General features: G+C 37.6%; 1 protein-coding gene across 2 annotated transcripts; it reads right to left on the reverse strand.

The window, feature by feature from the left end:
* Positions 1 to 11,546: 11,546 nt before the first annotated feature.
* On the reverse strand, positions 11,547 to 58,427 carry LOC149661406 (neural cell adhesion molecule 1-like). 2 transcript variants are annotated; one of them, XM_089842917.1, is made up of 16 exons: positions 57,816 to 58,427; positions 41,261 to 41,434; positions 31,187 to 31,237; positions 29,881 to 30,231; positions 27,053 to 27,163; positions 26,473 to 26,673; positions 23,823 to 24,122; positions 22,538 to 22,828; positions 22,144 to 22,431; positions 21,340 to 21,639; positions 19,319 to 19,444; positions 19,205 to 19,232; positions 18,924 to 19,018; positions 17,910 to 18,058; positions 13,721 to 13,873; positions 11,547 to 13,487 (listed from the first exon to the last, which is right to left on the reverse strand). In XM_089842917.1, the coding sequence occupies exons 2-16, from the start codon at positions 41,355 to 41,357 to the stop codon at positions 13,434 to 13,436; spliced, it is 2,595 nt and encodes an 864-aa protein (XP_089699043.1). In that variant the 5' UTR covers positions 41,358 to 41,434; positions 57,816 to 58,427; the 3' UTR covers positions 11,547 to 13,433. The 2 variants fall into 2 exon arrangements, with proteins under 2 accessions (XP_089699043.1, XP_089699042.1); XM_089842916.1 differs by having other exon boundaries at positions 11,547 to 13,873.
* Positions 58,428 to 72,089: the final 13,662 nt, after the last annotated feature.

Below are 72,089 nucleotides of genomic sequence, written 5' to 3' on the forward strand. Positions count from 1 at the left end.
GCTCCTTTAGTGAAGCGTTTATTTTCGCAGAACGGGAACGTAATCCTTAAGTGACTGGAGTGGGTGTCGTTGGACAGAGGACATCAGGTGAAGTCGCGTTCCTTGGCTTGTGTATAGTTTCTTGGCGCCAAAGATACGATGGATTCTATATATATATATATATATATAAATTGCGATGGGAAAAAAAGGGACGAAAATTTTTGAAGGGGCATTTGTAACTCGACTGTATGTGTAGGAACGTTCCACGAAAATGTAAAGGGACGCCCAGTAAGTTGAGGAAACTCTCTCTCTCTCTTTCCTTCGTCTCTTCAATTTTCAGGGTATAGGCCAAGTTATAAGTAATATGATTCTCCACTAAGTCTGTCTTCTCATGTTAGCAAATACTATCGTTCAAGTACTTGTCTTTATTCCTACCAGTCAAGCTCGATTGCAACCATTTCCTAGTAACTTACGACGAATGTTATAAACATATGGCCATGTGATAGTAGGACGCTGTCGTAGCCGTCCGAGCGACTAAGTGCCGAAGTTAAAAAGAGGGTAAACGGAAAAAAATACTTGAGAGATGGGTGGGTGGAATGTACCCTTTCCATTCTCTCTAAGAGATGAGATGGAGAATTTCTTATTTTTCTCGAATTCCAAACCGTAAAATATAAGTATTATTTTTAGTCTCAACCACCTGATTTACTATTCGGTGACACTACAACTGTCAGGAGAAAAAAGAAACTGCGAGGAAATATTAGAAATGGGTGACTGTATGCATGGATGAAAGAAAACGCGAATGGTTGACGCTTTTAACACTCTTTCTGGGAGTCATATTTATGCGAGAAAATATAGGCGATGATTGATTTTGGAAGAAGAAATCTTCCTTCTCTAGCTCTTCTGCCTTCATTCCATTGCTTTTAGGCTAAAAAGAAATAATAAAAATATAACCAGTGAATCGAACGTAGACCCGGAAATGAATGTTAAGAGGCATTCAGCTACTATTCTGGCATAGGAGAAACCAAAAAGCGACCTTTCAAATATTGGCAAATTTTCTTATTTCCACTTTAAATCAAACAAAGGCTCAAGAGATTACAGAAATACAGGGTTTTACGTTTACCCGTCCGTAAAACCTATAGACGAACTGCTTTTGGGATTTTTTAGACTTCAATTAGACCAAAGCTTACGATGTATGCAGACATTCTTGGATTTTTTCAACCTCAGTGCACTCTTTTCGGTCGTCAAGTTACAAAAACACTCTTTTAGAGAATAGGTCGAAAGATTTCCAGACAATTTTGATTAAACCTCGGTCTAAAATTCTCGTATCTTTACCCCCGTTCCTATTTTTCGCCTAGGAAATCCCTCAGAACAAAAAGACGACCGGAGCTCTTTCGTTTTATTTCTCTTTGAGTTTTCTTTTCTTCAACTTTAATAGACAAAGCTATTATTTCATATGAAATGCTCTTTTCTTCCGTATAGCTCTCGCGTTTCTCCAAACCCTAATGATAAGGTTTTTATTCAAGAAAGAGAGAATTTTATTTCTTAGTCTCATTCTCCCCTCGAGAGTGCTTGCTAGAAATGTAAATAACTATAAAAGAGGTAAGGATAGAATTTTCGAGATAGTTTTTTTAAAGTTAAGGGGCCAATACGAGATTAGAATATAGCCCCTTTTTATTCTTTTTCTTAACCCCTGAGAGTATACTTCATCCCCGTACATCGAAGAGAAGCGGATGGAACGCTTCTACAGACTCAAATTGGGGCAGTTGTTAGTTATTATTATTGCCTACAAATATCATACGTGTTGGCTGTATAGTTTTTAACTTATGTATTATACATTCGTTGCATTTTTTTCTTATTTAAAATTCAAAAGTATATTAATTCAAAAGTTATCATTTCTTTCGTAACGCTGGCAATAGGAAAAATTAATATTTTTGTGGGAATGAGATCTTCGGGTTAATTCGATACTGGATGGAACTTTTCTTAAAACCTACATTCCTTTTGTTTAAAAGAGAAGAAAGAATTCGCAAAGTTTTATTATCGTCTAGATGAACATACTAAGAACAAAGAAAATTAATCGGAATGCAAAAAATAGGCTATTAACATTTTGGGCCAACGTAATTTCTAATAAATGTAGCGTATGAAGAGTTGCTATATTAAGAGGGCCGGGGCTAGCTCGAACAAACGCTTATCTAAATCGGAACAAATCGCGTTAGAGAGAAACCTGGGAGAGATGTTGGTAGAAAGCGAAAAAAAAATTTATATGTATGTATAAATGTATGTGTGTACAAGGAAAGGGGGTAAACCCCCACCCACGCTCTCTCCATCTGGCACGAACTGATACCGAGCTAAATAGGTTTGCGAGCTCATGAAACTTTAATCTTTTGATAGCGCGTTCGCTAGCCCTGCAACAACCACACGCGTGGAACCCTGAGGGAGGGGTACAAGTTACGTACGTGCAGCGCCCCCGAAGACGCCCAGGAAATTGGGTTTCCTCTCCCAGGGAATGCGCCCAACGCGCTCCTTCGTTTTAGCTACGGAATTAATATTCTGGAAGCACTTTTAGGAACATATTTCGTTCGACTTATCTTCAGCTCAAATATGGATAGACCAGCTCTCTCTCTCTCTCTCTCTCTCTCTCTCGCAATGGATGCTCCCGCGCTTCTTTCTCTCTCATCCTTTCGTGAGGCGAGCTAGAGAGAGAAGAATATCCCGTTCTCCATCTTTCTTTAAGATTCTCAAAGAAGCGAGAACTTTCTCAGCGCAGGTTCTGAGAAATTTGTGTGTGGTAATACTGGAAATCGCGTATTATTAGCCATGACGTTGCACTCGGAATTCTCAGGACTTTACTATAAAGAAGAGAAAAAAATAAAAAAAAGATAAAGGAAGGATCATAAGCAAAACCATTTCTAGAGAGACTGGAATGTAAAAGAATGAATCTCTTTCGTTTATTTTTTGGTATTTCTATCAATATATTACTCGCACGACGTTTCAGAATTAGGTACTCCGAAGAAAAAAATGACGAATTTCGACTTAAGACTTGGTAGAGGGGGTTTTAGACATCGTGCATGGATTAATAATTGTGAAGTGAGAATAAAATAAGAATAAATGAATATTCATTTTTATAGCTTTAGCTTTCATAGGTAATTAATTTGGTGGGTGTGTTCATTATGTGGTTTTCCATGATCAGAATTAGTTAAGACTTCCGGTTTTTTTTTAGTTGTCTAGGATCTTTGATAATATAATTCCTATAGAAAGAAAGATTTGAAATGAGAGTTTATTGGCTTTCAAGGTGCTCATAGACTATAGTGTATGTACTTTGGCTCTCTTCTTAAATTGGGATTGTTTTACTTTCAACGATAGATCTTTGTTACGCCCTTCTTCCTAATCGACAAGACTTTCGAAAAATTTAACAGGAAAAAAGAAAGGGGGGGGTGTAAAAGTATTTTTGTCAATTTCGGTAGGAAAGAACTAAAAGTATATTAGGCCTAACTTCGCTTAATTAAACATTTTAATGGAAATTTTTAAAAGCTCCCCTTTTTGAAAATCTTTTCATAATAATAACCCTCTCGTACCCCATCCTCATCTTGCTCTCGCGATAGGATATAAGCTCTTTGTTTTGTCGAGCGAAAAACGAATAAAAAGATGAAAAAGATGTCTTTAGTCTGGCCCCAATTTCCGGAGCACACACCACTCCTTGTATCTGGAACGACGTATCAATTTGGGTTAGAAAGAGAAGGGTCCATACTCTTGTCGAGTACCAGTGTACACTCCCTTTCTCTTAGACGGCCGCGCCAAGAGGATATTGGCGAAGAAGAAGGAGAAGAAATTATAGGCTGAGATGACGAGGAGCTTCACTGATATAAATATAACCATAAGTTAAAAATATCGCCCGATAAGTTACCAACTAATAATTTATTTTTGTCGCCATCAGAAATTGATAGTTAAACGCCCAAGTTTTAGTCTAGTTTCTTACTCGGAATTACCTTACTTCAACGCGTTTTATGGCAACTTAGTATTTACTTATGGTAAGGCTTCCTCAACCCTTACATAAGAGAGTGGAGCGCGAATACCATGCTAAGAGGCTCGTTGCAAATGGCTCGGAAATCGCCAGCGCTCTATCATACGATAGAGGGGAGGATTATAAGTGGGTGAGGGACATCTCTCTCGCGCCTCTTTCTTCGATGTCATCCTAAATTGAGAGACTAGGACCGTAGCATTTCTTATGGACGATGCTTTTAGTAGGTAGGCGGAAACCGTCGCGACCCTTCTTAGATTAGTCTTCAGAAAGATAGAGAGCTTCTAAACACTCCCACACGTTCACCCCGCGGATCTTTGGAGTTACCAGTCTCTTTCTACTCCCCGTCCCGAATGGACTAATTAGTTAATTCCTAGTTTCAGCTTGCCTCAGCGTAGTCTTAGTTTACAACGAGGAGGGGGATTTCTTCCGAAGATGGTACAACCACCTTTCAAGGACGAGTTTCAACCATTCTTCTTGAAAACTTATCAGAAATTAGAAGTAATTAGATTTTTGAGAGGATCACAGCCTTGGCTAAATATAATCCAATGGAAGAACCCATCACGTCCTTTTATAACAAAAATTTAATTATAATTAAATACTTATTTTCCTTTCTCTACTTTGACAAAGAAAGGTGGTCCGGGTATAGACGCGTTAATTGCGGTATTGGGTTCAGCGAGATAGCACACTAATGAAGTCTACACTTGTTCTTCAAATTATCCAGAGAGTGAATTCTGTAGAGCTTGGGTTTCAAGCATAACGAAAGGAGAAGGGGTTAAGACTCCTCTTTGTTAGGCGCGGAAGTAATTGGAAAACCCAGGAAGCGATCCTCTCCTATTGATTCCAGGAAAACGGAAGGGATCATCCTTAGACTTATAGAAAAAATTCCTCGTCCTTACGGTTTTCCCCCCAAAATTATTTTTAAGGCATTTAAGGAAGATGAAAGAAGCCGCCAACATTTTGATCTTCAAGGCAAAAAACTCCTTTATTCTAGGATATTTTTAGCTCATAGAAATTGTTATAAAAATCATTAAAGAAAAATTTACCACTACACTAGTTTCGGGAAATTCGTCGATCCGCGAAGGTTTTTTGAAGTTTTCTTGCCGTTCAAGTGTACACTTACCCGCATTCCTTTATAGAGTATTGACATTCCATATTATTTGACCTTTAACAGTAATACGGTGAAAGGCCAAGAGTGCCATCGCATCCCAATGTAAGATTTCTTTCGCATTACGAGACAGTTCATCTGGGCTTGTATAATCTTCAAATTATTGATTGCGTGTTATAGTATTCTTGGATACTAAATATTTTTGCAATTTGGTCAAGTTTGATTTATGTTTCCATTCGTTTCAATGTTCATTACTTTTCCCTAGATTTTTTTCAAAGTTTTCTCAACACCTTGATATACTCTACTTTATTTCATATGAGATTTTACGTTAAGTACTCATTCGCCTCAGCTTTCCCTTTAGTGCATTCTCGCAAAACTTCAGATGACGGCAACTCGAATCGGAAATACGATTGGAATTTATGGTTCTAAAACAGTTTTGACAACTATTGGAGTGTTACTCATGTACAGGATGGTTTAGATCAAAACAACTCAATAGATACGCAGCATGGTTTATTTGAAATATAGTGCGTATACGAAAGGCAATGTTTTTATATTTTTTATTCATCTGAACCACCCTGTAAATAAACTCAATAAAAACTCGATTCGGAAACCCCTTCACAGTTCCTACTACTGTAAAAAGTTAATTCGGTTCAGTTTTCGAGCCGTTTCACTCGAAAGATGAGGATGGAAAGATCCATGGTGTTTTTTCTTTACCAATCTCCCATCGTCATCTCTCTGACCCTTTCGAGGCTAGCTTTATTCCGAGGATATTTCCTCCCTGATGGCGTATTTTTCACGTCTCTCTCTTTCTCTCACTCCGGAAGAATTTTGTCCCAGCGTTTTCTGCCCGTTGGTACACACACAGAGTTGAACAGATCAAGAACTCAATGGGAGAAATGTATTTGATTTTCTCCATATAAATTCCCGCGAATATTACTAACCACAAGTCTATACTCTTCGTAGAACCTAATGAGATTTTTGATCTAAGCCACTTTTTATACGAAATACTTCCGCCGTTGGTCTCACAGTAAATGATATAGCGTAGGAAGGAAAAATCGATTTCACCCTTGGAAATTATTTTTCATGTCTTTTGTAAAGGGCTTCTTTACATCTCCCTCTACACTTTATTAAATTAATACAAGTATGAGTAAGGGAGAAAGGATGAATTGTAACGGAACGTCCATTTTTTTCGTTCTATTTTTCCCAAAAAGAGGATGGAGAGAAAAAACGAGATTAGGATAGGAATGATGCGAAATAATTGTGTTTAGCTAGACGCTACTTTTCAAAGAGAAAAGCGAAAAGGGAAAAATTAATTACGTTAAGTTAAATTTTGTTGCTCGATTTTGATACGGAAATATACCCTCCAGTTTGGTTTTTTAATTCTGCGTTGTTTTTTTCTCGTTATCTTTGTGTAATTAACGAGCTTAGTGTTAATGATAATCCGCAGGGAAGTGCACGACGTGTTTCTGAAAATTTTAACAAGTATATATTGTTTTTTATTTGCAGAAATCTTCATCTGGACTTGAAAGTGGAAATACGTTAACTTTGGAACGTTAGAAGATGTATTTTAATTCAGAGATCGACAAAAAACTGGAATTAGGTAATTGTATTTAGTTAATTATCTCTTATGAAATTGTGTGATGAATTCGCGAATGGAAAAGAGCTTATGCTCGAGTGGGTAATTGTAAACGTACGTAACATACCACTATCTAAACCAAACTGACTGTTCTCGAGAGAAAAGTGAAATGCTTTCTTGCGAACCGCGTAGTCCAAGGTTTCTCCGTAGGTTTATTGGGCGACGAGAATCGAATTGCATCTTGTAGGTTGTTGGTTCCTCCTATAGGGTCGCTTAATCCAGCGATGGGGATGATAGGGAGTGAGAAAATATAGGATTTGGCGGGCGTCGAGTGCATCAGACGCGCCAGTTCTCACGGCCGACTCTTGACTTCATTCGGGTCCCGGCACGGTTGAGGTCTCCTGGTCAGGAAACTCCCATTTCCTAAGGCAATCCTAACTTCGATCAATCTTTTTGAGAGCATCAATAAGGAAAGATAAGTTTTCGATGCGCTCCTCGACCAGGAAACGATCGCGATTTTGGAAAGCTCCGTGCTTTTTTATTTATCATTCCTTCAAAAAACTCGCCGCTTTCTTCCCTTCCTCCATCAGATCACGCTTTACACACGGACAGTGATTTCTCTTATTTTCATGGGTATGGAGACTGTACATACAGGGTGTTACAGACATTTACATTCATAAATTCGGGAGTATAGGCAGAGATTTTAGAAAACCCCTGTATATTTTGTTACCTAAGTATTTTTCGGAAGTTTTCCCTTCATTCTATTGTAGCGCAGATTATAAAAGGGTAAAAAGTGAGCTTTTTTTCATCTCAATTCCTCAATCGGCTTACAAACTCTAACCGCCTTTTTATTCCTCGGTGAATTCTTGTAAGAGAATTCTTATAGATTATCAAAAGATTCTATCAAAGAAAGTGGAAAATTGAAAGAGTCAAACGCGCGCGTGTAGGTGTCTATAAACGTGACCCTTAATATGTTTCCACTGCGAAGGGATTTATCTCCAATAAAATTTTGTGAATTGCTTTCCCGCCTAAAAGTGTTATGTCAATACCTATTTTCATTTGAAGAGAATTGAATTAGTGCAGGAATTCTTTTTGTTTGAAATTGAAGAAAATCTTTGATCGAAGATGGTTAAAAATATATAAGATACTGGTTGTTGTCTCGCTTATTCGGATATAAAGCATTTCTGACGATATTTTAAACACCAATTTTTCGATTCACGGACTCTGATCTCTTTTTAATTCACAAACAAGTGATTACAAGAAAAAAGTCTTTGTTTACATCAACTTCAATTTATAACTTAATCCAGCCATTTAAAATAGGGTTGGGGCTTGCGCCTCGTACCCCATGCTGTCGTTTAAACCGAACGTTACGCCCGAAGAATTTTACCGGTAATCGATATAGTTGACCTATGTTGCCCCTACACACCAACAAAGGGCACACCATACAGAAGCTTTTAGTAATAGTTTGACCCGGAACCTTTTCTTATCCTGTCGTCCGGGCTAAGGCATAAGGCTTCGAGGCTTTTTTTCTTAACCTTCTTGGGATGGAGGGCCAAAAAGACGCGTGATCAAAAAGCACGTATCCAGTTACTCTCTAATTCATTTTGGGTCTGAGCCCATTAATCGAAACCTAATAAGCTTAACGTTTGCAGCCTTAACGCGTCCTTCCTTTTAAAAGGATAGGTCCTAAGGAATAAGGAAGATGTTTGAAAGGTGATTAAACCGAAGCGATAAAGTTCTTCCTTAAAGTATAATACAACTATAAAATTCGACTTTGGAATGAAGTTTACGTTTCATTTCTACCTCATATTACCAGAGATATGATAATTTAGGTTTAATTTACTTCCGCACATTGATAGTAGAAATGGAGGCGGAACGGAAGTGCTAGCGACTATAAGGGGTTGAACCCCGGGACAGCCATTCTAATCTTAATCTAATAAAGCCACCGAAGAGTAAAAGAAATCTTGAATACCAGCCTCTGTACGTTGAAGGGAAGTTTGCCGCGAGGCACTATTGGCGCTTCCGAGACGCTTCTAGGTTTTTCTTCTATCTTGGGTATCTTTGCTTTTCCGATACGTAACGTCGTAGTTCAGAGGGACCAACTGAATATCTAAGACTTTTATTCCACATCTGCTTACTTCCTTTCGCTTCTGTGTGTGTGTCGAGAATTTGCCTCGTTTTTTGTCATTCGGACCAAAAGAAGAGATCGTGCGAGGGATCAGGTATTATCCTTTGGTTTTATGATTTCCAAGTTGGCCCCGTACTTATTCTTAAATTATCTTTAAAGAAGACCATGTGACTTGCTGTTAATCTACCGTCAACCCTTCCAATATTGATTGAATAAAACTTCTTATTCCTCTTAGTTGATTATCTAGTAAAGGATTAACATTTCAAGTCAAAGTGTCCATCTCCTCGTAAGACACACAAGTCGAGAGAGAGAGAGTGCATACCAGGATTGAAGGCAGCAGGCTCTAATTCGTGTCGTGATAAAGGATAGATAGTATAGGAGGCTGATAACATCCTTAGTGCTAAGGATGTAGAGAGAGAGCAAGGTTGGGGCGTTTCTCTCTTTCTCCTCTGGAAAAGAGTGCTCCGAAGAAAGAGACTGTAAAGAGAAATGGTTGGTGCTCTTTCGAGAAGAAAAACGTTAAAAGCGAACTCTTTCCTTCAACCGAAACCTCGTCTTTCTATTCTCCGTTCCTCCAACAGTCTTAAGGGAGACAGGATGAGGATGGAGATTGGGGAAAATCTCGATCGGTAGAGTTCATGACCGATTGCGCCAGAGATTCGAATAGACTCGGTGCGCGTCCTCTCCTCTCTCTCTCTCTCTCTCTCTCTCTCTCTACTCGGTTGGTACAAGATGGAAATGAAGGATTTAGGTCCAGCCAAAAATAGATTAAGATAACGTTTTGGACACTATAGACTGACTCTTTCGGACCCTTCTCTATCATTCTCAAATTGGGGGAAAGAGATATAACTGAGGTTCGGAGTAAATAATAAAAGGGGTAGGGGATTATTCACTAAAGGAAACGATTACGTAGCTTAATTGACGAATCCCCAAAGGCACTCTGGGCAAAAGATTCACGAGGACCTTGGAACGTCTTTCGTTATCTTAGAAAAACACTTTGCACCTTAATTTTAACTTGGTCCTAGCAAAACTAATAGAGTTTTTAATTAGACTGCAAACAAATATCCAATAACATTTTTTTAAATTGGTCCTTACTTGCAAATTGAAATTATTTAACTGTGACCAATTAAAATGGAAATTATTCATGCATTACTTGGGATTATTTTGGGAGGTGAGGATTTTTTTTACTTTTATGTAAAGAGAAAGACTCGAGCAAGTACTTATGATGATTCTGGAGTTAGGATTGTAGTAAGAGGTGTGTCTGTTGATGCAACGGTGTGTTAACTCGTTATCTGATTGCTTATAGGGCCCTCTCATCTTAGTCTATAGCTCTTTTCCCATCTCGATCGGAGTAGAGAAGCTCTCGTTAAACCCCGTGGAATAACGTAGCGTGGCTTAGATCAAGAAAGAAAAACTCAATAGGTCATATGGGAATATTCACGTATCGCTGACGCCCAAGCTATATTTTGGAGATGGAGACTCGCACCTGCCACGTTCGTTTCTCGATCTGAGCAACGCTGGAAATGTTAGGAAAAAGGCTTGGGCGTCTCACGTCAGCCGTTAAGCGATGTTGGCAGGGAAGCGTACGTCGGTACTTAGTCGCTTAATGCCGGTATTTGGCGTATTTTCTACGTCTATTCAAGCGGTTTTATCACATTATTGCTGAGAAGATAACTTTCTAGGTCTCAGGGCGCTCGAGAACTTTGGTCTTGAGGGAAAAAGAGTTTACGTGTATGGCGGAAGAAGGAAATAGCCCCTAGTCGTAAAAGAACGGAGATGGGTTTACGCCTTTTAGGTTTATGGTCGCGTCCACAATAGATCAGCTCAATAGCGGCGGGCTCGTTTCTCTTTCTTTAACAAGAATAGCCAAACCACCGTCTACGCTCCAAGCTTGTCCACCATCGTTTTTTTTTTTAAGAAATGTAACATTCTTTTCCGGGAAGGGACTTTATCGGGATTTTAGCTCCCAAGTTAAGTCATAAAGGCGTGGTTCCGTTTATATTTCTGTGAAAAACCCGTTTCGAAAACCCTTTTTTCTCACTCTAAAGCAAACCCCTTTCAGACGACCCAACGTTTTGCGACATCCGCTTCATTTCAACTGAGTTTACGAGTTTGTTTGTCGTTCAATCAACTCGCCGAAGTTGGAAAAATTTATCCGTGATCCATTTTGTTTACAATGAACTTCTGCCGATTCGAAATAATCGGAGCAATTCGAGCTGTAACATCAACTCGTATTTGGTTCGTCTGAAAGGGGCTTCACTTTCTCTTTCTCGCACTTTACTTTCTTTTCAAGATTTGGAATTCCGCAAACAGAGAAACCGTTTTATTCTTTTCTTATTCTTCCTTCTATCTATATATAAACGACAGAAAGTAAATTAATCCGATGTTATAAAGATATGAGTTTCTAAAGTTGGTTAGGAATATGGTGTATCGTTCTTCCTTGGATTATTTTCGGTTCATGTATTTTTGTATGATCTCGCGACTTTGGTAAACCTTTCCAGCATAGGGATACATTAACCGTTCACCTTCAAAGGACCATTACTTTGTTACTTCGTAAGGTTTACCTCACCTCTTTCCCGGTCAATATATATGGTTCCTGAGACCTACCATTTACACAACGATGTCCCCCAAGGAACGCATCCATTTTATATTTTGGAAAGGTTATATTTAATACTTCTGTTTTAACTTATTGTGGTTAATTATTCACTTGTGAAATTAACAGACAAACTCCATTTAAAGTTTTCATATTATATTTTATTCATTGTTTACCCTTTTTCAATATTATGTTTCATATTTACTATCGTAAGGTATAAAGGAAACAGCGCATCCTTACAAAGCAGTGGTTGGGCTATGTATAGGGCGTAAAAGATCAACATCACCTAAAATATATCGTACAAAGAAATTACTTTGGCAACAGTAATCTCTTACGCGCTGTACATATTTAATTTCAGTTTCATTTTGTTTAGTTTTTTTTCATATGGGGTGTTACTTTAATTTTATTGATAATTTTTTATCATATTTCATCGCAGTTTAATTATTTTTTTTTTTAATTTACAAGTTGGGAAAATGAAAATTTGTGTAGAAATAGGTCCCGAACATTTAATTTTAATTGTAATTAATTCCTCAGTCGTTTTAAATATTAATCCTTATCACCATTGAGTTTCTAAATGTTTTTATTTTCCAACGCGGCCATTTTTATTTTTTATTTTATAATTTTCGTATTATTATTATTAACATTCTATTTTTTCATCTTTTAAAGGCACATTTTTTAGTTTCCTATTTATTCAACTCCACTCGTTTCGCATCTCTGTCGTTTAAAAGGAGCAGTATAATGAAAACCTCTCTAGTTTTATTTAATTTTTCTAGTAGGGTTGATAAAAAAAACGCGAGAAAACTAGAAAGGATTATACGTAAGCAGAGAACTGCTCCTGAATGACGTAGCTATCGTTCAACCAATTTATAGAACACGCCTCTTTTACCCCCACACTTGGCGATATTACGTAATATTCCTTTCTAGTAATTCTTTCAAAATAAAATCTGGAATATCGGAAATACAGCTACGTCATCGACTAGGGGAAAAATCAATGCATTTTCTTTGTAACTGACGTCACTCTATTTCTTCCGAGATAGCTCTTATAACGTCAATCCCATAGGAAAACCATTCTAAATGTAGTTTTAAAAATTCTTGTTTTAGAGCCCATTTAATAATACTGTCCCTTTGTTTGGCTACCTGCATGGGCGCCGTTCAATACCGTTCTTTTCTGTCCAAACACTTTATCTCAATAAAAACTTGGCGACCTAGAACGTAATATATAAACAACTCACCGGGAATGTATGTTTTTTTTTCTTGTTTGGGAGGAAAGAAATATCGAAGCTTCTCCGATCACTGGTACCGGAAACACGTTACTTTACGTGGCTTGTTGTTGTATTTTCTTTTCACATGGCACCCAATCCGACACACACACAAAACGTGTCCCGCCTTTTTTTTTCGTTAAGTTATCATACACGTTGAAAGTTTGGGAATTTTCTTTTATTATTCGTAAACATTATATATATATATATATATTTCTAGAGGTGGAATTCTTGAGCAAACACGGTTTTACGGCGTGGCAGGAATTTGTAAGAAGTATTTGTCTTTTTTTTACACTGTTATTTACTCTCAGACGTTCGCGTAGACGTTCCATATAGAAATGGGGGGTTGTTTAAAGGGGTTTACTGCGCACGCCTAGAAGTTTAGAACCACACCAAAAATATAATAAGAACTCACTGGGAGTTGGAAGTTTTTTATTCTCAAAGGTTCAAAACGGATTTTTTTCAACCACAGTAGAGTTAGTGGTGAACGTAGCTGTACAATTTAATTATTATTATTTTGATACGATCTTCTCTTATTTCCTTCAACTTCCGTTAAAAGAACTGGGTATAAGATCAAATTCTTGAATTCTCGTATTGGAATATTTTGTTTTGTTTTGCCATCCGAGTTTCTTGTTACCATAAAGGCGGGTTGACATCATTTCTTCCGAATTTTAAGAGGCGAAAGAAACGAGGCTTGCGGCAAAGACGTACGCGCGATCGGGGAGAATTTAACCGCAATTTTTTTCTTTTTTTATTTACATCTTCACTTTTTACTTCAAACCGGAGTTGAAGTCATTTCTGACTGTTTTTTTAGATCCGTTTGAAATCGCTAGAAGAAATAAGATTTTGGTTAGAGTAAAAACCAAATAGAATCCCTTAATAATATGGAGATGCGAGATTGAATAGAATTGGGGTGGAGAAAATCAATTGGCATTTCTCGTGTTAAGGATTTTGATCCGAGCCACGCTGTCTTATTTCGCAAGGAGATGGCTCTGGGGGGATGGAGGGTTGGAATTCCTGGGCGTTGTATAAGGGAGGGTCAAGAAATTGAGTATGACATACCGGTGGCATTGTTTCCCCGGAATGAAAGATTACTCTCCTGTAGTCCGCCGGAGCCAAATCTTCCGGAGTCAGGGAATTCACGTGCAATATTTCCGCGTCTCTCGGATGATGATGCTCTTGATGGGATGACCGCAGCGTCGACGAATTATAACCCTGAGATAAATGAATGGGAATGACCAGACTACAATCAGTCTCGTACATACCAAATAATTACGCGCGCGGTTTCCATTTCCGGGGTTTGCCCCACTCACAAAACAATAGAGAGTAAATAACGTTCGTTATTCGCTATAATTCCCTTGGAAATTAGATTTCTAATAACGCTGGTATATAAAAATACTTATTAGAGCATTTTAGTATACTTTTAGCTGCCCCAAATACGTCGTATATTTTTTCTCGTGAAACTACACCTTTGGCGTTCCATTTCATAAAGTTATATCGTAGGTGGTTATTTTTGGAAATCTAAAAAACCTGAAATTTCCTCTTTTGCTTAAAATGACTTTCCGGGCGAAATTTTAGGAAAAAATCTAACGATACGATACGGTTCGTATAACCGACCATATACGGATATACATGTCTAAAAGAAATGAACTTTTTTAAGCCTTGGTAACTCTCTTCTCTATAAAGGTATATTAGCTTTTCTTGGACTTGGATGAAGAAAAAAAGAAAGAACTTTCTCTCTAAGTTACTTTGAATTTTTTAGAGAGTAAAGTAAAACACTTAGATAGGAGTTTTGGATTTTTCCTCGGTGTGTAAGGTTCCTTTTACTCGAAATCTGGTATATGAAGCAATATAGCGTGTGTACTCAAGCCTAGAAAACCAACCGAATAGGAATGTAGCTTATTCTCTTCCTACCAGCTTCCTCTCTCTCTTCTTGACGGGATTACTTTTTGCACGTGGGGTTTTTTTTATCCAGACATTTCTCAATATACATCGCGTTGGTTTCCTATGCCTAAGAAAGTTTTTTATATCAGAAGTCTGTAACTTTAAAGGTATAGTACAGATATACTTTTGATAAGTCTTTCAAACACCGGGTTAAGAAAAGTTATAACAATGTATCTTTGTTTAGGGATATAAAAATGCGATAGATTTCGTAGCAATCCGCATTCCCAGAGGCTTTCTTCATTGATACCTGAGTTATGCTTCTAACTGATGATAATGGGCACGGAAACGTGTTAACGTTTCTAACTCGTTTGGCAGACGAATAGTAATTATTTTGTGGCACCTATAAGCGCAACGTGAAATCTCTGTCAATTTTAGTTTCTAAGACTAAGTGGCGTCTCTAGAGACGATAAACTCTATGACGAAATAAGTATATATTAGCTTTTCAGGAAATTATTGATGATAAGCTGAGAATTTTCCGCGATGATCCAATATATTCGACTTTCATCCCGTGGACTGCCTCCAGAGAAGGACCAAACACGTTTTGGTTATTGCCTTGAGGGGGCTAAAATTGTATTATTTTAAGTTATGGGCTTTGTGTACAGATAGGAGAACTAGATGTTCTCGGAGTAGGGCTCAGGGTAATCCCTACATACCCTTGGTATTAAGCTAGGAAGGAGAAGCCGGGGCACAGTGCCAAATAACTTACTTTAGCCCCTTTCCCTTTGGTGTCGGTTTTGTTTTGATCTTTTCACCAACACCATCCGTGCTCGGTCTTACACCAACAGCGTTTCTTCGCGGATGTGCGGAGGATCGAGTTAATATTTCCGAATACGTTACGCCCTCGCGCCCTAACTCTAACCCTTGCCCTTAAACTCGGTTTTCTGTTTGCGCTGAAGGTATGTTTCCTAAGTATGTCACTTTCAGGGCTGGGACTGATCTGGAAAATGAATGATATAGCTGAGAAATTGATATTAATACTAAACAGTTTCTTAGCCTATGGGTGCAGGCACGACGACCAAGGGTATGACTTTTTCCATCTAAGTAGTGTCAGACTTATGGAAAGGGACTGGACTTCTGGTTTTATGTTTCATTTCTTATCCGAATCCCATTCAAACGCTACCTAGGCTAATATTTACAGAAAAAAATTCAACTTTCAGTCAAGAAGTTTAATATTAAACTCGAGAATGGCTTTTTCTTTCCATAAGCGGTTTTCCTAGCTGCGCGGATGGAGTTATACCATAACCCCGTATTTCTGTATATCCAAGCTTATTTTTTTCCTCTCGTAAGAAAGAAATGGGGTCAGTTTTATAAGAAATCTTTGATTTTTTTAATATATATAAATAAAAAAATCTCGCTTTAGAATACCGGAGAATCCAAAATTTACATTATAGACATGTATATCGTAACCATAATCATAATGGCTGAAAAGGAAAAAGTTTGAGATCTTTAGCTGGCTGAGTTCCTTCGGCCTTTTAGCCTGGAATTATTGATCCAGACCTTTTAAGACGAAACCCCTTCTGCTACGGCTTTACCATCCTTAGGAATCTTAGAATATACCGTCGTATAGTTTCATCACGCCAGCGACTGTTTCGCTAATACGACGCGTCTTAAGTTAGGCCTTTTCCAGCCTAAAGACATTTTATGGCGCATTTCAGACTCAACTATAGGACCTCGAGGCTTCGCGAAAGAGAAGGGTTAAATGGGTTGAAGTCTTACTAAATGGCGAACTAAGGAAAGAGATTCCAAATTCTAGAAAAACGAAGAAAATCGTTTGATCAAGAGAGAAACCGACCGGCTTTTAATTCTACGAGTGCACGCAAAGAAAAGGATGAATTAATATACTGAGCCTTGAAAGGCTTCTATACTTTGATGGTGGAAAATTAATAGAGAAAGGCAATCATTAAATTTATCGCCAAGCACTTTAATCTCTAAAGATTCTGATTCGATGGTTTCCTTCCATACTATAGTCAGAGATGCAATGAATCACAGGGACTCTACATCTGTAGCGGGAGTGGAATTTTCACAGACCAAAATTCTCAATAAGTTCTACGAGAAAAAATTAACACGCAAAATTGTCGTTGATTCTCCTCATCTTTAATCGCCCATCTGCAATATTGGAATAGTTGTCGTGCCATTTTAAATTTTTCCCCGTATCTCCATAGAACATACTAAGTAATAAGCCCCCTAAAGCCGAAGATGAGCCTAGATCTGATGCTGAACTTCATTTCGTGTCGATAGTTTGCTTAGAAATGCCTTTAGCTATATTCCAGTCTCTTTGGGATTGATGGAGAGGCCTTGATTCGTGGGAAGGATAATTTGGATCGCGAGTTCTATCCCAAAATGAGGCATTACATATATAGGGATGAGAACACGTGTTAATTTATTCGCTAAGAGTAAAGCTAAACGGGGAAAACCGGAGTGAGGCGAAGAGGCTATCGCGTAAAACAAAACTCAAACGAAGCGTAGCGTATCTTAGAAGAGCAACCCAACGCCATCGCCTAATTATTAGAGCGGGAAACAATGGTCGGCCGCGATTGTCGCTTCGAATAAATTCTAGTCGTCGGTTCGATGATGCCCGGAAGGTCAGCTATAGCTTCGAACTCTCCTATCAAATGGCTCCATCCCGGAATATGGTGGGATCTCTCGCATTTGGTCGCCCCTACTGGTTTCCCGGGGGCGGTATTTAGTAGGAAGGGTATACGTCTAGTTGACGCTTTGATTACGCTAATTAAGCAGAAACGAGCTTTCCCGATTAGCCCTCGCCGAGGAAGGCTTCAAAGATCCCGATCTTAATTAACATTAAAGATTCACGATAATATTGTCCGGGTTATTATTAATATTTAAACGAAGCCGCTTTAATCTAATCTAGACTCATAACCCTTTAATGCCCCAGGATCAAAATTCGAACGAATTGGCCAAATCAAGGTTTTCCGTTAGAGATGAACGAACGGATCTCTTAAGGTACTTTAAATTCCCCTTCTAACCTTCTTCGAGAGGTTCGACGTTCTGAAGCCAGTGAGACTAGAAGAGTTGTTCATATCACAGCTATGATTCTAGAGAATTATTCCGATCTTATTGAAAATACCGCGACCTAAGATACTTCAGAGTACCTCATGGACTTCTGTTAAATACTTAGAAGGAAGTGTGATTTCGAGCTAGTCAAATACGGGATTACGGCACTCGGATTCAGGGTTAGAAAACTGACGAATACTTCCTCTCCCTTCGTGATCAAAAATTTAGCGATCACGGAGCGAGCGCGTACCTCTAGGGATTGGTAAGTTAGTTAAGCTTGTAATGGCTTACTTACTCTCCCTTTAGAGTTCCTCGGGTAGTCCAACGTGGCGCAGTCGGCCGTGTAAACGTCGTTCCCTCGATCGTAACCGCTGCACGTGAATATACTGTCCCGCGGGGTGTTGATCTCCAGCGTCGGCCAGTTGTCTTGCAGAGCGCAAAAATCTTAAATGAGAAACCAGAAACTGAATTTTAAGAAGGAATTTTAACGAGTCTATTTAAACTTCTCCCTATTAACTGAGGAAATTGTTGTTGCAAGTTCAAAATCATAAGAAAATATCAGCCCCCAATAAGTAAGACTAGCTAAAGCAGCAACTTCAAAACAAAAAAGAGGAAAAAAATTGTTAAACCCTGTTTAATGAATGTACTAGAATCAGAAGTAGGATGAATGTTATTGTTTTAAACCACGACGTTTTATTTATCATTATGACGCCACAAAAATGGCCAAAGCAGGAACCCCTTCGTTTTGAATGAAACTATAGGCGCTAGTTAAAGTAGATTTTATCTTATTGTTTGACTTATGCCAAAAAGAAAGAAACCAATCTTTAGCATAGACCGCATTTCGTACGAGCAAGCGGGCCTACGAGGCACGTTCGTTAAAATCGCGTGACTAACGAAGAATAATTTAATTCCTTCCTCCGTCCGTCTTTGAATGGAATTTGCATATTTTGAGACAGAGTTTAAAAGAGGAGTCTGAATAGAACTAGTGAATAATATTAGAATAGTTAGGAAAGGCGTTGGTGGAAATTTTTAAGCTAGAACTACCTTCAGACTCCTATCATCACAACAGTATAAACTTTAAAATTAGAAAATTATTCCGAGTAAACGTGTATATTTTTTGTCTATTTGCCTCGTCCCCGGAAATGAAAATGGAAGTTGTAACACCGTATTTTGTTTTCTTCCGGCCTAAGTTTAGAATCGATTTTCCGCATAGCCTTTTTTACGCTATGTCCGGCCTTTATTTTCGGTCTATATATTTCGCGAGATCGATTTAAAGAAAGAATTGGCGGCGTGCTTTGACCTTACTTACCGGTAGCTTCCGTTTTGGAAGGTATAACGTCTGGATCTTTGAATTCGGATGTGGAAGATGAAAAATGCGTCTCCTTGGTTAGTAACGGCTGTGATCTTCCCAGAAAAACGTATTCCGAAACAAACAAAAAAGAACACAGGAAAAAATCGTAAAAAAATCAGTACGATTTTCTTCCATATTTCAAAACCCTCTTATCATTGTTAAGATCAATTTATTCAATTCCCCCGTGAATAATGGTTCTCTGTTCACAAATGAATAAATTTAGATGGAAAAATACTCACTTTTCCGCTCCATGCTCCTCTTCTGGTCCTGTCAAAGAGAAGTCAATATCTTTCAACCACTTTAAGAAAATAAATTTCCGCATGCAGTTTCGCTTTCAAAGTATAATTACGAACCTTTTTCTTGCACCTTGAATCGAATTTTGATGATGACCACAATAATTATGGCTAGTAAAACCAAAGACACTACGACCCCCAACAAAATGACCAATAGAGGGTTGAGACCAGAGGCTGATGATTTATCTGTAATAAAGAAAGAAAACCAGTCTACGTGTTAACTTCCCCAAAATACAATCTGCATCTTCCCTAAAGGAAAATAAACGCTGGAAAAGTTTAACAAAACCCAATAAAGTACTTCAAAGCAATCTTTTGAAGCTTTTACCGCCTGAAAGTTATTTTTTCTTCTTTGTTTTTGGTCCTTGTTTGGGAAAGCTAAAAAGCATCTATAGAAATTTTTAATAGGTTGTGCTTGAAGAATCAAAAATCAAAACTGGCGCTGGATTGTTTGAGGGGATCGCGTCGCGTCGTGTGGCAAAGAAGGGAAGAGAAAGATCACATTTTCATTCGGTTTTTAATTCCCTCGGCGGTCCTCGCCCGTTACTGGCTGTCATTTTGCTTCTCGGCAGCTGCGAAAGACGGATGAAGCGCTCACTCTCTCTCGATTCCCTACCAGATTTTCTTAGTAATTAAAGCTTTACGCCCGCTGCAAATGGCACTTCATGTATGCATAGCGACATCCAACTTTTCTAACCTATTCTCTCCCTCTCTTCTTTTTACTCCTCATCTTCCTCCAAACTACGATCCGCTCTTAAATTGTAATAAAATGAGAAGCGGTCGTGACGGCAGTCAAGAATACTTCTGCTCCCGCCTTAAAATTATTTGCCTTTTTTTCCGCCCCTGGAAGAATCGGATTAACTCTGAAGTTGTAAAAAAATGAATACTCCTTTAAGTTATTTACTTTCCCTTAATCAGAAACAAATCATATATTACTTCAGTTTAATCCGCGTTCGTTTTTCCGAAAATGAAATATATATGTATACATCCCGGGAGAAAGAGCTCGCGGCACCGCTCCTCCTATCCCCTATCCTCTCACCAATTAGCGAAGTACCCTAATTATAGTTGCAAAATGATAATCTCGAAACCATCGAGTATACGTGCCCCTTCGTTCTTTTCCCAGAGACTAATAAGACTAGTTAGCTAGCTACCCTAGCCTCTAGCTGTGACCCGAGTTAATTAAAGAGTAAGTCTATGAAGTGCCTTTTTAATTTATTTTCCTTTTTATGGTATTTATTACAAAATTATAAATCTAGGAGGAAAAATAAACTTCGTTATCCAAAATATGAAAGAGTAAACTTTGAAAATATTGGAAAAGTTATATTTTTGCTTATCGAAGTTCAGTTTCCGAGACTTTAAATCCCTTACCACCAATAAATTTTCTTCCTATATGAAATTGTAACATCTTTAACAAACTATGAACTTGTCTAAATTTTATTTTTAGCAGATTTTTTTTTGTCAAAAAAGGTATGATAACGTGCCTTTTACTCCTGGGCTAAAATATTGCTTCTCTTGTCTTAAACAGGCTCTTTTCGACATAAGAGAACTTTCAGTACATTCTGTTTTATAACAGTATATCTTTTCTCTACGTAGCCCCTTCAGCCTTTTGCTACTGAGCACTCGAAGTCCTGGATAAGGTTTTATTTTTTCTCTCGCTCTTGAAACTAGCTAGGAATCGAGGCGACGTTCCCAATTATCTTGAAGCTGCCATTCTTTTTCTCTTACCTTTTGTTTTACGGCTAAAACCTAAACCTAAAAAGAGGCATAGGATATTGACTTTTTCCCTTTCCCAACTTTACTTTTTTAGTTCGTATAAGTTTCATGATTGTCAAATTTGTCTCAAATTATCGTCTATGGGTGATGTATATCACAAAAACGAGTTTAGTTTAATGTAGATGCTGGGAAGGTTTACTAATAACGCGAGGAATGGTCGAGTACCACGCTAGATGAAAATAATCAATGCACATCCATTTTTCCATATAACCTATTTGTGTTTCTCAAAGCGACGAATGTCTTCGCCTTCTCATTAAATATTCACAGCGCCGCGAATAATTAATGCAATAGATGAAGCTCATCAGACTTACCAATTTGTTTGAGATGCGTCGGTTTCGTGGAAGCTTTTAAACCCACCGAGTTGCTGCGTCCTTTCTTATTGGCCGAGTAGATGGTCAGGACGAAGGTAGTGGAGGGAGGCAAATCACCCACGTGGAAACCGGGAGATTCGATCCTCGTTAGGTTCTTTTCGATCTTGTTGCGGTCCGAATTAAAGACCTCCAAGTAAAACTGTTGAGGAAGGCCCCCGTCGTGACCAGCCAAGCATTCCACCCACAAACCGTTCGAAGACGAATTCGTCACCGTGCAATTGGTCAGCTTATCCGGAGGTCCTAATTATTTGTTCGGTGGACAAGACCAGACATGGGATTTAAAGAATATAAAGAAGAAATGGAAGAAACAAATTCAAGGGAAAAAACCTGCATTTAAGTTTCAATTGAAAATTCGCCCGACCATCCGTCACGAAATCCGAATTTGCTTTAAATGGGTTCGAATCTATTGATCGTGTCACTATACTTCGGTAATCGGATTAAATCCGTGTATACACTAGTATATTTTAATCGAAAAAGGGGAAATATAGTTTTAATCTCTTTGGATTTACTGGTTTTGCGGTTTGAAACCGCTCTACGCGACCCCGACTCATTTTGGAAAGTTTTTTTGAAGGTTTTAATTTTTTTTTTCTCTGAATGCATCTTTGAAATTGGCAAGAAGATGTATAGGTACTTCTTAAAATTGGAGGTTTTTATTGAAAAGAATATTGGAAGACCGTATGTACGTGAAAAGGATTATTTAGTTCCCCGGATTAGATGCAAAGAAATTTGAAAGGGTTTTCTTACCCGCTGGCGTTATGGAGTATTTGCAAGGTTCTTTTTGGACTCCAACACTGTTCCTTGCCCAACAATACACCGCTCCGTAGTCGCTCTGACTCTTAGGGACGAAAGTGGCAACGCTGTGAGTCCCGTCAGTCGAGAAGGTGGTGATTTTTCTACCGTTGCTCGTACTGTGTAATGACCAGAAGAATGTGACGTCATCAGGGTCGGCGTCAACATAGCAACTTAACCTGACTGATTCGTATAAAGTCACGCCTTTATTTGTCCGTCTTTTGTCTCTACAGATGGGTGCGTCTGAAAGAAAGTGTAACGATGAACAAGTACTTAAATATAATCTTTGAGAAAGAAAATGAACAATGATCAGTCAACTAATCAATAGGAATGATGTCCAAGTACTTACAACTGATATTGAGTTCGAAGTCATCGCTTTCTCCTTGTCCCTCGATGTTGGTGGCAGAGCACCGATATTTGCCGCGTTGTTGACGTTTCACCTCCCTTAGAATCAATGACTGATTATTGATGCTGACACCCGAAGATTGGTCCTGGGTCAAGGGATTTTCCTGGAACTTCCAACTGACGTCGAAGGCGGATGGGTTCGCTTGGATATTACACGTCAGTTCGGCGTCGGTGCCTTCCACGATGTAATGACTCCCCGGTGATACGGGTAATGTCAACGTGACCCGAGGAATATCTAACATCGACCGGAGAGATGAAAGAAAAATTTTTTAAAAAAGAGACTTGAATTGAAGCTGACAATGAGAACTAAGAAACGGTCTTTGAATAAGAAAAAGTGACTCCGGGAAATCCTAGAGCTTTTTTTCCTTCCCCAAGGTTGATTTTGACGGAAGACGAAATTTTGGCAAATATTGAACGACCGTTTCTATTCTCGGAAAGGAAACTTCAAAATCAATCGAATCCACATTCCCTCGACGGTTGAAAACCGACTCCGAAGGGAATATCGGTCACTTCCATTCCACGATAAATTAAATTAATTATTTTACCAAAATTTTCACCCTTCTTAATTACGGTTCACCGAAAGAATGGTTTTATGATTTTCTCCGACCACCGAAACCGCGGAACCAGCGATTAATAAGTTTGATTTATTAATTCTTTAAATGTCGATCCATTGTTTCTTTTCCGGATTAGAAATTAACCACTGCATAATTAATTATTTTAACTTCCCTCTATTGGTGGACTAGTGATTTAATCATATATTCGCTTCAATAATCTGTCGTTTCTCATTTTTGATCGTGGCTATCGAATTAAAAACTTTCTTTTCCATGAAGTTATATAAATATCCAATGAATACTTAGTGCTTTTATCAATTGAAAAGTGGAACATCCTTAACCCATTTTTGAAGAAAAATTGCATGCAAACTATTTTGCAATTATTCCTGTGTTCATCGGAGAATTAAATCAATTCGTGGTACACCGTTACTAGAAGCTCGAAGCATAAAAAGTGACTCGGAAGCCTGGAGTAATTTTCCCTTTAATGAGTAAACATTTACCTAATATTAACGCGCCCGTTTAATTTCTTAATAGCTAAATGTACCGAGAGGATGTTAGGAAAAAACGCGGGAGAGCAGATTCACCGATATTGATTCCCTGAGCCTGGTCTTAATTAAGCCATGAAGGGAAGATTGTTTTTAGCCTCTTCCCAGCGTAATAGTCGTAGGTGACACTTACAGTATACTGTGAGCTTTTTTTCGCTGATTAAGGCACTGTCTGGAACGTTCATGTTCTCGGCGCGGCACGTTAGTTTCTTCTCGTTATCCTCCGCGGAAGGCACGAAGGTTAGTTCGCTGATGGTGGTAAAGTTTCCAATGGGCACGGGTTTATCCATCGCGGTATCTAATCGCTTGTTGTCGACGCTCCAAGTGATCTTCGCTTGGGGTCGTGATCCGGTTGATTTACATTGTATTTTGACCTCTTTCCCAGCTGACAGAGTTCTGGGTGTGGATGCTATTTGGGCTTCGACTGGTTTAACTAAAAGAAAGAAATTGAAAACAGACTTTTGTTCACATTCATTTTGATAAAATGGTGTATTTACAAACTTAGGATATCATTAGTATACTTGTGTGCGTTTTCGCAAATACGCTGCATCGTATAGCATGTTTTTTCTAAGGCTATTTATAAGATCACAAAAGACTGACGCGTTTCTTAGTTTATCCAGAATTAGCATTCTTCAAAATCCGTTCCTTTTATATTCAAACGACATTGTACTTAAACAACTAACAATATTTCACTTGAGGCGAAAGAAATGATAAGAAAGAAGTCTTTACTCAGTTAGGAGAGAGAGAAACATCTTTCGGGATAGGGCAAAAATACATACATAATAGAGTTTCAGGAATGGCAGCCTGGCAACTGTTATAGTGACAGCACGCAATGAAAGGGGGACATTGTTAATATATAAGGAATTGTTGCCAAAAAAAACTCAGCTGACCTCCCGAGGGAAAACTTGTCGAAAAGAAAACTTGGGAAGCCCAAGATGAGAATGGTGTACAAAAACGTAACATCTTTCCCTGATCTTGTTATTAAAGACCGTGTCTCTTCTTTTTCTAAGAAGTCATCTTCCTCCTAGGGAAGCTAACACTTTTAACCCTAACGTGACACATGGTGTCCATGACAAAGGATACCAGCCGCTATGCCAATCTAAAAACCCATTATAATAGTTATTAAATTTTCTTGGATAGTATGACTCCTTGCCGAAATAGCAGCAATAGATTTCTTATGTTTTGAATATATTTTATAGTGAATTAGTTATTTGCACCTGCATGGGTCAACTCAATTTCCTGCTTGAATCAGTAGAAATTTGTTATATGGAATGACAAGTAAAATCGCGAGGAAAAGTTTTAGTAACGATTTCTTTACATGTTTCTTGGCAAAATTTCTTCTCCTTTCCGAGTTAAAGTAGTCGCAGAAACGTTCGCAGATGAATACACCCGCCGGCGGCAAAATTTCTTTTATTGAAGAATATTCTGTTCACAAGAAAAGAATGTAAAAAAAGAGACGAGGGTGCGCCCATTTCTCGCATGTTTACATCGTAAGTGCATTTGCGTAACTAGAAGTGTGTCTTTCTCAATCCTCTCTATGTCATTTCTGAGCCAGTGAATGCTTTAAGTTATTTACTTCTAAGAATCTGCTTTATCCTTGGAATATTTGAAGGAGGTTATGTTTGATCAGCTCTTTACCTCAACCATTTTTAAAAGCGATCTCTCGATGAAAACAAGGCCAAGTATAGAATGGAGAGAAAGGAACGATGGCTGAAGGGCGTATTCCTTGCCATTACATACCAGAATAAAAAGACGCTCTTTTAATGGACCAATGGATAACTCCGCGATACTTGTATGAGGAACATTAAGGAAAATTTCGATTTCGTTCCTGACTGGTTTACATTTACTTTTTCCTTTTGGCCCGCAACTGAACCGACCGTGGTTGCCCTGGGAGTTTAAAATGACTTTAGAAAATGGAACGGTTTCGTATTTTTATTCAGAGTTCTTTCATCATATCAAAGACTATATTTAAGTAACTTAAAGAGTGAAGGCGAGTCCCAAAAATTTGAATTTAAAAGTAGGATGCGAATTTTAAGTCGACGACTAATCGGACGCTGATAATTTAATCAACAAACCGCTCTTGATCTCTGTCGAATTTGCTTAGGGGAACATTGTCACTTGTCTCATTTAAAGTCTAGGCTACACGTTCGTTAAATTTTCACAGCTCCGAGTGAAATTCTTTGGCTAAAATATTAAAACTAAACAAATGCTAAAAATGTTTTCTTTTCTTTCGTATCTTTGGGGCTTTTGGCGGCGCCAGAAAGAGTTACTCCTTCTAAGCCTAATTTAAATTAGCAGTAAATGGAGCGCTGACGTCATTTTAGTCGACGAGAATAAACGAAACATTTACTCGCTGAAGCATTTTATATATTTTACCACGGGCGTAAAAGACGACGCTTAAACGAAAGGGACATTTTCTTCTTGCTTTTGCGCGTGTAAGCTTAAAGGATGCTCTATTTGCTTTTACGGCCCTGTTTGGCCTGGCCCGAAAGGCCGAAATTAATTAAAGAAAGCCCAAAGAGCATCCCCATCCTCGAGCGACCCTCTTTTTTTCTTCTTCCTCCCTCTTCCTTCCGCTCGGCGAATAATATAAAAGGTAATGGACCAAGGTTCTAATATCTCGAAAACGCAATTATTTCGCGCAAATAAAACGCCTAAATTAGAGCCAAACTTTTACCAGTATCAGTATAAAAGTAGTATGACCTCTTGTAATGGAACGGGGGTCAAATTAAGGTCAAACGTCCGAATTATTATAAATCGATTAAATGGTGGAATTAACTTACGGTTCATATCGATCGTAACGAAAGTTTCCAAAGGTCTTGTTAAATTGTTGTTCTCGGCTGAGCACGTGAAAACAGCCATTAGGTCAGTTCTTTTGAGCTCAAACACTTCCAGCGCGTTGCGAGCTCGTTTCTCCGTCGCGTTGTAACTGTTGTCTATTATTGCTGAGTGTCTACGCCACGTTACTCTTGGTGGTGGTTGACCTAAGTGCGCGTAAAGTTTCACAAATTCAGTAATGAAAAGTTTATATATAAAAATTACCTCGCGCTTGACCTATTCTTAACTAATTTCTAAAATTTAAATTTTTTCTGTTGCAACCTTTAAAAAATAACATATATCCTCATTATCTCCTTTATTTCTATGGAAACGACGTCCATTATAGGACAGAAAATTTGTATATATTATGATATATGAAGAAAGGAAAACCTCCTTTTACTTAAAAGACCACTTTCTCAATACATCATTAATTTCGAAACCATTTTCTTTTTTATAAAAAAAATATGGATTTTTGAAGTTTCTTAAAATTTTGGGGCCATATTTAGTCAAATTTTGGGTACGGGAATAAAAGAGATATTTTCTTACCGCCATCGGCTTGACAGACTAGATTTAAAGAGGAGCCCTCGTTATACGGTCCGATAACTCCTTGAACGTGATTTCCTTTTTCGTCTAAAATGGCCACGTCGTTTGGTGGAACTTTTTCAAAGAGAGGGAGAGAAGAAAGAAATTTTTAATGGAGTTAGCTTGCGCCGTCCTTATCATATTTTGAAACCAACCCAGACTTTGAAGTCTTTTTTTTTCATTTCATTTAAAAATATTTGAGCAATTAGGCCTAGCTAGGCTTAAAGGAATTTTTTAACCAACTTTGGAGGGTGATAACTTTATCTTTACGGAGAGGGAAATCCCTCTGGGATAGGCTAACTCGTCCTGTAGACGTAGTGATGGTACTTAATACTCCAGACTACATCAATTATAAGTCTAGTACATCAGAGCAATTAACGCTTAAAAATGGTCTAAATGTTTTAATAATAGTTTTTTTTTACATCCCAGGAAAGCCCTCATTCAGGATGAATCTTCCCAATGTATTTTCTACGTAACCCCTGTAGAAATGTTTCACCCGCCTCACTCCGTTGTTGAGGGAGAAGTAAATGTACTTTTAGCGAAGCTACGGAAAAGAAAAATTACTGGAAAGCATCGTATCTTTTAAACTTTTTAGTAAGCAGAATGATGTTAGGGTAGAATTTGTTGGTTTCGCCTGTGTTTTCCCTGGGGTTCTCCGAATTCATCCTAGAATATATTTTACTAAAGCTATCTTGGTCAAGTAAAAAAAATATACTGCAGCCATCGCATTTTAGCCCATATATCATTGACACTGGAGCTATTCTCGAAAAATAACGGCTTCAATCCGTCAATTTTTTATGACTATCCCATCCAGGTTTTTTCTCTCGGTGTGTTTTCCGGTCGATATTGAGTTGCCAAATATGTATAAGCTTTATGGGTTATCCACTTTTTTTTCTCCCCTTTCTCTCTGGCTTTCTTTCCGTCGACTTCAACAGCCTATATTCCGTCCCAAAAATAGATTTAACCGAAGTTATTTAGTTACTAAAGGGATACGGAAGTTTTTATTAGCTTCATTACGCTAGGTCGTAACATTAAACTTCATAAAAATTCATTAGGGTTTTCTTTAAAATTTTGCTTTTTTTAAATATTTTGTTTTTATCTCGGGATTTTTGGAACAAACTTTGTGTTTAAAAATAGTAGTGATAGTATCATTTAATGGGGGATCTAGTCTGTTGTATGCAAAGACCTCACGGATTAGCTAACCATAACTTTGATTATCCATTAATCAGACATAAAATATGAATATAATTCAAATATCGTGCAATATTTGGAGGAGACGGGAGTTTTAATAATGACAATATATGCTCATGCCAGAGTATTTCAAACCTTGCTACAAATCATAGAGAAGCGCGAACTTCAGAAACACAAATTTTTACATTGAAATTATTTTGTCTGAGAATTTAACATCCTCGATTTTATATATTTCTAAACATAGATTTGGTATTTTTATCAAGCCGCGAAAAAGAAATATTCGAAGTTGGCTCCTTCCTATATTATTCTCTCGGCCATTACCTTATAAAATATACACCGGAGCTCTTTCAGGCCTTATTTTTCCCAATTTTTTTTAAGAGAGCGAGATACGCCAAATTTAAATATATCTATACGTAAATGCCCCGTTTCGAATGAAAAATGTTTTTATGTTTTCCCATTCCTCCCATGAAGTAATACCAATATGTTTACGTTAACGGTGGTCTAGTTGGCCGGAAAGAAAGAGAGAGGGGTCTAGCCCATTTTATACCGTCTTATCTTTCCAAAGGTTTCGTTCGAACTCGTGTAGGCCTTATTTTCAAACAAATCCATATTCTCTTTAACGTTATAAAATCGTTTATCGAAACGAGCTAATTATACGATCAAATTTTAAATTTGTTTTTGTTGCGCTATTTTGAAATTAGTGTCGTAATTATTTAGGTCGCGTAAAATATTCAGTTTTCCCAAGCATCCCTTAGAAACTAATAGATTTGCCGTTAAAGGTTAGTAAATTTTAAATGTTTTAAAGTAAACTTGTGAATTATTAAAGGCGTACGCGAAATTAATTCGCCTTGGCTGTTATTAGAAATAGCGGGTAGTTTAATCAGACGTCCCTTTTGTGTGTACAGAGAGTATAGGATTAATGCTATAAATTGGATCGGAATTCTGGGTCGAGACTTCCTCCAATTCATTTCCCCTTAAATCCCTAAGTTCTCTCTTCCAATTTTACTAAAACATGTTTATGTTATTTCGAGGAGGAAACGTAACGAACGCCCCGACCCGGCCTGGTAGCCGAAATTAATTATAGCGGAGTTGTTCTAATACTTCCGTCCCTATAAATATCGCCTTTTGCATCTTTCGGGACATTCCGACCAAGGCGACGCTCTCCGGATTCGAACTCCACGAAATAGAACGGAAAAGTAATTCGGAAACACTATGCTAGAGGAGGAATGGTGAATATCGGAGAACCGGTTTAATACGCCCGTGTGTTTCGATCGCCCACTCCTTTTAGCTATAAGAGAATTTTGTCTTATTGAAGTAATCTGATTCTGAACTCATCCGGAATATAATGGAAATTATTACGTAGGTTCCAATAATATAAAAATATATATTTTATCGGATCCTTACAAAATACAAGGATAATAATTAGCGTAATTCTTTAGGGGGAATGGTTTTCTCCTTTTATATAGTTAATACTAATTCAATACGAGGCCTAATTAGCTCTAGTAAAGTCTCTGGGTTTTACAGCTTAATTTCCATAATCCATCAAGCGCTTGTCCTCGGTTTTTATGGAATTATTTTATTGCGTGGTAAATTGAGCATACCTATGACATTCAGAATAGAGGCTGTGGTATGGGTTCTTGCCCAACGATGATCGACTCTACATCGATATTCGCCACCGTCCCCGGCTTGAACGGGATCTATCCTCAAGACTGCCGGTCGACTAGTCACGTTGAAAAAGCCTCTTTCTCCCAATATCTCGGTGGGGAAATGCGGGAAGCAATTGGGATTGGAGCCTTCTTTTTCGTAAGGGCGGCAGTCGACGCTGTAAATCGGCGCTCCTCCGTCCCCGCGGTACCATAAGATCAGGGACGTTGAATCGTGTTCGAGCGGCGACGTGAGGTTGCACGGTAGATCCACTTTTTGACCGACCACCGCGTCGTATCTAGGGAACTCTAGAAAAAGAGAGGAGAAATGCGTCGAGAAGGGCTAAAGTAAGATCCATATTAGATTCCCCTTTGACTTGGACTAAAACCTCAAGGAGATATACCATGTTTCTTAGTCAACTTTTACAATTGTACCTTTTTGCACAAAAAAACCATTAGCTGTACCATATTAATGAAATTTCACACATATTGGAGTCGTTTCGCGGTTAGGTATAAAGATCCAGACTGTTAAAATTCCGCGATTTGTTAACCCGAAGAGCTTCCACACTTCTCCTATCTCCTTAGAGTTAACTGCTCCAATCTGCAAGGTATATACATCCACCTCGGTAAAGAGGTAGGTGGTCGTTGATCGGGAGGGAAGGTTTCATAGCTTATCGTTATAGGGCGCGTTATTTTCCTAGCTGTTACGATGAGAGAATTGAAATGAGCTTCTTTACAAGGACCTTGGGTGATGAGAGAAAAGTGCAAAACGTATAGGAAAGTCGAACCACGCGAACGGAATAGAGTTGGAAAAGTGGTAAGGAATTTCTCGGATCTAGCGTCCAATTCCTAATGAGCTGCTAGGGACTTAAGGAAAAAAGAAGATAGTGCTACGAAAGAGAATCCCGGGGCGGATTTTTTTGTAAACTAATCCGACTTTATGGGATACGGAAGGATTTTTAAAATTAGATTTTTCCTCTCCCCGCAGCTAATTGGTTTTCGTTTCCACTCGTTTTAAAAGGTGTTTTTCTTTCCATCACTTTCTCTCGTTCAACTTCCTCTGCTCAGTTTTTTCTCTCTCTCTTTCCTCTACCCTTGAGCTACTTCTTCCTTTTTCTCGAAGACGCTAATGAGATTTCAGATCCGCGAAAATCAGTACCGGTATTATTTTATACAAGGAATATTTTTAATTTCGCGATGGCAATTATCGTGTCTCCTTAAGAATATTTAAGCAATTAATATGATTTTTAATTGATGTACTTACCGGTCGTTTCGTCGTGGTATCCTCCCGTTTTTAATTTGACACTCGTAACACCTGGAATTTGATAATATTTTACAATTAGTACCTAGTTTCTGTAATTAACAAATCCAATTAAAACAGATGCTATGTAGCGATCATTAAATGATTGCTCACTTCCTAGTACGCATATAACCATCCATTTCGAGAGGGAAAACTAAAATTGGTCTAGTCTAGTCGAAAACTTTGATATCATCAGACTGTTTTTTCACAAGGTGACCCTACCCATGGATTTAAACTGATCTAGAAATTTCTATGAATTTTTTTCGACTTGAAATTCGATAAAATGTCATGATCCATACGTTACAGAGAAGATTTCTCATCGGATATATCTCTCCTTAGTTCCGAGTAAAAAAAAATATGGTGGGATGAAGGAATACGCGTTTCCATCATCCAAAATCTAGCCCCGTCGAGACCACAATCGCGGTATAACAAGGTTGAATCTTCCCGCGCAATATTTTCCCGTCAACTCGCCGTAAAATTTCCTTACGATCAAGCTTACGAGGTATGCATTAATGTATTCAATCATGCGAAAAATTTGCAGTCAGAGGCGCTCAGGGTGGGACAGGGAGGATCCGTGACATCTGCACCGGACTTTTCCCCCCTATATTCTACCAAAGCAATTCTTCGTTTTGCATTTTAAATTATTTCTGAACTTGGTCGTATAGGGAAGACCTTTTTTTATACCGCGTCTATCTCATCCATATACAGCGTGGCTCGGATTAAGAAACTCAATAGTTTCTATAGAGAAAGAGATAGAGAAATATTGCACGTGTGATAAAACGAACGACAATTTTGCTTAGACCTTCGTATGTTTTGATCTTTGCCACGCTGTAGGTACCAAAATCCATCCCGAAACGCACTACATGTTGTCCTGTTTCCTTTCTACCGCTGCTTTTTTCGTGTTATTCCTAGATTTTTCTCCGACATTTTTTTTTTGTAAGAAGAGAAAAAAATTGGAGAAATGAGGGGGTGTGGGAAAAATAGAAAATAAAAGAAAAAGATGCGAAGAAGAAGACTGTTGGAAAAATAAAAATAGACTCGGGACATTCTTGTCACGTAGAGAACGCTGAAACACACACACAACACTACACACAAACACAAACTACACAAACGAGAAAAGTATACGAAGAACCATAAAATATCGAAAGCATAATAGTTTCGTGTTTCGTCATTGTCTTCCTGAGAAGGAGATTTTTTCAAGGTATTTTATAGCTTTGAGTTAATAAACTTCTTATACCGAAAACGCACGACTGCCTTTAGTTTCCCGGCCGCGAATCATGGAAGATACTACAGTAGAATGCAGCCTTTAAAGGAGTTGAATTTAAAGCCGGTTATCTACGGGAAATTCAACCCTTTTAGGGATGCATTTCACTATAGAGATGAAAAAATAATAGAGCACCATCCATACTTCCAAATGTTTTTTGAATCGTTTCTATTTTTTTTTCATACTCGTGTCGGATCTTATGTACTGTTTTTTTATCTGGGAGCTCTTTTTTCTTTTTAATGAAGCTAAAGTTTGGTTCTTTTGGCGTTCCAAACACGCTTTTTTTATTTTCGTTAACTCTATATCCACGCTTAGCTATTTTCATTTCGACTTCTTTGAATTGTTGCTGAAGTATTTCTCTATAAAGTACTTTCGGATTGAGCGTTGACTCCGCCCACTTTTTTTTTCTTCTAGTTCCTTAGAACTTTTACTGTAAGAAGTATCTCGATTTTCCTAGGAATGGAATTTCTTCAACGTATATAACACAAATTCCTCAACGTACAACTACTAACGTTTTCGCATTATCTTTTTTTTTAAAGTATACACGCTCATTTTTGAGAACGAATCCGTGAATATTCTATACGATATTACGGTCTGTGGGAAGTTAGTTTGAATTGAACGCGTTATACAATGATCTAATAGATTAATTCTCCTGAATTCTCACTCGAGATAACCCATAAAATAAAAGCTTCACATCCCATTCTACGAAATACTACATACTCCTTGTTGAAACTATGAATTTAAGAAATATATTCAGATAAATATTACTTTGGGAAATGAATTTATTACTTTGGCTATATACGCCATATACGAGTAATAACGTAATTTCAAATGCTTTCGTATTACGTATTCTTCTCATGAGTTTTCGTCTTTTAAAAACAAAATATATATTTTAAAGGAAAATCTATTTGTTACATATATACTCTTTAAAAAAAGTGTTATCTTACAAAGAAAAAGAATTAAGACGCAGTAAAGTTTTATTATAAGGATGTATGTATAGTGTACAATAATATGGCGCAAGGAGACTAACGTATCTTTCTTATTCATCCATAAATATGAAGCGCTAGACCTTCCCTGACTGAAAAAAATTCCAATTGAGAAAAGAAAAATTCATTTCGAGGAAGATAATGTTTTGAACATTTCTTCCATCTTTTTTTTTACATGGAGGATGAAGAGGAAAATATCTTTTGTTCAAAGTCTATCCATTTTTATATTATTTTTAGTATAGTTTTTCTTTTAGGAGGGCGGGATAGGGTCATAATAGGGAGGGGAGTAACGAAAATATTCCGTGTTTTCTTTCATCTTATCGTATAAATTCGTCGCCCGGGAATATTGGTTACTTCGCGTAATAAGTTTCACGAAGATCAACTTTTCCATCCCCCCTTTATCCATCCCCATCTTCATCTTATATATTTTGTTAGTTTTTTTTTCTTCTTTTCCGGAGGATGCCGAGAGTTTTTCATCTCTACAATGTAATTTTCTTTTATTCTCCTAGCGGGCTTTATAGCTTCTAACATAAGACTATTAGGCTATGTGGCGAGAAGTGCGAAACTACCAACAACACTCGAGGAGCGTGTCTATGAATTCCTTAGTCTCAAGAGCAAACCGTCGAGTGCAATTGAGCGATGTTTACTATTTGGTGTATAAGTCAAAATTTCCTTGCCAAAGCTACTAATTTCCCTGGAAAATTAAGAGGAAGTCAATTGTTTTCATTTCTGTTGCTCACGAGAAAAGGTATATATGTTTTGCTAGGTTTTGAATCCCGGATACAAGGGCTTTAATGATTACCGAATGTAACTTAGACAATGGACTTATGTCTCTACAAGTATTGGCGCGTCGGTATCGCTATATCGTATTTCTGTCTCGTCATCCTTTGCTCGATTCGCTTGATTCTCCATACCCTATTACCCGTTGAGAGAGCAGAGAGAAGAGACGCTCGTACATTTACCAAAGTGGCTCTGCTCTCTCTCCTACTATCCTATATGTCGATAGTCGCCAGAAAGCTCTAGCTCCTGGATCCGGATAGTTTCCCAAAATCCATCTTTGGCTTCTCTCCTCTCCATACTCTCCGCGCGTACCATCTTCCTAACTTTTAGTTCCAGTCGACCACTATTGAAGATCACTGGCTCGAAGATAGCTTTCTCTCTTTCGCTCACTCAATTTTTCCCTCCGTGGACGATGAACTTCTTAAAATCTCTCTGGAATATTTTGCAATTGACCGAGGAGTTCTGGCCTTCTTAGCAATTTTTTTGTTGTTGCATCTTTTGTTAATACTAGTCAACAACAACTCCCTAAAATTTTCATATACTGAAAGTTGAACGGTCATTGCATGCAATCGTTTCATAATGTGATCGTGCAAAGTGTTTCACATTATTGCGTGTATTTATCAAGTTCATGGTTGGGTCTTCACGCACTCCATACATTCTTTATCGTCCCCTCTTTCGGCTTTAGCGATTGGTCTTTTGTTTTTAGCCATACGCATTAGCCGACAAACATGCTTTAGTTGGATATACTTCTACTTCTTTGTCGCATTGGCTTTATTGTATTATTGGAAATGCCATTGATGAATAGGCCTTGCTTTTCGACAAGAAAGATTTGTGTGCGGAACGTGTACTCAAGTAGGCCTAACTATGATAGTTTACACTCTTCTTAAGTGCACGGAATTAATTGTGATACAAATTCCGTAAAAAGTTAAAAACATGGAAAAAGTAACAAAAACAAATTATAGATTACAAGAAAACAGGTATTTTAATATCATTCTCCACGTATCCCAATTACTTGCAAGTCCACCAGTTATGCCAAGTGAAAGAGCTAATTTAATAAGTCTGTTGTTGACCTCATAACCCGAAAGAAATTTTGATGCTTTCAATATGGCTATTTATACAGAAAGTTTGGTTTAGCGAAGGTTCAATTCCCTTGGCGGATGCTTTAGTTTGAACGAAAACTTTCTTAATATATTTTAATATAATATATCATTCCTTCATAGGGCTCGGACTCCGTTATACATTATCTGAAATTATAGATATTGAGATGTATATATTATTTATAAATATAGTGGAACGAATAATGCTGATTAATACGTTATTTAAAAACAATGACATATGTATATAGAAGACCTTAGTGGATATTCAATTGACATTGTTAGTATACAACATTAGCGCTAGTTATTTCTATTCGCGTATAATATTGGCAAATGATAAAGATAACATATTTGTTCATATTGGCTTTTTCCATAAACATTCATACAAGCTTTTTTTCTGAAAGTAGTCTCTCACAGACAATGTATAGCAACGTTACCGTTACTAACGCATATCTATGAGAGGTTTAAATTTAATTACGTGCCTATATAGGATCTGGCTTTGTTTAATATATAAAAATATGCTTCAAGATGATATCAGTCGTTACATCTGTTAGCGACGAAACTCGTGTTTCACTACGAAAGGGTAGTCATTTTACGGCTTTCATTACTCTGGATTCCCTGGTGTTTTAATGATAAATTAAACAAAGACGTTAATGAAATAACTTGTGTGTTTGGTATCAAAAATGATTTGAACGAGATATTCTCTCAATAACATTTTAAAATTTCAGTCTTAGAACTTGATTAGCACAAGAGAGCCAAAGAGTGTCAACGAATGTGTATGCGTAGGACGAACGTTACAAACGCGGTGGGTAAATCTACTTTCAGAAACTGACAAAAATTTGAACACACTTAGGTTTACTTGTAAATATCGGTGCCACAACAATAATAATAAATCTTTAGTTACGTGGATATTCTTACATAAGAGTCCTTTAAGTAAAATTCACTAGCGTTAAGTAATTCCCTGGTCAATTCGGTTAAAATTGTGTAGCATCATGCAGGACGCAATGTACAAGTCAGCTGAGTTTTGTTATTAAAATTTATTCAACTTTTGTTAATATGTTTATAAATAATTTGAAATGTTTTAAATGAGGTTTGACTTATTTATAATCGATCTAGTGAATTCCATAAGCCTACACTAAGTCCTCAGCAATCACCTCAGAAACCTCGTCCTAACGCGGGACAAAAATCCACAACCGCGGCTTTTCAAATAGTTAAGCCGTAATAAAGTAATGATGAGTGAACAATATATCGCGTATGTGATTAGGTTTAGTAACCTTGCTCCAAATATTCTGATGTTGAGAGAGAATCATGTTACCATTATGTACATCTGTTACAATACATGAAGGACCAACCGCAATTTCATTAACGAGGTATTTATTTTCCGGTACAGAACTAAGTATTGACTGAAAACCCGAATAAAAACCTACCTTAAGGTCATTCAAGTTTGGTGCGAGAAAAATGACGCGTGCTTTTCCATTTTCATTTCAAAATTGCTAGTTCAAGTTCTTTGGAACTGTAAACTTATCGAAACTAAAGTGCGAAAACGTTTCCGGGTGCTAAACTAAACGGAGTACATTTGTATCTGACTGTATTCTGAAAAACATGAAACACTTCTCAGTCAAAGCCTCTAAACGAAGTATAGTTTGACAAAGACCCCTACTCACGCTTATATTTGGCTGTATTTTCAACCTAGAAAACATTTCAACCCAAGAAACTAGAGAGCTGCATGGAAACGGTAAATTTCCATTTATCGCGGTAACCATTGAAAACCGTGGGAATGGATGGTTTTTCGGATCGGGAAAGGACGGGAAAAAAAATATGGAATGAATGTGGGTAAATTGATACACATTTTAGTTGGAAATGGTTAATAAATGGATAGAATCTATTTTCTATGGAAGATCCTAAAATTCTAAAATAAATAAAAACGGTTTTGCCACTGAGTAAGGGCAGATATCGGCCTTTGACAGTATTAGACGATATAAGGCAATATAACATAGATGCCACTACTACTCATCTCACTTAGTTTCTTGTAGGCTAATTACTAGCTAGCTAAGCTCACAGTACCGTCTTCTGGCTCATCCTATTACTTTATTACACGAGATTCACTGCTATTATAGCTGCCAATCAGTCCATTGTAAGTTTTCGCGCCAAATTCTCGGAATAGATATTTTGGGAAGTGACTCATGCTACTTGGCGACTGGCGAGAAAGAGTCCCTCAGTCAAGTCAAATTTTTCTACAGTTTTTCAGCCTCCTTATTTTTACTAAAATTCCCGACGAAGAACCCATATTGCGTGGTAATTTTGGGCCAAACCAAGACGCTCAAGGGTTATATTCATTCTAACACTATGCTAGGGAAATGGTTTTCTGCTATTGTTCATTTCGGTAATGGTTAGAACTGTAATAACGTTTCTTAATTGGGAATGGGAATGGTAGGTATTTGGAAACCACGGATGGGGAGGTGGATGAAAAATATGGGTGGAATTGGTAAACAAAATTATGAACAAAATTGGTATGGGAATGGTAACGTTTGATACTGAAATGCAGCTCTCTACAAAAAAACTAAACAAGTAGGCCCGGGCATAGATATCTATTCACACTTGTATTTGATTGAATTCCGGGAAACTTTGAAGCATTTCGACCAAAGCCACTAAACTGAGTACGCTTGGACAGGGACACCTAATCCCACTTGTATTTAATTCAAGTCTATAGCTGTCTCACTTAGTGTAAATGGAATTTGGCCGAGGGGTTGCCCAAGAGACTGAAAAAGAACTAAAAAGTCAATTTTATTACTTTGAATAAAATTAAAGGTTTGGTCGAACTTACGTCGATCAGAAGTAATTCGGTGGAATAATGAAGTGATTTTAACAAACTTAATACTTTAAACCATAAGCGTGACTCAAGGGAAAGTGAAAAGGGGACTATGGGCAAGAGAAACCCAAAAACACTATTGATAAAACTTTTTATTTGAAGGGTTAGTGAGTTATTTTAAAAGGATTAGTATTTCAATATGAAACAAAACATTTCTAATTAACTTTTTGTACAGAGTTATGACACACATTTATAGTTCACAAAACAAAATAGGGTTAATAATCAAAATCAGTTTAGTTATTTAGTAATTTCTTTAGTTAACGTCAAGGTCAACAAAAATCACAAACACTTACTACTCGGAAACTTACTTCGTACAATATTTGCATTTCGCGACACGTTTCATTTTATTACCGACTGTTTCACATAATATATCAAAGTGATGCCAAACATTGATGCGGGTACGAGAAAGCCACGATGCGTTAACCTATACCGGAATCTTCGACATGATGGCAATGGAAAATGAAACGAAAATGGATCGCCACTAAGTTATGAAACCATAAACGAGTAGCCAAAATGTTGGATATAAAAACATGAAGATTTTAAACTGTCAATGAGGTCTGTAGATATTACTTCAGAATATAACGTTTTGTTGATATATAATTTCTGTTATAAGTCTGTCAAACGAAAGAAGAGCCCTGAGAAATTTGTCCAAATTGGTGTCGCCACCATCGACCCCATAGTACTTTATCAACTTGTTTTGTTTTGTCAATAGTCGTCTGTAATATAGTCTGCTATATACAGATACTTTAACTTATGTCATTAAAATATATTGCAATGCTAGTTCAACAAAGATAAAACTGGTGTCTTGTCGCTAATTTTGTTTTATATTCTTTAATACTCGATGATCGTAAAAAACCATGAAACATAAACGTATTAAACATATATTGCAAAATGTATTGGTTCTATTGCGATTAAGCCTATCTGTATATAGCAGACTATATTACAGACGACTATTGACAAAACAAAACAAGTTGATAAAGTACTATGGGGTCAATGGTGGCGACACCAATTTGGACAAATTTCTCATGGCTCTTCTTTCGTTTGACAGACTATAGTTGAAAAAATTCTTATGAGTATTAAAAAGGTGCGTAATAGGTTGCAATGATTTTTATGGATAATAAAGTATATGACGAAATTATTTTCTTTTATCTTTAAAAAACGCTATATACGAATGAACGCTGACATTATTAATTGATACGCCATGTTAATATTTTGTTGGTTGTTATCAAGTCTAAAGTTGCGATAATTAAACTGATAACGTATTTCGATTATCACTGTTTATAACAGTAAATCGAATAAATATATACTTCTTTTTGATGTTTATAGATATTTGTATATAAACAACTTAATCGTCTATTTCAGTTACAATCCATTTATGCATATCGTATTATATATAATGACATGATAGTCATCATTATTCAAATGGCTTATATTATAGAAACTCCGAGCCCTATTCCTTCACCGCAAAGTTTAAATTGACATTATCCGCATAACAAATTCTATTTCATGTATTTTTTAGATACGCTCCGAATTCAGAATTAAAGTGTGGTTAATATTGCTCAGCATAATTCATTATTCAGGTAAGACATCTATTTACTTTATAATATTAATCCGTGGTTATTAATAACCAGGCGAATCGTGTACAATTCGCATTGTTGAGACGTAAATTAATTTAACTTAGATAAGTACTAAGTTACGATTGAAAAAAATCATATATTGCTTTCCATTGAGGACCAAGCCCCTTTGACAATTATAAGGACGTAAACTACTCACGGTCATCGCTTTCTCTATCTGTTGTAAGAGGTCACCGATGCGCGTAAAACTAATGTTTTCGATATGTAACGCTTAAGTGCTCGACAACGTATCAAGGCCTTTAACGATCTCACAATGTTCGCCACTAATTTAATCGCGAATGCGCTGAACTATCGAGGCGAAAACGGGAACATTTTGGATTATCAAATGGAATACAGTCGCGAACAACGTACTCTAAGTCGAAGTAATAACTGAATAATTATAAACATCTTTATTTTTTAATTTTCGAAGATAATAATTAAGGGTAGAATTTAATTAAGATTTAGACATGGTAAGTCCTCGGCATTCCATTGACAAATATGTCAACTAATTGTATTATCTTAAACAAAAATTCAAGAGCGCTGCAATAATCGCTTTAAATACGATTATATATCAATTACCATATCATCTACTCCACTTTTACCTTCCATCGCAAAGCTCCATATAATAGGAAAGGTGTAGAGATTCCATTCCGTCTCGAGGTTCGAGAGTAATTGGTGCGGTGGAAAGAATGAGATTTCTCCCCCCCCCCCGGTAAAGGTCAAAAGTTTGACATTTGTCATTGATACGCTTTGACGGGGCTTTTTCTATACTGCTATTTCCGGGTAAGGTTGAAAAACCAGGAATTCGTCATTGTCGACCTAACTCTTTCATTCGAGAGATCGGAAAGAGTCCACGAACCCTCTAGAATAGAAAACCGCCATCCTATCCTATCATGGAATCCCAAATTCGTGTTCGGGGTTGGGGTTCCTGTATAAATTATTCAAAGAGAATGGCGAGCGGTGTCCCTCAGCAATTCTCTCGCTTTGCTCGAAGGGTCATTTTCTCTTTTCCGACTCTTTGTTCTCGTTGAATTAAGGGCGTAGGGTGGGAGATAGTTTGTGTCGAAGTTAATCTATGGAACACGAAACGTCCGATCTTGTTGAGATTCACGCGAGGGTTTATTGAATTGCGAATCCCCGGTGTAACTCTTTTTAACTTCAATTAACTATAAAACAATCGGGTGATTCTCCGGGGCACTAAGTGTCGGATTTAATTTTCCTCGCAGCTACCATTGTTTACGAAATTAATGAAGTGAAAGTTTCTGTATAACCCTATTAACTTAATCATTACATTATGAGATATTTTAAGCAATGACGTAGTAAACACGTCATGGGGCTATTTACTCGTTTCCCTGAATCGGTTCGGTATACCCCAAGAGGGAAACGGAAAATTTAACACCTCAATCTCTCGGGTGAATAAACGGTTGCTTACCGGCAGTCTGCACCAGTCCGTACTGCGCTAGCGAGGTCAAGAGGCCTAAGACGGTAGCCACCACCGCGTTCGATCTCCCTTTTTTCTTGGGCTTCATCTTGACATCTTGCTGGACCGAGTTGCTCCGCGACGATGTCTCGAGATTCGGATCAATTCCAACTCTCGCGTCTTTGCCTAAAATGAAAATATATACATACATTGAAAAGAGTTAGCTGCAATGTTAAATAAATATTGCCTTGCCAATTTACAAGATATTTAAACTTTTATGGCACCCTGTAGAATAGCTCAAACCCTTTTCCTTGGGGCTGAAATAAAATAACGGTATACATATAAAAATATCATATTTATTCAAAGGCTTTCGCGATAGATCGGACCCCAAAGAGACTCTTCTCTCTCGACCATTTCCGTTTATTTTATTGCCGGGTTATGATAATTTTTCGGTTTTACGTTGGCTCTTTCCAGCCAGGAACGATGGGTTGGTTATTTTTTTTCTCTTTCAACATCTCCAAGCCTTTTTCCTTTCTCTTACCGTAAAATTAAATCCTGAATAATGCAAGAATCTGGATGACGTAAAACGTAAACCGCTTCGTATAAATATTAACCCTTGAGAGTAAATGACTTCATTTTTAATGAGTACTTTTAAAACAGGACTTCTTTCGACTGACTTCCGCCCTACGAAACTACTTGTATAAAATCCCCCGAAGTTATTAAAAAATGTGACTGAAAAAATCGTCACTTTAATACCTTCATTATATTTTTTTTTTAAAGGAATGGTTCACCCATAAACTTTTTTTGCTGTAATCCCTTTAATTACACCCAAAACCAAGATTTCGAGAGCTGAAAAAATTTTACATTAAGTATATTTTAAATTAAATCAGAAAAACTAATTGCATTGAGGATCCTATAGCGCCTGTATGGTGCTTTTCCGCAAAGCCAGAGAGAGTACGATACGTCACTCTCATATATTAATTCAGTCCTTCATCTTATAGAGTAATATTTGCTGAGGGGGGTGAGACGTCATTGGTTTTTCAGCCAATGAAATTAACAAATCAACAGATGGCGTCACCTTCTGGTGGCTATAGAGCTCATGTTAAATTCTGCCGCCAAAATGGCGAATGGGCGGAGTTTAATGTCACCCTCCCCGTAACCGATATTACTCTATTGGCCGAGGTATCTATAGGACAAGCTTCTACTAAAAAGTAAACTCGACTATTACGCGGTTGAGCGCTAGACCGGCGACAAGGTACGTTGGCAGCGCCCGTAGAGAGAGCCGTAGTCAAGCCCGTAGCAAAGGCCTAGCTAGTACACTAGGGAATCTGGCATATCGTAACCATTTTAATGCACTATAAGGGTACTTACAGTGATCGGGAACAGTATAAAAACTAACCGCACACCTAGAGTTAACACTGACAGTCTTTTATAATACAACTTGGCATTTTGGCAATTAATTTTGATTCAAATTGATCAACGAAACGACTAACGACGAGAGCTAAACATACTTGAAGACGAAATTGTCAGAGTCAGACTCAAAAAAAACCCGACCTAAATTCTTCTGCTTAGAGTGCTAAAATCTCATTGGCTAAACGCTATTTAAACCAGCCAGTCATCTGGCAGGTCTGGAAAAGCACGACAGTGAAGTTTATAGATAGGGGTTAAGGGTTTTGTCCATATAAAATTTTATTTTAATTATAAAATGAAAACTATCGCTAATAATTTAATTTCAGTAGTACCACTATCTTTATAAAAGTACTATTGACGCTAAGAGACAAAAAAGGTTTATGGGTGAACCATTCCTTTAAAAAATACCACGATCCCTAAAATTATTTCGCATGTCGGAGAGCTTCGAGTTAAAATATTTCTAGTGCGTTTATAAACAGCTTCCAGAATATAGAGATCTTCCATTATTGAGTTTCCCTTCTCACCCAAGCGCGCACGACAAAATATGGAAAGTTAAGGCGGATTCATACACAATATTAAACCACGTACGAAATAAAGTAGTGCGTTTGAACAGTTGTTTGTATACAGTCCAAGAGAACGCCGCCTAGCCCACCCTAACTAGTATTATGTTTGCCAAAAAGTCTTTGAGATTTAACAAAGCTATAAATTTTAGAGCGTTTTCTCGCGCTCGGTAAGTTTCTCCACCGTTCTAGAGTGGGATAGGTTCATTCGACTCCGTAGATTACTGGCATAATCTCCGCATCACCGGTCCTGGTGATTAGCGTAAGATGGGAGAGTCCTGGAGAAATGGAGAAGAGAAAGAGAGAGGAAGCGCGTAGACGGTGATTTACAATGATGAATGGTAAAGATGAAATTGCGTTACGTACAGTGCGCTTTCTCAGACACTGCACGCTTGAGACAACTACACCATACCATCCATAGGTGAAAACGTTTTCAATAAGTTTATAAGACATTGTCTCAGCTGCGTCATGCTCGTTAGGTAAAAGATGTATACAATTCTTAGCGCCAAAGCTAACATCCGCCCTACAGAAAAGCGCCCGAAAAAATGATCAGCGTTTGTTTACTGATGCAACTAAAACACCCGCCTTTTTTGAACGGAAGCGTTCCAATTTTGATTTACTCTGAAGAATTAAGTCTAAGCACGAATATCGCCCACAATAACACCCTAAAGTTAAATGAGAATTAATTTACTTATGATAGAATCGTCGACTCCATCTTTCCTCTCAGGAACACAGCGGGTTCCATTTCCTCCGCGTTGCTCTCCATCCTCTCACTGTCTTCCATCCATTCCTCTTGCTCTAGAACGGAAGATGGAGAGGAGGAGTGGAGAACGTAAAGAGGATCCAGGAGAAACTCGGAAACATCCCGCTCGTGGAGCTCGTAGGAAAAGGTATCTATTCCGAAACAACACCCAAGCATGCATTGTTACTAGCATCCTATCTTCCTCCTCTCAGCCACGCACGCTATCCAACTAGTTTCCATTAAATATTTAGGGTTTATCCAGACCCAAATGTACTGTACTAACACGGTTGCAATTCACTAGTAAAAGAGAAAGAGATGGTACGCGAAAAAAATATATACAATGTCTCACTGATGCCGTGAAGGAATTTCTTTCTTTTAATTCGGCTTGACCAAAATTCATAAACTGATGAAAAACATTCTCTTGGATGATATTTCTCTAACAAGGTGACATTCGGATCAATTTTAAAGTATCTCTTCTTATTGAATTCGACAACGTTAGCGGAATGAAAGTTTTAACTACCAGTTACGAATTTCTGACATTGCATTTGAAAGAAATAGCTTTTGACTTCTTCACAAATTTAATACGAGACCATCTCTGAAGATAAAGGGGTTAGAGAAAAACAAGAAAGAAAAAAATCCACTCTAGTCCTAATTAATAAACCAAGGAGGTAACGGAGAAATGGAGCGTTTTTAGCTTGTCTTTCTACCAAAATAGTTTTGGGATTAGTATAATGCATTCGTGTCACTTTGAAGTAGACATTAATGTTTAAAATTACAATTATAATATTATTCATAGAACGTTGTCTGTTAGTAACGTTTAATCATTAAGTTGTAAGTTCGTTTAGCGTAGATGGCACATATCTCTATCGGATAGAAAAGGTTTGAAAGTGAAATATCTATTTGGTTTATATCAACTTGTTTCTTATTTGATTGCAGTAGTCTTAACAAAAATAAAAAAGCTTAAAGTTTTTTACCTTAAAGCATCTCCCGGGGAAATAAGTTTCATCATTTCTTCTTAAGATGGTTTTTTCTAATAAGGGTCTTAGCCAGAAAAAAAGCCTTCCTAAACATGGTCTCTAGATTGGTATGTCACCAGCATGCACCTAAGACGACTCTAATGAATTATTCCTTCTGAAATATGTATTAACGAGCTCCTTCACGCGTTGGGTTGCAATGATGGGATATGGGGATGACTTACGTTTGCTTCTTTCGAATTTACGGAACTAGTTAACTATTCATTCGGTTCTAGTTCAGACAAGAAGTATTTTCTAGTGCAATGGGATGGGAAACTTTTCGTTTAAAGTATTCCCGGCGTGCGAAACTTCGTGTTCCGAGATAATTCTTACTCTTACGAAGAATTCAGTTCAAATTACGCCTGGTGCAAATTAATGAGTTTTTTTAGCGAAACTAAATGTGTCTTCGGAGCCTTATCCCTTTCAAAATGTTATTTTTTTCTGTTTCGGTTTCATTAACTTTATACCACCCAAGTTTTAATGGAATTTTGAATATTTTAAATATTATCCAACGAGGGAAACTTTCCCGAAAGTTTGGAAAGCTTTTGAGGATTAGACATTTAAAATGTATCTTTTTTTCAACTCTCTTCTAAAATTGCAATTTTATTTTTTATGATGAGCGTATTTATAATTCAGTTTCAAATTTGGTTGAATTCAAATTATCAGGCACGTATTTAAATAGGATTGACTGCACCAAAGTAGACAAAACCTCGAAAACTGAATTAAAAATTCCATTTCGCTTCCGTCATCCGTAAGAAACTTTTTCAGTTTGCAAACATCATATTACTTAAAAAAACCAGTTTGAAGAAGTTACTTTATTTTTTATAAATAAACTTTTAAAGAAATGTCTAAAACGGATTATGGGTACTAGACCTGCTTTTAGCTCATCATGATGGGTATACGTAGTTTCAAGTTCTTTGGATGTGATTCAAAATTAGTTTACAATGTTTGACCCTAAGTAGCCTAGAGAAGCTAAATCTAAAGCTTGTAAAAAATGTTTTTTTTCGCGATAAGAAAATGTCTGGTTGAATAGGTAAGCTTAAAGAGAGATTCTTGGAAAAGACGTATCACATAGTATGTTTACATTTCGAGAGGGAATAAAAATTCCAAAAGAGAAACAGGGTTTCTACCCGGTATGAAGCATGCATTGCAAGATTGAAACAGGCTATACAGGGTGTTTGTGAAAAGTCCATCAATAATGAAAGGGCGTATTTATTGGGCCATTTTGAGTCGAAAATGTTCTATGACATTTTGCCGTCCGAGCCACGGTTTTCGAGTTATGATTTGAATATTTTAGGGATGACCCCTTCATTAAATTAGCGCTGTCTTTCAATTTCTTAATTAAATTTAAGGGGTCATCCGTAAATTACTCCAATCATAACTTGAAAACAGTGGCCCGAACGGAAAAATGTCATAGAACATTTTCGACTCAAAATGGCCCAATAAATACGCCCTTTCATTATTGATGGACCTTTCACAAACACCCTGTATATAAGACGGTATTTCACTGAGAACACAGATTCTATAGAAATTCTGAATATCTGATAGGCCAAGACCTAACCCTCTTTTAGATGCGTACGGATTCGCGCAAACCCTGGCTTTGTTTTGACCCCTTTTCTTTAAAGGTGTGGGTGGCGTTCCGGCAAGCCAAACCTTCCTTCGTCAACGATAACCCGAAATCCCGCATCTCTACTCTTGACAAAAGAAATAAGCACGTTGCCAGAGCTCGAACAATAGCTATGAAAGTTGGAAAGCTCGTATCAAAGTACATCATCTCAGACAGGCTCTTTTTCCGCGGGCGTTGTCTCCTATTTAGGATGGTGAAGAGGGTTTGGTTTCGACTATCCGTGTCTCAACCGTGAAACGACATTATCGTTATTCAATGATCCCATCCTCCTCCTCTTCCTTAAAATATCTAGAAGATAAGCCCACGAAAGGACAGACGCCCCTATATTATTTTTATTTTTTTCGCTCGATGCCCCCGTATATATTCGTCCGCGAGACTAGACTTTTACCGATAACACGACAAAACATATTTTTTTAAAGTATGCAACAGAGAAAGTAGGCTAAACCAAAATTATTAAAACACTCCGGTTGATATTGCCTTCATCCCATAGTACCCAGATGAGACTGGCTTTCTTTACTTTAACTTCAATTTAATCTACTTTTGGTGACAGACAGACGTAGGAAAAAGTAGGGAAAAATAGGGATGTATAGTTCTGTACAAAGCTGCGAAACTCCGAAGAAGAAAAATAGCGGTGATATTTGATACCCTTCCGTAGTTGTAGAGGTAGAATCGAACCAGAAGGGTATAGGTCGTGAATAAAATACCTTATTTCCGCTGGAATACGTTATGCCCCGGTGGGAAGCTAGCCCTGAACTGTTTGTAAGATGGAGAAAAAAAAGGGAAGAGAGAAAAATTGGACTGGAAAAGATGAAAGACGAATAAGATTGCGTGACTGGCGTACGAAACCTCGTTTTTAAAGATTCTTCTCAAAGCAATTCTCGCGTTCTCTTAAAACTCGCCGTGTTTTCCCTCTATTTCACTTCTAGTAATGCTTAAAAAATATTGGAAAAGCGCGCATGCGTTATTAAGTGAAAATAGGACGTTAGGGACAAAGATGGGGATCCTTCCGGGACATTTCAACGGTTCTCGAGACTACGTTCGCATTATACTTGATGCAGCAATGGAAGTAAAAAGATGGAGAAGAAGAGCATGCGTACTCTTAAATATTATTAGTGTAGATCTCTTCTTATAACCAGAGGTTTTTGAGAGAGTTTTTGAAGAATATATAACCAAGATAAAAGAAAGTTCTGTTCGAGATACATGGTGTTTCTGAAAGGTCTGTAAGAAATTATGGACAATGTTTTTTGGGCGATTTTGACTTGAAAATGTTCTGTGACATTTTGTCGTCCCTTTAGAAGCTATGTTTTAAGTGTTTTACGGATGACTTCTTAAATTTAATTAAGAAATTGAAGGACAACTCTAATTAAATTTTACATATAATCCGTAAAACACTCCAGTCATATCTTGAAAGCGGAGGCCTAGACGACAAAATGTCGCGGAACATTTTCGCCCAAAGAACACCTCCCATAGTTTCTCACAGACCATTCACAAACACCCTGTATATTCATGCTGTAATATTTATTCATGATCTTACTAATTTATTCCTCCCTTCAAAATGATAAGGTTTAATCTATGGTTGTATATTTTATACCAATTTGCTTCCTACTATCTGATCAAGTATTAAAATAGGCTATATAATGACCTGCCGTATTGATCCGCCTAGAAAAGTAATCCGCAATGGTATAAATAGAAAATAGCCACTTATCGATCAAGCTTGTTCGAATTAAACCTAATCTCGTAGACTGTTCCACCGACGAAATAAGGTTTCAAATTCGTATTGATGTAAAAGGACCTGAAGGTTATTACTGGTTTTAAACTTAAAGAAGAATCAAATACTCTTTCTCTGATCTCATCGCATCCGGTCTTTGTTATATAATAGGACAAGATCGTTTGCTAACCAATTTCGATATAAATATAGACAAGCTACAAAAGGGACATATCTCAGCAATTCAATGTAATCTGAAAATAACATCTGTGGAGAAGTTGGGTCTTTGTTTTCCCGCATTATTTTCCTCGAAGGAACTGAAAATTCAGGACGATCATTGGTTAGAATTTAGGACTAGTCGAATACGCGTTAGTCCTGGATGGGGAATTAAGCTCCCTTCCTTTCGTTATATATATGTACCTTGCGAAATTATTTACTGCTTGGGAATATACAGGGTGTTTCTGAAAAGTCCATCACAAATTAAGGGGCGTGTTTATGGGACCAAACTGAGCGGAAAGTACCAAAGAACATGGGGTGTACAACATTTTGTTACGGAGATATGGCCTTCCAAACATTCGCCCCTAAAACAAGGAAATATCCAAAAATGAGGAGTAACACTTAAGACCGACTAACCAGCTTGTTTAAAATTACTAGACAATTTCAATAGCCTTTAATCGAACAATTGATTTCTACCTTTACTAATCAGAAGCGTATAAATGAGTAGAAGTATGCCTACGGTGGTAATGTAAAATTAATCCCAAGTGACATGATGTTTCAAGATCTTCCCAGCACCAAGTAAAATGGTTCTGATTGAAGGGACTTTTATTAGCACAGCGTAAACAACGTTATTTTCAGGAATTAGTCCAAATGTCCACGGGCGGCATTACAAAAACGAGGCAGTCTTTCGAATGATACTTGGACATGTTGGAAGATCCCTGGCTTGTTCCTGTTATCTCAAACCGTAAAAAGCTACGCAAATCTTCATCATCACGGACAACACTCTTGTACGTTAGGTATGACCTTGAGAAAACCTAAAAGGACATCTCGAATGTATTTGAAAAACCCATCTCCAAGTAAGGGGCGTGTTGTTTGTTTCCAACAGAGTAAACTCGCCCAGAGAACAATTACAATGCAGAGCCACGTTTCGGCGTTAATGGCCCACAAAGGTGGTCCCAAAAACAAGAACAAACTTTAATTTGTTTCGTTCAGTAAGTGTTTCATGTGTCATAGATAAAACGCCATGATTAATGCACGAAGAAAATGAATTTATTGACAAGTTTTAACATTTAATTGCAACTAGTTACAAAAATTGTTCAAAGTGTTCACCACCCGCGTTAAGGCACACATTAGCACGTCTTACAAATGATTCCCTTACACGTTGAAAAATGCCTGGAGTTTCGCGAATTGTTTGACAGCCGTGAATTATTCGTCGACGTAGCTCTTCAACATCGGGCACTTCAGTCTGATAAACTAAGTCTTTCAGGTGGCCCCAAAGAAAGAAATCACAAGGGTTCAGATCGGGTGATCGAGCAGGCCACTCCACAGGTCCACCTCGACCTAACCACCGCAAAGGGAAGGTCGCGTTAAGATAATTTCGGACCGCGATGCTGAAATGTGGTGGTGCACCATCGTGCATGAACCACATTCTGTTTACCAAACCTAAGGGTACGTCTTCGAGTAGTTCCGGTAAATCGTCCCGTAAGAACTGCAAGTAAGCCACACCGTTTAACCTGGGCTGGAAATTTGGCCTTAGGTTTAATAAACAGAATGTGGTTCATGCACGATGGTGCACCACCACATTTCAGCATCGCGGTCCGAAAACTTGTCAATAACATTTTCTTTGTGCATTAATCATGGCGTTTTATCTATGACACATGAAATACTTACTGAACGAAACAAATTAAAGTTTGTTCTTTTGTTTGGGACCACCTTTGTGGGCCATTAACGCCGAAACGTGGCTCTGCATTGTAATTGTTCTCTGGGCGAGTTTACTCTGTTGGAAACAAACAACACGCCCCTTAATTGGAGATGGGTTTTTCAAATACATTCGAGATGTCCTTTTAGGTTTTCTCAAGGTCATACCTAACGTACAAGAGTGTTGTCCGTGATGATGAAGATTTGCGTAGCTTTTTACGGTTTGAGATAACAGGAACAAGCCAGGGATCTTCCAACATGTCCAAGTATCATTCGAAAGACTGCCTCGTTTTTGTAATGCCGCCCGTGGACATTTGGACTAATTCCTGAAAATAACGTTGTTTACGCTGTGCTAATAAAAGTCCCTTCAATCAGAACCATTTTACTTGGTGCTGGGAAGATCTTGAAACATCATGTCACTTGGGATTAATTTTACATTACCACCGTAGGCATACTTCTACTCATTTATACGCTTCTGATTAGTAAAGGTAGAAATCAATTGTTCGATTAAAGGCTATTGAAATTGTCTAGTAATTTTAAACAAGCTGGTTAGTCGGTCTTAAGTGTTACTCCTCATTTTTGGATATTTCCTTGTTTTAGGGGCGAATGTTTGGAAGGCCATATCTCCGTAACAAAATGTTGTACACCCCATGTTCTTTGGTACTTTCCGCTCAGTTTGGTCCCATAAACACGCCCCTTAATTTGTGATGGACTTTTCAGAAACACCCTGTATTGTCCGTTTATAACTAGTCTCTTAAAGTAGAACGAACAAGGAAAGTTCTCTTATAGAGTCCCTCCTCTTTTCTCGTATGGAGTTTTGGAGAAGCTCTCTTGTTTCTTCTCGAAAAGCTCAATTGTCAGGGAGATTGTTCTGGCCGGTTCCTTCGCTTGACTCGATTCCGGTCGATATTTTATAAGTTTATTAAAGGACAAGCGGCTTTAGAAAAGTCCCGGGCTTTCAACGTAACCCCTACCTTAATTGCAGTCATTCTCCTTACTTTCCTTTTAAACCCCCCAAGTACTAATTGAACCAAGAAACGCAATAATATTTGCTTTTAAATCCGTGGTTGGCTTCTCTAGAACATAATTGCAAAATCGCTATAACGACCGCTCATCCTTTCCTTAACTCACAAAGGAAGGAAGGAAAGACGGAGGCGTCCGGGAAGTTTGACTGGCGGCGGGAATTGGCCTCGTTAAAAATGAACTTAGTTTCGCCTTCGAGACATTATTGACGAAATAACGACTTCGTTTTGTTATTTATAAATGCCGAGTGGATAAATATTTTCAGCCCCAAGTCTTTTATTGATTCACTCTTTCTCGACTTTCGTTTCTGTATAAGAACCAAGAAGCGTCTGCCCTTTTGGAGTTGAAAGGTTATTTATAATCCGTGCTCCAAAGAATATATTTTTAATGTCGATGTTAATTACCGATGACGACAAATCTTTAATTAGCATTACATATTTTGTGAAAAAATATTGCAGCTGAATGGATATTATTGCTACTTTGCATCGTCCTGTTTTCTTTTTCCCTAATTTTTGTTATTTTAGGAGAAATATTTATGCGTGTTTTGTAAAAGATAAGATTGTTTACTGAGAAACTATTATTACATCCTAAGATAAACATTTACAATGCTTTTGTTTGGTCTATGGGCAAGTATGGAACCAACTAAAACTCGCTGATACATAAAAAGACATATTTTACCACACTGAATTTCTTTGAAAACCATGGATACTCATTTTAAATAGGCCAAACGCAATATAAGCACCGGTGCTCAGCGGGTGAAACATTTCTACAGGGGCCGGTAGAAAACGTACGGGACTCAGTGCCCCTATAATTCGGCTTTTTAGTAAAGAGAAAAACTATCGAAACCTAAACAAAATAATTATTGATAATAATAATTGTTTTATATTTTCTACAAGCGTTCTTTAAGCGTAAAATTTTAACTTCAAAATTCCGGTAGGCGTTTAGCGTAACGAGCAGAGTTTAAAAAAGAGAGGAAGGAAGAAAATGAGGAGGAAGACCCTTGCGTACACGAGAGAGTTCGCTGATCGATTCTTAAAAAAACGGGAATAAAAAAAAAATCTCAATATTTCCGTCGCTAGCTTGGAGAAATCTTCCTCCGCGAATCAATAGACGTAAGTCACTAAGCCATAAATGGGGGGTTTTCTTCGCTCCAAAAACACACGTTACCTATAGTGAAGGATGAGGGGCGAATAGAAGAAGAGTGTCGCGTTTTCGTGAAGGCGTTTTCAATAGCTCAGGGAAGAAGAAGGGAAACTTACAGTCAGGGTTCCGTCAACGTGGTTGGGTACAATATTTTCAGAATTTTCAAATTTTATACGATAATTACCCTAAAATTAAAACTGAAATCTAGTCGTCTAATACAAACATCTCTACACCTTAAAAACAGCTTAAAAATTACATCTCAAACTATCTCTGTAGAATATGGGTTGGTTTTCTTCAAGAAAATTAGCTTTGGGTTCAAGTTTCGACCCCATTGGTGCAGGAACTCTTCTTTTTTTTGTAATAGTGATTTAGGGTCAGTTACCAGATAGTCTAGGAACCCTATTGAAGGTAAAGGATCGGGAGAAAAAGCGAGGGAAGAAGGGAGAGATTGATGGAGGAAGGCGAACTAACGGATACTCTGTTTCAAGTGCAGGTGTTCCGCGGGGGGCTTTTCCTTAACAACTGACCGAGCGTGCCCGCCGCGCTGAAAACGCTGCCGAGACTCCCCAATTACTGAACTGGAGAGATCTAGGACCAACCGATATTCTCTCCTCTTTCTTTTAGTATAGAAACCTACTCAGTACTCTTAAGTTTGGAATGAAGTATAATAATTCGAAGTTACGTAAGAAATATGCTCCATCGTCAATTTAGGGTAACTTCTTAGAGAGTTTTGGTAGTTTCCCAAGAGGTGTAATGGAATTTCCATATGAATGGCTCACGTAATGAGATACTGTACGAAGCCATTGATCGTCTAGTGTTTAGGGATATTCAGGTACCACTGCGTGTTCGATTATTCATGATTTTATGCCGAATTTAATCAATTCATTTCAAAGGGATTCTATAATTCAACAATAATCCAGTGATTTCTTTCTATTATGATGAATGTTTATGGAAATGAAGGATGAAAATAATTTTTCTGTTTCGAGTAAAACAACATTTAACAACTTCCGCTTAATCAGTTTAGGATTTACGTTGGAATATAAGATTATTTTCCCTTCAATGGTAAAAATATAGTCTCTTTTCGGTCGCGAAACAAGCCACGAAAGGTTCTCTATGAAAGGGAATTTTCGAATTATATATTTTATAGTATCTTTACCCCGCAATCTTATCGTGGGAGGGGACCTGCTTTTTTCCAATTTATTTTGAAAGGAATCCCGCCAAGATCAATTCCTCAAGAGAGAAAATTAGAGCCAAATATAAGATTTGCGATAACATTCGTTTCATGTTTTTGGGAGGGATTAGGGCAACCTATAGCTTTCAGCAAAAGCACGTGGATAAATATTTTAATTAAATTTTAAAATGAAATTTAACAAGGAACCAAATTTAATTAGTTTAGAAATGTGCACACAAATTCAATTTCTTTCTCTTCAAAATTCTCTCAATTTTAAGCCTTCGAATTAGGAAATGCTTCTCTATCTTTCGTTCTCGGAGTACATAATTCAATTAACGCATTTTCCCCGATGCTCTTTGTTAATTTATAAATTGAATATTTAATTAAATAGAAGATTTGATTAGAAACCCGGGAACCTTTCAATTCTTTCCATTTTCTTATATTTCAGTCCTCATTCTCGATTGCTTTCTTATTATCTCGCGCGTTTCGTGAAAAGAATAATATTCTTTATTATTAATACCAGCTAAAATTTCCAAATAATCTTAATTAAGTCAGTTAGTGATAATAAATATATTTTTAAATATTTAAATTTAAATTACGCCCTTGTTATTTAATATTTAATCTTATGAAATTTGACCGACTTCGTTTCCCTTCAAAAACAAGAAATAACGATCGAAAATTTAAACCCTTCAGGGAGTTTTATGCGGAAAAGAAAAGGTTATTTTTTTTTAATATAATTTGAATTTTACCAAAAATAATGCACGTCGTTCTTGAAATCAGAAACTTTTTTGTTGCTAACTTTGAGCTGCCACAAAAATGTCTTTGACCAGTTTTTCTTTACGTATTTATTATTCTTTCGCCGATATATTTTTTTGTCTACTGACAATTAAAAGTAGGTCCTAGGGCGAGGACTGGACTCTAAAATAAAAATGATCTGAAACGGTATTTTTTCTTTCCATTTGGAAATCGGAAGTTTTGGACGTCTAAATTTTTTTTTTTTAAGATCAAAAGAAAGTTACGTTTGAATGGAAGAAATACAATTACATAAGCTTTTACGTATTAATTCTTAAATACTTTAAATATTGCAATTAGTTTAATGTGAAAGTGTATTATATAGTCGCTTTTGTATATATATAATTTATTACGATCTATTTAATCTTTCCTTCTGAGAAACAATTAAGAATTTACCGCTTTGACTTGAAACTAAATCTTTACCGAATACATCATTGTCTCGCGTTATATTATAATACTCCTTTGGGGAGTCGCGTTAAATATATTTTGAATATCTAAGTCATTAAGATTTTACGAGTGATTGTAATTGAAAAGCTGGGTCATAACAATATATCGTTTCGTAGGCACGCGCTCTAGCTATATAAACGTAAGGAGTAGATTAACCCGAAGGTATTTGAACCTTTTCATTGAATGAAACATTTATAGAACGTGTGACTTCGTGTTTATTTGACTTTAAGCATTCTGTTTGCTTTTCCAGAACTCTCATTTCACGTATTAAATGCGCTTAGGTTCTCTTTGGAGTTTAGGATAGACGTTAGAAGAGTGTTCCTCGTATCCAGGGAACGCTGGCATGCAAATTTAATGACCATAATTAGGATTTATAAGCTTCCCTCATTCCTCCACTCTATCGAATCTAGGGAAAACCTTTGAAAAACATCCTACAAAAGTACAAACGAAACGTTTGTAAAGGAACAGTCAAAATGACCCGATAGATGCTGAGAAAATGAAAAAAAGAAACCTTTTTGAGCGAATTCTCCGTCCTCTAGTTTACTTAACATACTTTGCCATTAACTACGACTTTAGAGGTTTAGTTATTGAGATACCTTTAAAATATTTGATAGGCTTTAAACCTTCAAGGGTTATTTTTAATTCTACTGATATGAGAAGTCGGGATATATTACTTCAAATAATCATAGCAAGTATCGTGCCAAATATGGGACTAGACCTTGAACAAAGCTATTCGGTCGCCTAGAAAACTCTGTGTATTTTCGACTAATTATACTCGAGTCCCGCTTCTTTGGCCGCGTGTGATTCGCGGCTCTTCTAGGCCACTGGTCTTATAAATTGGGTATCCCTCGGTTACTTAGGCCGCTCTGTATATTAAGCGGTGGTGGGGGCGGTAGCTCGGTTGCGATCATAGATGTAGCCTTACCTCATTACCATATTATCCCACTCTCTCTAATAGCTTAATCATTGCTTATCGAATGCAATAGGTAATTGATACGACTAGAATTATCATTCCAACTTCTCTCCCGAGATCGTACTTCGTAATAGGTGGTCTGGCTTTAACCCTTTGAACGCGCGCTAATATTATACGTGGTATAGGTAAAGTAATATACATAAGTATCCAAATATTGTTAAAAATGATATATTTACCGATTAACTCAACCTATGTTCATCTCCCTGATGGGGCAAACAAATTTCTGTTAACTCACACAAAGCTATAAAAATGGACAGCAACAAACTCTGTTTGCTTTCGACAAAGGTGATTTGAAATCATTTAATTATCCAATTGTTGTACAGAATTATGTAGAGCGTCGTGCGCGTTTCAAGGGTTGATTTGCATAAAAGTCATACTAATACAATTGAATTACTAATGACGTGTTCATACATCATACTAGTGAATTAGATATGTTTGTTCGATTAGCCAGCTCTTGTAAAGTTTCTAATTGAGCATGGAAAAAAGTAGACTACGGCTTCCAAAATAGATTATTAACAATATAGACTACCGAAATATGCAAATGACTGCGTAATTAGTAATTTGCTATATATCGTTTGGGTTTATTATCAGAAATACAAATAATGTTAGAACTATAGTTCTTTGCGAACGCGACCTAAAAAGCTTTAAATGCAAATTACGTAAGATTTCTAGAGAGTGCTATCGAGCATCTCTAGCTGCACCATACCACTTTAGTCCTTCGCTCGCGCTAAATAATGGAAGATTTCGTTTTCGAATCCATTAGGCCTAACTGCGAAAGATTCTCTCTAAAAGTCACGCCAGTATTTTCTTTTTTTTTTATTTCATTCGAATTTTTTATTCATTCAACCTTCCTTCCTCTTTCCTCTCTTCTCTTTCACTCTCCTATTATTCTCCGAACAAAGGACTGGAAACTAGAATGAGTCTTTCTCGTTGTTGGCGATTGCCTTTAGGCATGCCACTATACAGGGTGTTTGTGAAAAGTCCATCAATAATGAAAGGGCGTATTTATTGGGCCATTTTGAGTCGAAAATGTTCTATGACATTTTGCCGTCCGAGCCACGGTTTTCGAGTTATGATTTGAATATTTTAGGGATGACCCCTTCATTAAATTAGCGCTGTCTTTCAATTTCTTAATTAAATTTAAGGGGTCATCCGTAAATTACTCCAATCATAACTTGAAAACAGTGGCCCGAACGGAAAAATGTCATAGAACATTTTCGACTCAAAATGGCCCAATAAATACGCCCTTTCATTATTGATGGACCTTTCACAAACACCCTGTATAGCTAAAAAAAGGATAATGTTTACCAGGCTTCCAAGGGAAGCTAGTTTCTTAGCATCTATATTCTGTACATTTAAGAATTAACCTGATTTTAAAGATTAGTCTACGTGAACTGTAACCGTTTAACTAAAATTGATTCGGAAGAAAAAAAACTAGCTTGCGTGGCACGCGAAATAAGTTTTCACCTTTGACCTTTTACAAAATGAATTGGATTAAAAAAATTGACCTAAAGAGTTTTATGTTAGGGTTATTGATGTTTTCCTTTTGAAATAAAAGTATCTTTTCCCGCTCTAGCGGTCTTTTTACCCAGAAACCCCTTTAAATTTTATAAATTGAATTTTTAATATACTCCGTCTATTTGTATGGTTTCACGCGGCATCTTTATTGAATTTTTTATCGCAACTCATCCATCAGTAATAAATAAATCTACACTCAAACAATACCCAATTTAGAAAAGAGGCTTTTTGCAAATTTTATTAACAGTTTTTACATAAAAAAGAAGAACTAGGCCCATATTTCGTGACTCAAAGCTGTTTAAACAACCGTCTAGACGGAATTACGAAATTGGTTTATCCGATAGCTTTTCCGCGTTCCCTCCTTAAATTAGATAATTAAAAAGTCTTGCCCTATGGCTATTACCACGTAAGATTACTCGTGTTATAAATGAACTCTTCATTAATGCATAAATGTATCTTTTATTCCGTCCCGTGTTCTTAAAATTTATTCTTTCTCATATCACTTATTTTATAGATAGTTTGAACTTACCGGAATTCAGTATGACTGTTAGGACGAGAAGTAAATTCTCTCGTAGCTTTAGAGTTTTAGGATCCGAAGATAGCCCGAAAACGGGACGGTTGTTTATCAACGATGAAAAGAAAATGGTATTTTTTCTTAGAACTTATTTCTTTGTAGCTCCTCATTTACACGAAACTTGATAGGATGATCGATTCGCGGATCCATTCTCGCTTCGTAGGAATTTCATAGCGCGCTTGGAAAGCGAAAGGTGTATTTGTTTTATCATCCCAACCATGCAGCATCCAAATCCGTTCACTTCTAGATCCCTTATTTTTCTTATTACGAAAAGATTCAGGATTCTTCGATCCTCCGCTAGATTTCGATAACTTTACTCTCTCCGACACTCGTACGGTATCTTTTCCGTCAAATAATTTAGAAAGGGTTGGATTTATTTTCACCAAACGGAAATGGAGTACGGATGGTGTCGAGAGCGATTTAAGGTCTGATTTCCTTTAAAAGCCCGTAACATTTAGTTTTAATGAAACTTTGTTAAAAGGCGCTGTACTCGGAGTGCCTTTTCCTCGTGCGCTGAAGATAGCACTCTGGGAATGGAATGTCCGCGGTTCACTAGCGACCGAAACTCTCCTTTACTAAGATCCGCGATAGAGGCCGCTCTTGGTACTCCCTTCTCAATGCCCCCTTTTGAGGAACTTCACCTCACTCATCCGGCTCCATGGATATACCAGCACACCATCTCCCCCGTCTTAAACTTCCATTCGTGGCCGCTAGAGCGCCTTTCCCTAGAATTTGCCTCCGAGAACGGGCCGGGTTTACCATTTTCCCCGGGAATTTTTTTTTCGTACCCTTTCTTTATTGGAAAACCATCGTTTTGCATGGTTCTATGGGCAGCGATGGCCCAACCGGACACGCGATGGAAGAGTATCGGTAGGATACGCGGGGATGGGTTGGAATACGCGAATCCCTTGGAGGAAGTAACTGTAGAAGTTTATGTCCAAAATCATTGGCGTGGATCATCAATGTCCACGCGAAACGGGAAAATAAAAGTTTTCAACCTATGTTTAAGTTACATTTTGGTAAAATAATTCAAAATCTAAATGTGAACTTTGATTTCAAAGCTTCTCCGTGAATCATTATAGATATGTATATATGATTTAAATAATTTTGATTGAAGATATCGTAACTCCTTGGTTTAGTTCCTCCAAGGGATAACGGAGACTCAGTAAGCGCGAAATCGTTTTCTGGCTCGAGTAGAGCTTCATTCGTCGAAACAAAATGTATTCCAAATCGGTGGCCTATTTATACTGATCTAAGAATTCTCACCAAAAACGCGCCCGGAAAGGGAATTGGAGGGAACTTAGTTTTTTATGGGTAGGCTTTCCCTTTGGCGAAGGTCCGATCGTATAGTAAAATATTTAGGCGTCTTGAAGCGTCGCCGGCCCTTATTTATTCAAGAACAAAAGATCTTTCCTTATATCCGTGGAGGGATAAAGCGCGACGTGAATTGTTTTTTAGCCGCTTCCAAAATTCGGAATGCCAGTTTACCACGGGGTCTTTCCTCGGGTCACGCAACAGAGGGCGAGCGCCCAAGGGGCTGATATAAAACACACACTCGGATCATGAAGATGAGGATGGGGACGGAGTTTAAAGGGATAGTAGCGTTTAATTTCGATTACCATTAGGTTCTGGATTCAAATGCTTGAAAATGTGAATAATAGGCCTGTAACTTAGTTTCCATATTTGAAAATGTTTCAAGATAAAATGTAATGACTGTTTTATATGTTACTATCCCTTTAAGGAAGAGGGTGGGAGATTTAGGAGGAAAACTATAAATTTTGGAATATTTATGAAGCGGCATACTGGAAATGCCGATATTAAATTGACCATAGCTCTCTTTCCCTCCACTGGAATCATCCAAACTTCTTATTTAAATGCGAGACCGTAAAATAGAATCAGAGCAACCCCTGTATGGATCCTTCTCAATTGGCCAGCCTGGATTTCGAATAAAATCTCCTTTCTTTCTAATGTAACCCCTATATTGAATATTTAGAAAAATTGGAAAATAGGTTTTATTTCTCTCATAAAAATTGAGGTACACGTAAGGCTGACTGGCTTGATTATCGACGAAATACCTTTTAGTTGTTTCTTCTATTATTAGAAAACTACAAAATGAAAACAATCCGCTTGAAATAGTTTCACGTACTGCGTAATGTAAACAAACATTACACAAAATACAAGTGTTATATTTATAGATATATCGTTCCAAAACTCTACATCACTTAAGGATAATGCTTCTAAACCCGGTTTTCAATTTATTGTACCTTTTTTCCCCAGGGATGAGTAGTCATGTTGGTATTTCTTATCGCACTACAAAATCTAAACAAAAATATTCTCCAACCTTACAAGCTCCTGTATGGAAAAACGTACCATTTCTGAGTATGAAAATCTTCAAGAAAATGAAAGAAAGTTCACCCCTTTTCCTCACTCCAAAGATGAGAAAAACATTAATATTTAATCTTACAAAGTGAATGCTTTACTTACCCGTATTTTTTGTTTTATTTTTTTCATTTTTACATTCTCCATATCTCCTCGGTTGTATCTCAGGAAATAGATTTATCTCATCGACTATACTCTCCCTCGCAGTAAACACTCTCTGGACTGAAACTAAATTCTTGTAATACAAATACAGAGTTGCATCTTATACTGAACGATGTATCATCGTTTGTCTTTACATGAGAAAGTAGGACCATGACTCTGGAAAGACTTTAAGGAATACACCACTTAGTCTATCCCTATACCATTGTAGGACACTGTCCTTAGATTTCTTAGGCCTCATTTTGATGAACCCTGTTAAGAGTAAAGGGCGTTTCTCTCCCGGAAAAAGCTATAGGCTTTCTAGAGATGGAAGGAAGGTCCTGGGAAAGGAAGCCAGTTGGGATCCGAGTTCCGGAGAATTGGTACATTTAAACACGTGTAATTGTTATGGCACGAGAAAGAGTTCTTCTTTCTCCGTAATGGATAAGCTAGTCAAGCTGAAAAATCAGTCGTAGGAAAGAATGGACGTGGTTAAATCCGAGCCCTAGGCGGAAGGCCATCGAGCGAGACCCGGGGATGGTATAGCCCAGCATCGTAAAAATAAGGGTAAAAAAATCAGATGAACAGGAAGAACTCTGGAAAAAAGGAGAAAATGAAAAAGAAAACTTCCTTAACTGCTCTTTTCGAATTTTCTTTCGATTGTTTTCTTTTTGCTTCTTTCCGTCCGTTTTCGACTTTGTCCTCCTCTTTCGAAATCCGGTTCTGTACCAATCAAAATGTACCGCGAAAAGGAGGTAACATTCCCTTTGATGTATTACTTTAGGAAGATACATCTCGCATTTTATACCACTAACTAATAATTAATTAAGAATAACAGATGCGTTTGATTAAAAATGCACCCAGCGACTTATTTCTTCCATAAATTGTAAACAACGCTCAAATACCTCCATAAAGAAAAGTTTTCCGGGATTTAAACATAATGAATTTTTAATTTATAGTCATTGGTAATGTTTACGACGAGTATAACAAACTATATTTATATTTGGTTTCTTACCTAATTACCTACATGGACGAAATTAAGGATGCGTGTCTCCTAAACTTTCTGCAAGTTATAATTTTCTTTTGACGAAAGAGTAACTCCTTTAATTAAATTCTCCAAGGTCCGCTCGGTGTATCCCCCAGAAAGACAATGATTTTCTGGACATTCTTCTATACCCATCCCATCCCCAGTCCCAGTTCAGTTCTTCATCCTGAAACTAGTTGGTACTTGGTACCATAGGCGTCCGTACCAACCACGTCCAAAGTCGGAGCCAAAGTTGGTTGGTTGATATTGCGGGGGATCTCTTAAACGAACTGCGGTACGGGAGACCCACTTAAAGATTCTTAACGGCGAACCAGACTCTTTCAGTTCGCTGATTGCGCTCCTTCGCCAGCTGACCACCCACGAAGGACATTGCCGAGAAGAAGAAACGCTAGGGTAAAAAAAACCATGAAGAATATATATAACGTTAGTGTCACTGTTTGCCCGCTTCTATACGACGTTCGGAGAAGGAAGGGGGATAAGGTGAGTCCCTTAGGTTTCGGGTGCCAACCGTGTCCTAAGTAAACCCGCTAATCAGGGAGAGATTTCTTGCCTCTTTTTTTCTTTGGGACTGCAAGATCCCGAGCGAGATTGATAAACTTAATTTCAAAAAGCTAATGCCGCCCCGCTCTCTTCTCGATTCATGTGGGAATGATGCCTTAGAGGAGCCTGGGACTGGATTTCATATAACCGGGGTTAATATCTATTAATTTGTAAATGGGAAAATTTGACTTTCATAATTTTTCTATGGACTCAGTAAAACTATCTCATAGTGCACCATAACAGGTACTGATCACCTAAAGGGTTTAATAAGAGAAACTGATTGGTTGATTTCACTGACAAATACATTATGGAAAGTACCGTCGTTTTAATGTTAACCACCATTTTTGAGTCCCTCTACATACTTATTAATACATGATGCTGGATTCGTTCTCTTTCTACGCGCGAGACTAGCGTTGATTTAGTAGGAAACCCCTTTAAATTAGAAACACACCCAGCACCGGCCTTGGGGTTTCCCGTATCTAAGACGTTCGTGGACTCACCAAGTAATTTATACACCGTTGACTTTGATAAGACAGAGTTGTCTATCTACACGGATCAAAGCGTAACGATTGTCCTTGAAATTTTAGTTTTATTTTACGTCATTCCTGTCACATTTTGCGTAAAGGTTATCGAAATTTATGATAATCTCGTTAATCGCATTGTTTTGTTTGCCTTCGAACCTTTCATTTCCATTTCCACTGAGTATGATTTCTCTTTCAGTCTGCCTTCTGATGTGAGAAATACTCTTTAAAAGTTGATTTGCGCTGAGATCTTCACCAAGTAGCGTTTGATAACTGTATACTTCTTCCCGTCACCTCTTTTGGCAGGCACGACGCTTGAGATGCCCCCCATTTAGGTTGGTGGATTTTTACTGGCCCTTAGAAAAGGTTCTTCCTTTAGCAGCTTCGAAAAAAAAATTAGAGATAGCGCAAAAATCAGGTTAAGATTACGAGAGAGGCTTGTACTAACACAAGCTATAGTGGAAGTAAGAAATAAAAATGAAAGACTAGACTAGAAGGACCAGTGGCGACGTAATCTAAAGCCGTCCATCCCTCGGTCCATTCTGAGTTGGAAAGAGACGTCGCCCTTGTCAGTGATGAATAGATTTTTACGGGGCATTAATGACTGCCGCGTTTTAGACTTACCGAGTTGATAATGCTTATAAGAGGAAGCCGAGAAGCCTAAAAGAGACCGAGGAGAAGAAGAGAGTGAGCTCTTCTCGATTTTAGATGTACCTATATCCTAAGTTCGTTAACGTGTTCGTCTCGGAAGCTGTCACTCAAAGAGAGAGGGTTTCACTTAGACGACAAGAGCTTAACAAACTTTTTTTACGTCCTAAGCCTTCTTCTTCCTTCGGCTTCTTCCACTCTTTGAGTTTTTTTCCCACCGGAACTCAGTACGGGCGATACTTGGATCTATACGAAGAAACGACTTTAAAATCGAAAAGTGCTCATCGAAGCGCTACGAAATTGTTTTTCTGGATGACAGATCCAAGCGTTATCGTTCGCTTCCCTTCTGTTATTTGGTTGCGTCCCCGTGATTTTTTTCCTTCTCCCATACAGATCGTCGATTCCTTTAACTCATCGTATTGTATATTAAGAACTTTGAAGGCCTTTCCCAAGAATGCCTTGTACTTTTTCGTCTATATAAAATCTAAAATACGTAAATAGTTATCAAGGGTTGTGTTTTGGAACCTTTCCAAAGTTTATCTACTTTTGAAAATTCTTTTTTCATGGATGACCAAAATTTCAATTTAAATTAGACTTTTTGCACAAACAAGAATCACGATTTCAGATTCAGTGTAAATACATTTACCATAAAAACCAGTTATCCTCTAAAAATAACATCGAACTTACGAAATTAAATTAGTTCTTTACTACATCTTTGATAAGTAAATTCAGACATGTTTAACTATTCGTGTTTAATCGAATACTAAGGGTTTGTTTAATCTACTCGGAAATATTTGGTTTCATCCGAAAGTTAACGCTAGAGAAAACAATTTCGTTGGTTTAAAAGAAACGAATGTAAATTAGTATGAGCCCCTTAAAGATCAAGAGAAAGGTTTTACTTAAAAACTCCACCCATTTTCACAGAACCGAAAAGGGTCTCTGTTTTTTTCGGAAGTACGTTTTTATAAGGAATACGTGTCGTACAAGATCTGGCGCTATCCTATCGGTTTCTCCCCTTCCAACGGTCCAAAGGATTTCTCGAACCTGAAAGGGTCAAGACCATTGGATTGGGGTGCTTGCCATTGGGTTCGAGTCAGAAAGAGCTTTATTTTCAAGGGTCGATTCTGTAGCTAAAACTTACTTGAAGATTCGGAATTGCGTGTCAAGTATTGATTGCGCCCCGGAAACCGATAGATTAAAACATTGGAAAAGACGGTTTATATTGAATCGTAGCCTTGGAACGACGAAAATTACAGTGGAAAAAAAGAATCAATTGATAATATAGGAGCTACAATCCTATTCTTTTAAGGTGGGAGTTAAACCTTAAGCCCAGAGGGAATGGGATGGTCAGAAGAACGGACTTTCTTATTCGTTTATATAAGAGTATCGGAGACTGGCAGGAAGAAAGAGATTCCAAAACCTCCCTCCCCATAATATTCTAGATAAAAGGCGGCCAATGTCCCAAACGTGCCGGGACCGAGAGATTAATTGGATTACGCGCCTGGCGACCACGGAATGGAAGGGGGTACCTCTTGGCGAGCCTTTTTTATCGACTGAAACGTGATGACGGTCGAAATTTTCTTTAAAAGAGTCTTTTCGGATTTCCTCCGGCTCGACTTAGTCCAAATTCCCTGGGCTAACAGAAAAATAAAGGGAATTTTTAATCGATAGAATAGCTAGCCTGCATGGGATAGAAGGAAAAGCTCCAAACGGATAAATCCAGATGGGAAGAGAGAAAAGAACGAGATAGCTAAAGAGAGTAAAAAATATTCCGTGAAAAATTGGCTTTCATTACTTGAGCCAGATGGGAGAAACTCATTGTAAAAGCTGAGAACTAGGAGATCAAGACCAAGTGTATAGTGTTACATGCCCTTTAGGGTGATAGAATATTATAATAAATTCTCTTTGAAGTCCTTTAAGTCCACCATATCTTATTCTTTATATATTCAAATTAATTTATAATTAATGTACTAGAATTTCAAATGTAGGCTTAGAATGTTTTATGACGTATATGTTCTTGTTTTGGTTTCTCGCGCTTGTTTTCCTTAAGTATAATTTTATTCAATTATTCAATTCAAGAAGATAATCAGCTCAGAAAGTATGTCAAAAAACAACATTAAATAAAATATTTTACCGGTAGACTTAAAAATATTTTTATAAAGACCAAAATAATCTCTAGCATATATTAAATCAACTCTGGAAGTTCAGCTTTATCCCTTAGCTCTTAAGAAGAGGTCCTATAGGGTCAAAGAGGTCGAGGCCTAAAATAAGCGCGTTGCTAGGGGACCAAATGTACGCTTATTCCTTTGAATCAACGCCAATCATTTCCGGAAAGTTTGCGCTACGAAAAGAAAGATAAATCTTTTATCCGATCGTGCTCTTCTTCTTTTGGTTTATCTTCTATTGGGGCCAACTGCGGGTATACGATTGGGAATCCCTCCCCAAATATATACTTGATTGAAAAACATGGCTACCTTTTTTGAGGAATTTGGCGAGGACGTGCTAGGAGTTTTCTTTGAAGCCTTGAGTTATTACCGGTGTAGTCTACTAAGCCCAAAAAATAAAGGAATAGGTTTGGCGCCGCTTTTCCCCTAAGGAAAAAACCACAGGGAACTAAGGGGAAAAATCAAGTTTTTGGCAGTTTGTTGTTCTCCCACTTCTAACATTTTTTTACCCACACGCCTTCTCATTTCTGATGGCTGTATTTTCGAAAAAAACAAAAAGAAAGAGAAAACATCCAAGATTGGCTAGTGTTTCCTATTGTTTCGTGGTTTGTCTATTTCTGGCTTCGTCGGAAGCACGAAGTAAAAGTTACCATTCGTATGCAGTAACTACCTTAAGAAGATGACGGAGAACTTACCAACACGTAGTTGCTAATTTAATATACAGAACGAAAAACGAAGGCTCTGTTTTTCTCCAATAACTTGCGTGTCAAATAAGAATATTTCTAGCTGGTACCCTCCCCGTAAGTCCGGTTAGCAATTGATTGTTTTTTCTTTGAGCCACCCAAGTAATTACAGGACCATATAGTATTTGGGCCTTGACAACTGCCTTAAGAATTAACGCGAAAACTTTGTTCCCAAGGGCGAAAGCTATTTCGAATGTTTGAAGGGGATGAAGAACTTACAGTTAGATAGGGGACAGTCCCACGAAGGCATTTCTTACAAAAGAATGTAGATTTTTTTCTCCACTTCTTTTTCTTGGCATCTTTTTCTTTTTCGAAGTATCTGGATTACTTTCTCGACTAGCGAATCGCTCGGACAAAATTCTCGAGAAGCCTTTTGGGAAATCGGTGGCGAAACTCTTTTTCTCACCCCAAGATTGAGCTCTAGTCTGCAGTGCCAGCATGGATGAATGATACCATAAAATGGTAAATCTCTTTAGTTGTCCCTAGAAGATACGTTCAGTACCAACATCATTTGTGGCGATTCCACCGCGTCTTCATTCGTCCATGTTTCGAATATAGTTTCTCCTGTCTTTTCAAGCAAGATCGACCAAAGATCTAAAGGGAATAGTTTAAATAAGAAGAGCTGTAGGACAAAGTCTCGATTTGAAATGAAAATCGCGATCCGAAATAGAAACTATATTTAAAAGATACAATGAAGTCGCGGCCTCTCTCTTTCTTTTCTTATCGCGATACCATTTAAGGCGTATGCCCACAGGGTTGGCTCAAAATGTCGCGCTGTTGGTGGGGCTTTTCCTTGCCGTGGCCATTGCGTGGTAATATAATTGTAGCAGACGAAACAGAAACGTTAACGCGTGCCATCTGCTGCGTATTATATGGTCCACGAACTTGCGAAATCTTGAAGTCCTTCAAAGTTCAAAACATACGTTTTTTCAGTGGGAATCCACCTTTACTATCAAACCGAACGAACTAAAGTCCTCGGAATATTTTAGCGCGCCTGGGAATTGAAAATATTTCACGCGCCAGTCTCCATTCCGAGATACTTGCTTAAACGGCGTCACCGCATTCCGAGGTTATCCTCGTCCTTTTCCTTACCCATTCCTATTTCGAATAAGTGTCTTAGACTATTTTCGGTTCATCTTGAGTCTTTATCCAATAGGGATGGAAGGAAGAAGATAAAGACTTTGAATTGAGCGCACCACCGAGCTTCCTTAAAATATTTCCTTTTTACAATGCGTCTTATAAGGAAGACTATAGCGCGTAAAGCGAGATATTAATCGGAAATATTTAAACCGGAAGTTATATTTCCCTGGCAGATTAAGATGCGCTATGAGAAATGGAAAATACAGACAAAATCTTCGAGTTCCTATCTTCTGCCTGCAAGTTATATATATATAAAAGTGTAAAGGGGTGTAATGATTATTACTTCAAGAAGCGTTTAGTTGATTGTTTTTCAACTCAGTCTTCCTTCCTCCTTGTTTCGTCCATTTTTGTTTTATTGTCGACATTATATTCTCTTCAGTTCTTAAGAAGGAAGTCTTGGAGCTATCTCTATTTATATCTAACGTCCTGATTCGTAAAAGGCACATATACGATCGTAATATATATCTTTTGGCGTCGTGGTCGGCGTTGGTCGAAGGTCTTAATGGGTAGACCGCAGCGTGACGTCTTCTTAGAGAATAGAAGAAGAGATGGGGCTAGGCTAGTTTATTGGGATATTTTCCATTACTTCTTTCAGTCTTTATCCTATCCTAAACCAAAAGCAAAGCCCAGCGGGGAAATGCCGTTTCCACAGCTCATTACGCCATGACCAAACAAGATGGTTTCGAGATCTTAACTGGACTATCATTCCCCGTTATGATAGTCCAATTGTTTATTGTTATTAGTGTCGAAGGAAATCAGTTTAACAAGCTTGTATTTCTATTTTAGAACTTAACCAAATAAAGAGTAGCTTTCTCTACTGATTCATAAACTACTACTACCTCCAGAGTTATATTGACCTCGCTCTTGGTAAGGCGCGAAGCTAAAATGACGTACCCTAGGCCGGCGTCAATCTCCGTTCTCTCTTTAGCTAATTGCCTCGTTTGTAATTCCCTTTCTTTTACTGGCGCGCTGTTCAGCTCTTCTGCTCCCACTCGTGCTATGAAGAAAGTATATCGAAAAAGGCTTCTTGCCCCCATCGTCCTGTATCCTTCTTTATTCTCGGTGGTCTTTGGAAGTTAGCTCCGTACTACGTTACTATTTTAGAGAGCCAGTCCACGCCGCAAATGAGCCACCAAGCTGGCGAGAAAGATTCTTTCGCTGTTTTTGAAAAAGCTTTTCCTAAAGATTTTTATTACGATTTCAATTAAACTTTTCTCTTTATTCTTTCAAAGGTTAATTTACTTCTGGCCATAGAAAGAATGGGATGGGTATATTTGGTTCTGAGAAAAATAGTTAATGAAGGTATCTATGGGAAGCGTCGTAGTTTTTCCGTGGAATTAAATTTTCTCTGATCCGTTTTTTCTTAGAATTTTTTTCGCTCATCGCGACAACTGAATAGAACCTTCGTAATTGAGATTCTCTTTCTTTTAGTTCCGGAGGCAAAATTTTTCTCAGCAGTAATTACTTCAAATTCCTCCCCTTTCAATCCGTTCTCGGAGATTAAGAAAACAAGCAAAATAATTTGTCCCGGATGCCAATGCATAGCAGTAGAAATTTGAATTTTGAGCTCCTTAATTGTGCACTGAAAGTTGAGAACGTTCCCTCTGTTTTCCGTTAAACTCTCACTCTTCTAGCGTCTTCAGTTTCATTTTAATTAAACTTTCGGTACAATTCTCTTCAGGGAAGTCAAGCGTTCTTTCCACAATGATTTCCAACATGAAAATCGCATTAAACGTTGCTTCTCAGTAATTTATACTCAAGTAGCAAGTATTCTGGTTTCATTTGCTTCTGTTTAGTATCTAATTCGATTCTTTTAGAGCTAACAAGTTTGTATCTGACGTTACATTTTCTTGACCAATTAGTTAATTTATAATTTCGTGTTAAAATTCGGAAGACCAAATTTTTTCTTACGTACCAAAGACCTCTCTTACTTGGTAATTCGATGGTCGTTTAACTTACAAGCCTTCAGAGGTTGGGTAAAGCCACGCTTAGATGGAAAGATAGCTTTCTTTTACCTCATTTTCCAGTCGACTTCACTCGGTTCGACTTTCGTGAGCCTGGGTTTAGCTTCAACGACGCCCGGAAAGTAGGGACCAAGTTCTTGTATATTCTAGATTTTTCTTAAAACCCGAGTCTTCCTGCGAATTGCCTTTTAACGAGTCGAGTCGAATACGACCGCTAAACGACGAGTAAGTTCTCTTCTTTCCTGAACCATAAGGAAATCAGGCAACCGCAAAATTAGGTGGGAAAATCAGGTTCGTATTAAATCCCACGCAACAATTAACAGATAATGCGGGAATAATTACTTTCGGAATAAATACACTTCAGCTAGCGTTAATTAAATTTCTATCACTAATTATCAGTTTTAAGGGTGGAACTTCAATTTAAACCAAGCTCTGTTTTCTTTTCAGAAGAAGCAGGCAATTTTTGTTGTTCTACGGGAAAGCGTACATTTAGGGTTTATTATCTCCATACATTTTCTACGGGCGCCTGTAAAACTGTTTCACTCGCTACACTTTAGATAATATTGTTAACTTGTTAGAATTTTTGAAAGGAAAAATCATGGACTTTATCAAAAAATGAGAATGACGGCGACATTGAACATTGTAACACCGTTAATTTACTTATAAACGAAGTACTTATAAATGCATCTATTCTCCGGGGTATGACGTTGACCCATGAACCAATCAAGTTCGTTTCTTCCTTGCACCGTTTAATGTAACTAAGTAAAAGAAGCTTTTAGAGGTGGAAGGGTGAAGGGGGGAGAAAGAGAAAAGGCCAGAGGCTAGGTGACGCCTTGATTAATGCGTCGCTTTGACGGGACAGCGAAATGGACGCGTCACTCGCCAATACCAACAGGGCTTCCTTTCCAGCGGGTGGACAAACATAATTTGTCAACCTTCCACCATACAAATAGTAAGCCTCTGCCCTCCCCAGACGTAAACAAGAAGTGTATGAGCGACAAATTGCCCGAATTATATCCTCTCTGCTTTTTCTACGATACCAAAAGTAAATAAACAAGAAATAATTATCAATATTTTACTAGAAATAGGAACATCAGGATACGTCCTATACATTCTGTGTGGTTTTTTTTCACGAGACCTATTCCTTGTAGCTCTGATTATTTCTAGTTTATTTACTTTTAGCGATTCGTTCACTCACTGTCTCCCTATCAAGCAGAAACAGTTTCCTAGGGCTCATCTTTCTATTCCATCCAAGTTAGGCATCGAACAGATTTTTTATCCTGAATAGCATCTTGATTATTCCTTATCAAGAACCACTCATTACTCTTTCTTGGAAAAATGGATGCAATCTTCGATCCTTCGATAAGATATTCAAATTAGAAATGTCATGCTCTTTTTCCTCCAATAATGAATGGAGACATTTCGTTCCTAATCCCTAGTATACAATTATTTTTAAAGTGAAGGCGAAACGTCTTTATTTCTGATATTTTAGCTCTAAAATGACTCATGGACAAACCCTCGAACACGTATACTTTTACCTTCCCATTAAAAGTAAATTTTCTCCAAGAAAGTCTATAGAAAATTAAAGTAAACATTTGCCGTTTTAAATTATGGGGGAGTTTCATAATATGGGAATTGATTTTGCAAAGGAAATATTTCCAGACAGTATGAACAAAATAGGAAACCAAAAACCTTTTAAGCTCGACAAAAATAAAACGAAATTACGCCAATGAAACTGGCGGATCGTGAAATTGGTGAAAGTAAATATAGGCAAATGTATGTATAATAAAAATATATAATAAAAATGGGGTGTACATCTATAACAAGAGAAAAATATTCTTTTCTCTTTTGGAAAGAAACAAAAGGAAAGTGGAGACCAAGGCGTACTTCTTTCTCATGACAGCGTGGCGCAGATCAAATAACTCCATAATTTCCACAGAGATGCGTACGAATGAGAACTCCGTGAATTTTTGAATATTGAACCTCTATAAGGGAAAACTAAAAGCAATTTCACGTCGTAAGTTTTGAGTTTCAATTTATCTAAGCCACGCTGTATCTCTCCTTACACGACAACAAACGATTTCCAATATAATGCCGTAAGCGTCGCGCGAGGGACAGAGCGAGAATCGCTCGACCGGACAAAGTGGAATATAGATAGAAAACGCATTCGACCGTCACAAAAGTATAAATAAAAGTTTCTCTCGGCTATTGTTTTCGGAAGAAGGAGATTGAATTTTCAAATAAAACCTGGCGTTTCTTAAAAATGCCACTCCATTTTATTGACCAGTACAGACCACTCTCTCTTTGCGTACCCCAAAGTAGCGGTTTATTCAATAGTGAAATAATAACCTTTCCTCTTTCATTCGTACGTCATTAGATAATCCTGACCTTTCCATAATGCAGTCAACCATCTAATCAATTAATTAAACACTATAATTACTTTATGACGAAATTTCGCAATTAGGGGAATCAAAGACTCCACTATTCTTTGAAACTCATAGAAGCTAATTTTCGTTACAACATGCAAATGGAAACGGCGGTTATGGGATCCTGGGAGAATGAATGAACAGGAGTGGAAAATAATTTGCTTTACTTCCCAGTTCTTCATTCTACTGTTTGAGGGATAAAAATATGATAGGAGTTCTAAATCAGAACTTCATAACTCGGCACGAACCTAAAAGCTGCTCATTCGTCCTTCCAGAACAAACAGTCCGCCAGCACGTTGGACCTGGTGTAGCTACTGCCCCTGTCTCGAAAATGCCAAATGCGTCAGTTTATCAACTCGCGCTTTTGACTCCTTGTTATTCGTCCTTCCAGTGGAATATGCGTTTGTGGCTAATTTGCAATGGTAACCTTTTGACGTAGCTATTGGTAACGTGTCACGTGGGTTCTATATATGCTAAGACTGGCAAATTTGAATCGAATTGCCTCTAATAAATAAATAAA

This window comes from Phalangium opilio, unplaced genomic scaffold (genome assembly GCF_054372755.1).
Source record: "Phalangium opilio isolate 3A_F unplaced genomic scaffold, DU_Popi_V2 ptg000070l_1, whole genome shotgun sequence".
Taxonomy (NCBI): Eukaryota; Metazoa; Arthropoda; class Arachnida; order Opiliones; family Phalangiidae; genus Phalangium; species Phalangium opilio.

What these genes read in the sequence shown, in the direction of transcription:
- LOC149661406 (XM_089842916.1), bottom strand. Translation starts at nt 41,357, where the DNA reads ATGAAGCCCAAGAAAAAAGGGAGATCGAACGCGGTGGTGGCTACCGTC. An exon ending in CTCTATTCTGAATGTCATAG is followed by an intron (nt 27,164 to 29,880) that starts GTATGCTCAATT and finishes TCTTTGAAAAAG; the next exon opens with TTCCACCAAACGACGTGGCC. An exon ending in GACGCATCTCAAACAAATTG is followed by an intron (nt 19,445 to 21,339) that starts GTAAGTCTGATG and finishes TCTTTATTACAG; the next exon opens with ATAAATCATCAGCCTCTGGT.